The sequence below is a fragment of the Castanea sativa genome, chromosome 8, assembly GCF_040712315.1.
Source record: "Castanea sativa cultivar Marrone di Chiusa Pesio chromosome 8, ASM4071231v1".
Taxonomy (NCBI): domain Eukaryota; kingdom Viridiplantae; phylum Streptophyta; class Magnoliopsida; order Fagales; family Fagaceae; genus Castanea; species Castanea sativa.
The window spans coordinates 53,039,962-53,100,909 of record NC_134020.1 but is presented as its reverse complement, the minus strand read 5'-3'; the positions used below and the strand labels follow the sequence as shown (position 1 = coordinate 53,100,909).

At 33.9% G+C, this 60,948-nt stretch overlaps 2 protein-coding genes across 2 annotated transcripts; both read left to right on the top strand.

The window, feature by feature from the left end:
• The first annotated feature begins 5,143 nt into the window (after nucleotides 1–5,143).
• On the top strand, nucleotides 5,144–29,180 carry LOC142606918 (calpain-type cysteine protease DEK1). Its single transcript, XM_075778289.1, has 32 exons — nucleotides 5,144–5,509; nucleotides 5,645–5,800; nucleotides 7,719–7,969; nucleotides 10,597–10,779; nucleotides 10,933–11,068; nucleotides 11,858–11,988; nucleotides 12,110–12,224; nucleotides 12,320–13,346; nucleotides 13,523–13,633; nucleotides 14,218–14,276; nucleotides 16,142–16,304; nucleotides 18,123–18,396; nucleotides 18,510–18,660; nucleotides 18,894–19,005; nucleotides 19,099–19,264; nucleotides 19,386–19,456; nucleotides 19,580–19,671; nucleotides 19,828–19,990; nucleotides 20,344–20,415; nucleotides 22,079–22,456; nucleotides 22,546–22,661; nucleotides 22,782–23,079; nucleotides 23,539–23,858; nucleotides 24,066–24,417; nucleotides 24,539–24,859; nucleotides 25,136–25,240; nucleotides 25,378–25,506; nucleotides 26,870–27,250; nucleotides 27,344–27,481; nucleotides 27,716–27,952; nucleotides 28,044–28,488; nucleotides 28,681–29,180. The coding sequence occupies exons 2-31, from the start codon at nucleotides 5,676–5,678 to the stop codon at nucleotides 28,347–28,349; spliced, it is 6,483 nt and encodes a 2,160-aa protein (XP_075634404.1). The 5' UTR covers nucleotides 5,144–5,509; nucleotides 5,645–5,675; the 3' UTR covers nucleotides 28,350–28,488; nucleotides 28,681–29,180.
• A 24,549-nt stretch (nucleotides 29,181–53,729) lies between these two features.
• Nucleotides 53,730–54,856, top strand: LOC142606543 (calpain-type cysteine protease DEK1-like). Its single transcript, XM_075777868.1, has 3 exons — nucleotides 53,730–53,981; nucleotides 54,236–54,414; nucleotides 54,601–54,856. Exons 1-3 carry the CDS (start codon nucleotides 53,730–53,732, stop codon nucleotides 54,854–54,856), a joined length of 687 nt encoding a protein of 228 aa, XP_075633983.1.
• The last annotated feature ends 6,092 nt before the right edge of the window (nucleotides 54,857–60,948 follow it).

Below are 60,948 nucleotides of genomic sequence, written 5' to 3'. Positions count from 1 at the left end.
AAACACAAAAATCTCACACTCTTGTACTTCACTTCCATTTCTCATAAATTATAACAGACAAGACAAACCCTAAACTCAGATACCCACCTTAGGATACCAAAAATTCAATAAACTTATGCATCCCAAAAAAAAAAAAAAGAAAGATTATCAACAACTTCCACATCCAGCATATACCAACAAAACCCCCCATATAGCTTGCCAATTCGATTTCAAAAGTAACAAAATTTCACCCATTAGAACAATACCCAGAAGTTGTATTGGAGAAAAACCCTCCAGAATTACCAAAATTTCCATACTTCACCATTTTGCCAACACATTACAAAGCAATTGAATTTCGACCACTAGCAACAACAACAATAAACCTACAAAGTCAACCAAGGAACAAGAATTGAGTTATAGAGTGACATACACGAGACCCCAGGTGAGAAAGGATCCTATCATTTTGTATACCTAGCACACATGAAAGGAAACTAAATAGTTAGTACAAACACAAAATCTTCGAGACGATGGGGCTTAGGCTTTTTATTTTTTTTTGGTATGTTCTTTATGTTCAAAATTTGTGTGAATGGAGAGAGAGACAAATACCACTTTTTGATCTTGTTTCTCTTGCATTTTTGCTCTATTTTTTGTTTTGGGAGGAGAGAAATATAAAATTTGAGCAAAAATACCTATTTATCCCTGATTTTAACAGAGGTGTGTTACGAAAAACAAATGAAACATATCACAGGTGGGTTAAGTGATACTTTTCAAACCATGGGTAGGCAAAATGATTTTTGCCCAAACCACAGGTGGGTTATATGTAATTACCCCTATATTTATATTTATATTTTTTCTGCTCAATTTAACAATAATAGTAATAAAAAAAAATTATCCAACCCATGGGTTCAACCTGACCCATGTGGGTTGGGTTAGGTTGGGTTGAACTTATGTGATGGGTTGGGTTGGATTGAATTTTTTTTAACCCACCATGGTGGGTTAGATAAAAAATTCTCTTTAACCTAATTCATGCACACCCCTAATTTTAATGCTAAACTACCAAATTCTATATTGAATACATTCATAGCTACATTACTTCTATTCCATTTGTTTTAACAAAAAATGTCCTCTTTTTTTTCAAAATAAAATGACTCACTTTCTAGAAAATTGATTCAAGTGCAACATATAAAAAAATCCTTGTCTCATCAAACATTGAGGGGGGGAAAAAACATGGTACATATTTTGAATTTTGAAAATTTTTTTTGGTGAAGAAATTAGAATTTGAACTAATTGTGCCACAGTTGAGTATTTTTGTCCAACCGCTATATAGACACAATACAATGTCTCATTCTCAGCGGCAGCCCTTGAGTTCATTTGCTTTTGTTTTAATATGGTATCGATAGCTATAGTTGTTTTTCCAGTTTGTCGGTCCCCGATTATAAGTTCTCGTTGACCATGACCTATAGGAATCAGGCTATCTACTACTTTTAACCCTGTTTGCATAGGCTCATGTATAGATTTACGTTCAATAATCCCAGGGGCTTTCACTTTGACACGTCTTCGCTTGTGATCGCTTAGGGCCCCTCTTCCATCAATAGGTACTCCCAAAGCGTCGACCACACGCCCTAACATAACCTTTCCCATAGGAACATCCACAATACCACTATATAAATGATTTATTTTGGATAGAAATGGATGCATCAACTCATGGAAAACATTAATGTCTTCATAAAGAGTGTACACTTTGTTTGTTGCGTGGTAATTTGATGGTCGAGTTGCTTCCAAAAAAAGAAAAAAAAGAATGGGGGTCGAGTTGGAACATATATAAATGCAATTTACTACTTAGGTGCAAATCATGATGTATTTAATGTTATGGGTCTTCCCCGAATACATACCACTCCCCGGATTTGAAGTGTCATTAATTGTTGTGTCTCACTATTCCTTAACAAAATATGAAATTGTTAACAACTTTATGACACAGTTGCTACTGTTGTCCCCAGAAAAAAATGAAAAGGAAAAGAAAAAAAATCTAATTTTTAAGTGGTAAATTTTTAATGCCACATGATTTCATTATTATTAATAAATTATGCTAACGAGTACCCTTAAAACAATAGTTAACAATCTATTTTAAAAAAATTTTGACATCACTTTTATGAAAAATGAAAAAAATTGTCAAAACATTAATTTTTTTTTTCTTATAAAAACTTTCTTTAAATAGATTGTTAATCATTACCCTTAAGGTATCTGTTAGCATAACCCATTATTAATTTATGATATTTATAGATGAATAGAAATGTTGAACATGAATTATCCATTTTATCTTCTTTTGTTTTAGACAATAAAAGTTTATAAATTAACGTAAATTGAGGTTCAATTCTCTTTTTGTCGAATAAAAGATATGTTGTTCAATTTTCATCTACACTAAAAATCAATCGGTGTCTTAATCTGATGATAAATAAAATTTTCAGAAGTGAAACTCATAGGTTGAAACTATCTATAAAAAAAAGACATAAATTGATCATATTAATAACATAAAAATAAATCTCTTAATTATATTTTTTGTTGTAGATTTAAAAATTCATACATAAATTTGTAAGGCTTACCTAATAAATTTGTAACATCCCTAATATAATTATTTGTTTATATTTTGCTTGAATAGGAGGATTACTTTGTCTTAAATTTAGATTTAGTCTTTCTCAAAAAAAAAAAAAAAATTAGATTTAGTCATGAATAAATAGTGGGTTCATGAGTAAGTGATAAACAACTACTCACAATTTGCTACATCACAATTGTGACAAAGAAATTGTGAAATAGTTTGTGAGCCTATGTTTTTTCAATTTGATTTAAATAATAGCTTTATATATATTGATTGATAGTGCAAGAAGGGGAGTGGGATTATCAATTGAACAAGAGAATTACGTCATGATTTGGTATCTTAGATTAAGGTTTAGTCATAAATAAGGTTTTTGAAAAATCATTTCATATAGCTGACAAGCTCACAATTCAAACATATTAATGCATTTTTTAGGGTAGAATTATTATCTATACCATTTAAGGGGCTTGCCATGTATTTCCACTTTTATGTGCCTAGATACACTCAAATCCACATGTTTAGAGAGTATATATACATACATATATATATATATATATATTATGGTTAAACATGTAAAATTATCAATATTATCATTTAGTAGTTACCAGCAGTTTCAATGTTATCCACACACCCCACATTTTAATTTAAATTCAAATAAAAATAGTTACAACAATTTACATCCCAATACCTTCCTTATCTATTCATTTGTCTTCAAATTGAGTTGATTTATTACATAGCTAATGGTCTTGGGGGCTCTTACAATGCAATTATGCTACTCTTTTAAGTTGTTTTAGTAAACTTTAAGTTGTGTTAACAAAGTGATTCATAATAAGGCGGTTTGTAATATAAATAATATAGTCAATCACAACATAAAGCTAATTTTGATTCATGGTTAAATCTAATAATCTGAAAATTTAGGTAGCTTTATCATTGATGACTATGGAAATGGTCATTGAGAGAGGCAATATTGTGGTTTGGTTGTCTGTAGAGGAAGATGAGAGAGAATTTTACATAATGCTGTAGAAAGTTGTATAGTTTGCAGCAAAAATAAATAACTAGATGTGGGAGCATTTTTTGTTGAAATTGAGCTACACTGTTATCTATCTTACATTGTCGTGTTTTTGCATTTTGAGATGTGAATGCTCTAAGCAGAAGAGATAAAACCATCAAACTTAATTATGGTTTGTATCAAAAAAAAAAAAAAAAAAATCACATATGCACTTATAATTTTGAAACAAGCTTGATACATATTAGGAGATATCATCAAAATTACATAGTTTATGATATAACACTCTTAGTTGATTGTTTTAGCAATAAAGTAATTTAAAGTGCTTTAACTTTTAAATTTAAAAGAATTTTATTCCCATCTTTTGTTGTTGGTTAATTCGGTAGTGGTATTTTATTCCCATTATTTCAACCAAAGCTTAAATGGATAAGGTTTTGCTTCACCTGTTTATTCACGCAATATAGAAAAATGAGCAAAATATAAGTCAAACCTAACTAAATAGTATTCTTAAATTTGTATTATTTGAATCAAAACTTATAGGGATAAAGTTTGTATCGTATGTCTATGCACATAACATAGATCATGAATAAGATGTAAGTTAATCTATCTTAATCTTAATTTGTAAAATCTAATGTTTAAATTTTAAATTGTGCTAAATTTTGTAAAATTGTTAATAACATTAATTTGATGCTCTCTCTCTCTCTCTCTCTCTCTCTATATATATATATATATGATATATCATTTATTTTATTCTCTATATTTTCTCATATACTGTACTGTGACATGGGTATGTCTTATCAATTATAATTATTGGTTATCAATCTAAAGAAATATTTGATCTAAAGAATTTTTTTTAAACCAATATTTATAAAATTGTTCTTGATAAAAAAAAAACCTTCTCATAAAAAAAAAAAACCTTTTATGATGGGTACAAGGCACAATGGGAGAGACTACAAAGACCTTGACTGTCCATAGATTTGCACATTATTACTTCATAGAAGAGAAGACCAAAAAATAGTGGAATAAAGTTTTTGTGCAAATGACCAAAGCTGTCAGCAAGTCAATTTCTAAACAGGAAACAAAAACCAACCATCCCATATTCTTTACCTAATTAAACAAATGATGTCTGAGGACTGGCAAAAATTCTTCACCTACTAATTTAAGAAATTACTTTCCCACATCAACAAAAATTGACCCCATAAAATACTAAAAAGTATTATTGAAAGGTCACTTTGTGGTAAAAATAGTTTTGTCGAAAAAAAAATTATTTAATCCTTGTCTGAAAATTGGTTCCAAAAATATTTCACACACAGTCCAAACATGAAAATCCCAATCCCAATCCCACTCTCACTCAAAAAACTAGTGACACCACCCACCAATCATGACCCACCAGGTACACCCTTATGGCCTCATCAATACAACACCTTATTCCCAATTGGTGAGTGTTTTACAGTTGCATAGTGCAGGTGAGTGAAACCTCAGACACAGCACAAAGATAGCTGTTATTGTATTTTATAGCCACTCTCCTATCTTTTCTCATTTTCTTAGTGTCCTGTCTTTCTCTCTCTACACTTTCTCTCACTAAAAATCCCCCTTTTTTTTTTCACTTCACAGTTCACACCCACAGAGACTAGAGTGTTAGAGAGAGAGAGAGAGAGAGAGAGATAACAGTAGGGTTTAATCTGAAGAGAAAACCCAAGCAAGAAAATTCTAAGCCAAACCCTAAAATTCCCATCTTCTTCTTCATTTTACTTTTGCTAAAAATCCTAGCTTTACTTTTGTTTGTTTGACTATTCAGCTAAAACCCTTACTCTTTAGACTCTACGCCCAGCTCAAATTTCAGCTCCAAACCCTAGTTTCAGACTTCAAGACCCACTTACAAAATGACCCATTTGCCCTCAATTTACCATCATGTCATTGCCATTTCGGGCTAGGTAAAGCTCACCCACATTAATGTGCTCTATAAAGTCTTTAATTTTGATGTTTGTTTGTTTAAATTTTTGATCTTTATTATTATTATTATTATTTTTTGTTGTTGTGGGGTTTTGATTTGGTGCATGTGGGTGTAGCTGAAAGAGAAAGAAAGAGGTGGGGGAAGCCATGGCAGGGGACGAGCATGGAGTTCTCTTGGCGTGTGTGATTTCAGGGACCCTTTTTACAGTTTTGGGTTCTGGTTCATTTTCTATTCTATGGGCTGTGAATTGGAGGCCTTGGAGGATTTATAGGTAACTAGTTTTTTTGTTTGAACTTTGGAAACTTTTGTGTTTGTTGCTATTATTGCCAAGATGGGATTAGATTTTAATCTAAGGTTGCATTATTAGGATTTATTGTATTTGGTAAGATTTACCAGTTAAAGGTTGTTATGTATGTAAAATTGTTGGCTTTAGTTTTAATGGAATTTAAAAGCATAATTAATTGAACACTAAAAGGCTGAATTTGTTGAGACTACTTCCTTTTTTAGTTTTAAATTTTAATTTTTCTAATCTTCAATAGAATTAAGAATTTGCAATGAAAAGAACATTAAAACCAATTCCATATGTTGTTGGAACATTCTGGCCCTTTTAACTATCAAAATGACCTGAACATAATGAGTTTATTATTTATCTCATATATGGGCATGTAATTGGTTTTCTCAGAACTGTTTTAATTCATGGATTTGATGATCCCAAAGTTTGATTTGTTAGCTTCCTTACCATAACCAGAAAAGATAATGGCAAGGGCACGTGTAAGAGGGGTGGAAAAATTGCAGTTTAAAGAAAAAATTGGGAGTGTAAAATTGGTAATTACTTAGAATTTGATAGAAACGTAGAGGAAAGCTGTTTGGAAATGTTGGCAAATGGATGTGGCACGAGAAAGCAGTTCATTTGCTGTCCTTGGCTATTGATAAGTAATAAACTTTATACCAGTGCACGGGATTCTTATATACAGTATAATTGGTTTGATTGTATCGTTTTTCTTGGTATGTTGCATTATTGTATTGGTTTAACACAAAATTTGGCGGCCTTTGTCTTTATGTGTTTTAAATGCGTCGTTAAATATTAAGGCTGCATTTGGCTAGTGATTAGATTTTTGTAAAGTGCTGAGAACAGAATATGGTATTGCGAACACATTTGGCAGGGCATTTTTGAGAAATGTTCTTTTTATAAGTATTTTTGAGAAATGTTTTTATGAAGTCTTCTGGAGAAAAATAGAAAATTGACAGGCTGTTTTCTATATTGACAATCTGTTTTCTATCTTTAGAAAAATGGTCCCTTTTTAATAACTAAAAATTTATAATGGGCAAGTGCTTCAAATTTTTTTCTTTTTAAATTATTAGTTTTTTTTGGGTGGGGGGGTGTTTCAATTTGTTTTCTGATCACCATATTTGAAAATTGTATTTGAAGAGCTGCAAATTGGGTTTAACTTACTTTTTATTTGTGAATTATTTCCTCATTTCCTGACTTGTGCTGCTACGATGGTAAGAATAGAATATGGCAGCAAAATGGTAACAGAGGCAGGTAATTAGGTCCATACTTTTGTAGGAAAATGTAAAAATTTAGAAAGACCTTGCATTCTAATAAGGAATCTTGAGGGAGAGATGATGGCAAATATTGAGAAGAGGATATGATGGATGAATATGTGAGGTTTCTTAGTGGGAAATTTTTTTAGATTAGTAAGTAATGTATTAAAAACACTAAAATGAGTGCAACCGGGGAAGTATACTTAAATGAACATCTTCTGAGAATGACTGTAAAGAAAACTAGTGAGGAACTTTAGCAAAACAGAGGAGAAAGAGTAAGGGTTCAGTAATTGGAAACTATAGCGGAATAATTAAGGATGAACTTTCTATTAGGTATATGGAAAAACTTGAAAAATGAGAACATTTGAATTATGTTTCTCTGGGTTCCCTTAAACTTGATGTACTATTGCTGATTGTATTGTATTTTTTTTCCAATATTGAAAAATTGCTTCTAAATTCTTTTGTACATTGATGGTTTCTAAATTTTATATTTTACAATTACTGTAAGTGATGTATTTCTTAAGTTCAGAGTATCAGTTTATTACATACTGCCAATTCTTCCTTGCTCATCCTGTAGTTTGCCCAAACTACAGTATTGTGTCTTTTGTTCTCAGTTTGTTTTTATTCCTTGTTTCTCTTTCCAGTTGGATTTTTGCCCGAAAATGGCCAGTTATCTTGCAAGGGCCGCATCTCCGTTTACTTTGTGGTATCTTGAATCTGTCTGCATGGATGGTTGTTATTTCTCCAGTTGTGGTGCTTATTTCCTGGGGATGGTGGTTGATTGTAATATTGGGTCGAGATATAATTGGGTTGGCTGTAATAATGGCTGGTACTGCTCTTCTTTTGGCATTCTATTCGATCATGCTTTGGTGGAGAACACAATGGCAGAGCTCAAGTATGTATTCTGTTGACCTTTTTATTGTTGAACTAATTAAATTACTAGTTTTGGCTACTCTGATCTGTTAATCTTATTTAGTTGGCGATCAAGTTTCCTAAGTTAGAGTTTGTACTGAGTTTCTTATGTTTGGTAACAAAAATGATATTTTGCTTCAACTTAATAATTGGGCTTGTTTCGCAAGATGCATGCTGTTTTGGATGCAATTCCCGCTTCCAAAGTGATATTTCTGGTTGCTTGTACTTGTATGAGGCTCATATATATATATATATATATGTTAAATAATTTTTATTTTTGGCTTCTTTTGAATAAGTTTTCAGAAAATGAGAATGTTTGTTAGTTCCTTTCAACATTTATTCTGCATAGTAGTCTATTAAATTTGAAATTACAGATGCCTTTTTTAAGTGATTGGAGATCATTTTTTAATGGAACTTTTGTAAAGGGATTTCAAATATTTCGTCTGCAATGGGCTTTTGAATATTTCATCTGCAATGGGAACCAAATGGAGTCAATTTACATGCTCAAATAGGCGCTAAAAACCTGGAATATTTTTCTTTTAATAAGCTGTATTAGAATGAGAAGAGACCTCATGCATGCACAATGTTTACATAAGATTCTCCTAAATTATTTTCTTATTTTCATAAATAATAAAAAAAATTATTAAAAAAGGGGGACCTAAAGCACACAGTGTAGTCCCCAAGACACAACTGCATGAATAAGGAATCCAAGAAATAAAAAAGAAGGCATACTGCCTAAAGGAGCAATCCACTGATACAACAACCTCAGAAACCTATACTATGCCTGTTGAAATGTCTTATTTTGTTCCCTGCCATATTGTCAACATTAGGCACAATAGTACCACTTTCCAAACACAGTGCTCTGTCACCCAAACCTCCATTATCAGCAATAAAAAAGAAAATCCCCCTGAATTTGGAATTTTTAATTCCAAACAATAGGAAAAATAACTACCATGTCTCTCTTTCAATATGGCAGCTAAGAAATTTGTGATCCCCATCATGCACTTTCAGTTTTACTTGACTTGCAGCACCAATTTCAGAAATCCTTTCCCTCCTAATCAAATTATCCACTCCAATGAGCTCTAGTTCAAATGGCACCTTCTTCCTTGTAGGAGCATGGTGGGTGAGGTAACGAGTTAAAGACCCCCCAGCTTTACAAATATTAATATATAACAAAATCCACCATATTCTCATAGATGCTGTCCGTGGACAAAAAAAGTCAACTTTTGGAGGCACCTTAGCCTGCAATATAGCATTCCCAGGGAAGCCAACAGCTGTAGTATCTAGCTCGGTAATGGAGGCTAAACTGTTAGACTTTAGTAGTTTATAGTTGTGCTGCATGACTCTAATTTGTTTGCTTAAACTGTGGTCTCTTTCCATCTAAAAACAAACAGCACCAATGTAAAAAGACCTTTTTCCTCTTGATCAAATTATCCACTGTGCCAATGAACTCTTGCTTAAATGGCACTTCCTCCCCATTGTAAGAGCAGGAAGGTAAGCTCATGGGTTCAAGGCCCATCGGGTACGTGTAGCTTATCAATACAAAAAAAGTTTTCCTGTAATGTTTTCCCCATAGATTATGTCCGTGGGGGTTAAAAAATTAACTTTTGGAGATAGGAATTAGGATCTAGCACGGTAATGGTGGCTACACACTTAACTTTTGGTAGTTTATAGTCTGGCTGATTGACTATAATTTGTCTGCTCAGAGTGGTCTCTTTCCAACTTGAAAAACAGAAAGCACATGAAATAGCGATAGCAAAGTGATTATGAAAGCTTGCAAAAGCTTTCTGAACATGAGTGGAATGGATCCTTACACTTTCAAATAAAGTGTGGTAAGGAAGCCCACCTCAGATGGCACATTTGAGCTTTTATAGATTCATAGTGGGTAAGACAAGGTGAACATTCTGCCTCAAGTATTTAGAGAAAAACATACTATTAAGGAGAAACTACTTACTATTTTATTATTTATTGACTATGGTTTAAATTTTGAGGTGCGGATACAAAGAGGGATAGGTTAGGAGGAAGAAAGAATGACAAAGGCAGAAGAAAACGGATAATAGGGAAATTAACAAGGATAATTGGTGGGTGGAGCAACCTATTAAGAAAAAGGGAAATGAAAGAATGGATAAAACGAGCAAGCAGAGAATATTCTTTGTTAATTGTTGTAAAAATGTGTTCTTTGAGTAATAGTTGATGGGAAGTTATATTTTATTTTGTTAAATAGATTTATTTCTATCTCTCTCACTCTCTCTCTCTCTTTTATTTTATAGGTAAGTTATGATCCTGGTGGGTCTTGAACCCATGACCTCACCTTCCACCTAAGTCTTACTAGGGAATGAGGTGCCATTCGAGCTAGAGCTCATTGGCATAGATTTGTTTCTATCTTGTTGTTTCTATCTCTAATTTAATTGTTAAGCTTTCTTTTCAATGCTGATAGGGAGAATGAAATATAGAGGGTGGGGGAATAATTTGTCATAGATTTGTAGTATGTCTTATTTATAAAAAAAAGAAAAGATTTATAGTATGTATTAACATGTTTGCACACACACACAGAGGCTTATAAAGTGGACTTTATCCATGCATTTAACTTCCTCCTTTTTGCTTTAACAGGGGCTGTTGCTATTCTACTTCTTCTGGCTGTCTTCCTACTCTGTGCATATGAGCTTTGTGCTGTGTATGTTACAGCTAGTTCAAGTGCATCTGAGCGATATTCACCTTCTGGTTTCTTCTTTGGTGTATCAGCAATTGCCTTGGCAATCAACATGCTCTTTATTTGCAGAATGGTATTTAATGGTAAGCCTTGTAATTTTCTCATCCTGATGCTTGTTTCTTTACTTACCTGATTACAGGGGTATAATTGCACTGTGGTACTTTGAATTACTCAAGGCATGAATCTTGTAGTTACTGCTATTGTTTTTCTTAACAACTTTCTTCCCTACTATACAGGAAATGGCTTAGATGTGGACGAGTATGTGCGGCGGGCATACAAATTTGCTTATTCTGATTGTATAGAAGTTGGTCCTGTGGCTTGTTTACCAGAACCACCAGACCCCAATGAATTGTATCCTCGTCAATCTAGTAGGCAAGTCATTATTTTTGCGCTGAAGTGTAGCTATTATATTTAATCAGCTGTTGCTGGATCTTCATATTGTTGATAGCTGTTGGTTATTACTAGGACGGCAAGGTTCTTTAAGTTTGTGATTTAAATAGTTGCACAATTTGTTTCACAACCTTCTTCATGGTTCAATGTAGACGAATTGAAAATGGGGATTTGTGCAGTATAGACTAGGTATTATTATTGTACTTCATTGAGGTTGACATGTTTCTTCTCTCCTTCCGGGAAGGGAGGGTGTGGTTGTTTTAAAATTAGATTGGGTGTTAGATTTTTCCCTGTTTAAAGCTTAAATTGCATATTTGGTCCTCAACCTTTGACATTTGTTTCAAAATCATCCTTATACTTTAAAATGTTTTAACAAGGTCCTTACCATCATTACTTATAAAAAAAAGGTCCTTTCCATCATTTGATGGATGGAAAATGCTGACGTAACAAACAGAATTTGTGAAACTGTGATCACTTTGATGACATGGCATGAATTTTCTTTGTCACATCAGCATTTCCATCAATCAAATGACGATAATGACCTTTTTGAAACAATTTTGAAAGTATAGGGACTAAATTTAAACAGTTTTTAAAGAATAAGGATGATTTTAACAAAGATCAAATATTGAAGACTGAATATGCAGTTTAACCTTGCTTCAATTTCTACTTGACAATTATGGTGCATATTTGATGTATCTGAATTTTATTCTTCCTCTTGAATCTTGTTCCATTGTCTTCCATATTTTAATTTTTGTTGCTTTGTATTTATAGGGCTTCACATCTTGGACTTCTCTACCTCGGCTCGCTTATGGTACTTCTTGTGTACTCCATCTTATATGGTGTAACAGCAAAGGAGGCACATTGGCTGGGAGCCATTACATCAGCTGCAGTTATCATTCTTGGTATGTTTTTAATCACTCTATTAGTATGTAATTGGCAGTTTGTATTGCTGTCTTTGCTTCGACAGCAATGTTATTACTTATTATGGTGCTAATTTATTCAAATGCATTTGTTGTCATGTAGATTGGAATATGGGTGCATGCCTGTATGGCTTTAAGCTTCTTAACAGTCGTGTTGCAGCATTGTTTGTAGCTGGCACATCTCGGGTTTTTCTAATTTGCTTTGGAGTGCATTACTGGTTTGTTATAAACTTTCTGCTCTCAAACATCAATTGTAATGTCACTGGTTTATGTCATTGTTGTCACAGTCATTGTATTTTCTTCTTCATTTTAGGTACTTGGGGCATTGTGTTAGTTATGCCGTTGTAGCATCTGTTCTATTGGGGGCTGCAGTTTCTCGTCATTTATCAGCTACGAATCCATTGGCAGCTAGGAGGGATGCCTTACAGAGCACAGTGATTCGTCTAAGAGAGGGATTTCGTAAAAAGGAACAGAACAGTTCATCTAGCTCTTCTGAAGGTTGCGGCTCAAGTATGAAACGCAGTAGTAGTGTTGAAGCAGGTCACCTTGGTAATGTAATTGAAGCAAGTGGCAGAAGTATGGCACAATGCACAGTTGATGGTGGTTCCTGGAATAATGTTGTCCTCTGTCGAACAGCTAGTTCACAAGAGGGAATAAACAGTGATAAGAGCATAGATAGTGGAAGGCCAAGTTTAGCATTGCGTAGCAGTTCCTGTCGTTCTGTCATTCAAGAGGCTGAGATAGGGACGTCGTGTGCTGACAAAAATGTTGATCACACTAGCTCCTTGATGGTTTGTTCTAGTAGTGGGCTCGAAAGCCAAGGATGTGAGTCTAGTGCTTCAACTTCTGCAAATCAACAAGCGTTAGACTATTTAGCTCTTGCCTTCCAAGAAAGGCTGAATGACCCTAGGATTACATCTATGTTGAAAAGAAGGGCAAGGCAAGGTGACCTAGAATTGACCAACTTATTGCAAGATAAAGGATTGGATCCTAATTTTGCCATGATGTTGAAGGAGAAGAACTTGGATCCAACTATATTAGCATTGCTACAGAGGAGTAGTTTGGATGCAGATAGGGATCATCGTGACAACACTGATATCACTGTAATTGACTCAAACAGTGTTGACAATGCTATGCCCAACCAAATTTCTTTGTCAGAAGAGCTGAGACTTCATGGGCTTGAAAAGTGGCTTCAATTGTCTAGACTTGTATTACACCATGTAGCAGGTACTCCAGAGCGAGCGTGGGTTCTTTTTAGTTTTGTCTTCATCCTTGAAACAATCATTGTGGCAATTTTTCGTCCAAAGACCATCAAAATCATTAATGCTACACACCAACAGGTAGTGGGATCTCTCTTCCTTCGACTAATTTTAATTTTATTTGGTGGCTGTCTGATGGGTTTTTAAATCATTCCAGTTTGATGGTGGGAACTAAATGGGTTTTTATACTCTAGAGGTGTTTTTGGTATGACATTGTTTCACCTCATTTAGATATTGGTGAAATGTTGTGTTTGTAGTTTGAATTTGGCTTCGCGGTGCTACTGCTCTCTCCAGTTGTATGTTCAATCATGGCTTTCCTACGATCACTTCAAGTGGAAGATGTGGGCATGACATCAAAACCCCGCAAGGTATGAGTGCATGTATTGGATATGGAAATATGGTGTTTTTATGTTGGAAGTGGTTACAGTTGAAATTTCTGCAGTGTGGAAGTCTTTGAAGTTGAATTGGATATGTATATAGTCTTGTAATTAACCTGTAAAAATGAATAAATTGTTTGTTCTTGAAGGAAGCTTACTTGCTTGTCTGTTCTGATCAGCTGTTTTCTGTAAGTTGAATGAAAGTGCTTATCTAAATAAAGGAATATGTAGGAGAAAAGCTGCTATGAGCCTACAAGCATTTTTGCGTACTTAATTTTTTTCTTTAACCCAGCTTTCCTACACAGAGTAAAAGCCTTTTAACAAAGGCTGGCACTACCACTTACTCCATCTCTAATCTAAGGTGACTTTATAAATATGGTAGTTCAGTTGCAAATTCCTGTACCAAATAGTTTATCTCCATCATATAACTAATTGTTACTTCTAACTCTAATACTTAAGCTATCTATTGCAATATGTAATTATTAATGCGTTTAACTTTGTGCATTAGTATCCATTATAAACTATTTCTTACAGCATTATTGGGTGTTTTATCTCTATTTTGCAATTTTTTGCAGTATGGCTTTATTGCTTGGCTACTCAGCACTTGCGTTGGACTGTTGCTTTCTTTCTTGAGGTATGGTCCATATGTTTCAATATTTCATTGTTCTGTTCGCATTTTTTCTACTGTGCTGATAATATTTAATGGAGCGCATATCCTTTGATGTATAAACATAATGATTCTGTGAATTTATACAACTGTTTTAGAGGTTCCTTTGAATGGTTGACTGATGTCAGTAGATCATGGCATCCAAAATTTGCTTGCCTTTTTTTAATTAGCATATAATTTGCTTTCATATTTCATTTTTAAAAATATTAAATTTTGTTCACATGGTGATCAATGTTCCAAAATGAATCCTCCATTTTCATAGTTATTTGTAGTTCCGAAATTGAGCTTTAAATGCAGCATTTTTGAATTTGATTGTTTATCAGCTTAATTGATTATCTTACATACAGTTCATCATATATGAGATTATAACAGCAATAGGTTCTAGATGTTCTATGATATACCGCAGACATCTAATAAAGTATATGGTATTCTATGATATTTTATTAGAATCCAGCTTAATTGATTATCTTACTATATTTGCTGGGTGTGCAGTCCAACTTTATTAGAGTTATGTTCTATGATATACCGCAGGGTGTGCAGTTAGGGAGATGTATGTCTATAACAATTTTGGTTAATTGGTCATGTTTGATTAAGATCAGTAAAGGCACCAGATGGATAGAGGATGGCCAAAAAGATAGACAAGTAAGTGAGGAAGATGGTCAAAGGCACCGCATGTGGCTTGAGGTTGAGCAGAGTGGCCAAAAAGGATCATGTAATTGATAAAATGTGGTCAGAATGGGGCTTGCTGCACCTTTACATATGCATCTAACTAATTTTTTTTTTTTTGGGGGGGGGGGGGAGGGGTTAGACTCAATCTTTTTCTTCCTTATTAGATGTTTCCGTGGTTCTATTTCTTACATGTTTTAGTGGTCTCTCCATCTTTAGCCTAGGTCAAGTAACAACAACACTTTTTTGGTTTGAGTGAGAATCATGAGAGTTCTAATTTCCCAATCACCCCATTGTACTAGGCTACTAGCTCTGGGATTGCCGGTAATTTGTTATGGTATCAAAGTAGGTGAACTTGAGTTTGAGAGTGAGTTTGGCATCAGCTTTAAGCATTAGCTTTTAGCTTTTAACTTTTTTGTATAGCTTTTTAAAACTTCACTTTTTCCCACTTTTTCTCACTTTTTCAAAAATTTTCAAGGTACAATTATACTTTAGCACACTTTAATAAAAAAGGTTTTAGCAAAAAGCTAGATAAGCTGTTCTCAAATGGACCTTGAATCTTGTCTCCACTCTACCTTCCACTTAAATGGTTAAAATTTCCACTTGTTGGGCACTACTTATTGAGGGGGAATTTAGGCCCACATATGTGGGGCAGTGTAGGAATAATGGTTAAGTGACAAAAATCATTAATTTTACCCTTTGATTATCAGCTTGAACTTTTGGGAATAGCATAATTTATCAGTTGGTTAATGGTCACTTTATACTGGTTAGTTTACATATGTTTATTGTATTTAGGTCTTGAAATACTTATAAAAAAAAAGTATTTAGGTCTTGAAGTGAAGAAAGAGTGATTCATTTGTACCCAGACATCTAATATTTGTCTAGGAACTCAAACAACTACATTATGATTAAATATGCTATTGAGTGATTGGGGTAGATCATAGGTTCAAACTTACAAACAAGACAATACAAAACTGCAATATGATTACTAAGAACATTTTCTTAATCAGATTCTTTCTCATCCTCCTTATATTCATGAATCAATTTTGATAAGTGATTTGTATTTAAAATCTGAAGTAAAAAACTTTTGTTTCTTTTTATTTTTGATGTGGCTGTTGCATTAGCTGAATATAAGGTTTTGATTGATATCTGTGTTTGTTTTGCAGCAAATCTTCAGTTCTTCTTGGATTGTCTTTGACTGTTCCACTAATGGTTGCATGCCTTTCTGTTGCCATTCCCATATGGATCCGTAATAATTACCAGTTCTGGGTTCCTCAAGTACAGTGTGCTGGTAATGCTGGAAATCATCGAACTCCTGGGACAAAGGAGGTTTGATCTTTATCTCTCACCCTCCCTGCACTTATGTAACTACATGATTATTTTTAAAATATACAGTTGTAAATGAGATCTTGATATGTGTTCTTGTATGAAATCTCATGCACACACTATATATTTATTTTTCAGATGGTAAGATATTTCTTTTAGTCATAATTAACATTTTTGGCCTTTCCACTGCTTCTAGGTTTGTTATCTTCTTATTTATTGATGTCCTCTTCGGGAGGCTGGTGTTGGCTACATTGGTATTACCAGATTTGCTTCTGCCGTTTATATTAACAAATGCACAGAACATGTGCTCAAAAGTGTGGCTAGTGTAGATAGGATCAGTTTTGTTGAATGCGTGTTCATTTATTTTATGTTATCCATACATGTACTTTTCCTATGTAAATTAAATCACAATCCTCTGTTTGTTTGTTCCTTTGTATATTGCTTTCTCTTCTCTTTATTTATACTGCCTCTTCTCCTTCTCCTTGCTTTTTTGCTGATTTTAGACTTGCTACATTTTCCTGATATTGCTGGTCTTGACATGTACATATATGACTTGTGGTGTGGGGATTCCCCTCTAAAGGAGTTCCCAGAGTTATTTTTGATAAGTCGGGATAGAGATTCTTCCATTGCAGATTTACTGCAACTCAACAATGGGATGAAGCATTGGGATCTTCATTTTTCCAGGTCGGTACAAGATTGGGAGCTGGACTTGTTGGGTAGGTTTATGGATTTAATTTATTCATCTTCTGTGCTTGGAAAGAGAGATGACAAGATGGTCGGAAGCCTAATAAGAGTAGGGGTTTTGAGGTATTAGGATATTACCGGCATTTATGTCCCTCTAATTCAATCCATTTCCATGGAAATCTATTTGGAGATCTAAGATCCCTCCTAGGGTTGCCTTCTTCTCTTGGAGTGCTGTGTTGGGGAGGATTTTGACTAGGGATAATTTATGGAGGAGAGGTATTAGCATGATTGATGGGGATGTCATCTGTAAACATAATGGGGAAAATGAGGATCATTTGCTTTTACAATGTCCTATAGTTTCCAAGATGTGGTCCTTGGTTTTTTGTTTGTTTGGCATCCATTGGGTTATGGATCTTCTAGTCTTGTGGCAAGGCAGTTTTGGTCGGCACTGTAATGCTGCAATTTGGAAGATTGTACCGTATTGCCTAATGTGGTGGATGTGGTGGGAGAAAAATGCTAGAAGTTTTGAAGGATTGTGAGCGGTCCATCATAGAGCTTAAATCTTTTTTTTTTTTTTTTTTTCTGGATTCAGTTATTGCTCTTCAAGCTTTCTTTTTCAGATTTGTTAGAGCTATGTTTGGTGGGACGTTGATGTTGGTTTTTCTTTGTATACTCCGTGTACCTGAAAGTTTTGCTGCTTTAATAAAGATTATTTCCATAAAATCTGATGATATAGGCAGTAACAAATCTTTATTCGTTGAAGGCCCATGTTCCACTTTTCTTTCCACTTTGTTGTTTTCCAATTAAATTTTTCCTTCCTTTCTTTCTGTATATACTGGTGACTGAGAAATCTCCTTGCTTTATTTTTCTCTCTCCATTATAACTGCTCTTTATTACTAATTACTTCAATAATCTTATCTGGCTGTTTACATAAAGCGCCTTAAATATAGTCTTTCTTGCAGAACTTTACTAGCTGTTTGTATTTTAGCTGTAACATCTAATGACACATCATTTCATTCTTTGAATTTTAAGGCACTTGTGCATTTGAATTAATCCAATAATTCTTTTATCCTGGAATTTGTTTTAAAATATCTAGCTTTCCTTTCTCAGTTCTTGTTATAAATTGTTCTCCTGCAGGGTGTTGTTCTGGCCATTTGCATATCAGTATTTGCTGGATCTGTATTAGCTCTAGGTGCAATAATATCGGCAAAGCCTTTAGATGATTTAGGATACAAGGGATTGAGTGGTGACCTGAAAAGCTTTAGCTCTCCTTATGAATCGTCCGTGTACCTTGGCTGGGCGATGGCATCTGCAATTGTTTTAGTGGTTACTGGTGTGCTGCCAATTGTTTCGTGGTTTGCAACGTATCGGTTTTCTCTTTCCTCTGCCATCTGTGTTGTGATATTCTCAGGTAGATTGTCTAAATTTTCTTTGGCTTTGATTTCTGTACCCTTCAATTGGAACTCCATTGGGTTATATTGACATGTTATCCATGTATTCTTTGCTGCTGCGATTTCTTCGTAGTTGTTCTTGTGGCATTTTGTGGTGCATCCTACTTGGAAATTGTCAAATCTAGGGAAGGCCAGGTTCCAACAAACACTGATTTCCTGGCTGCTTTACTGCCTTTGGTTTGTATTCCAGCAGTGCTATCACTTTGCTCTGGTTTTTATAAATGGTGAGTAACTACTCATGCGAATTTAGTTTAGTAACTTAGTTGTATTCCAGCAGTGCTATCACCTTGCTCTGGTTTTTGTAGATGGTGACTTACTACTCGTGTTAATTTAATTTAGTAACTTAGCTGTACCATTTAAGTTAAACAAATGCATTGTTCAGAAATTTTAAAGAAACAGCCACTCTATAGTATGATGGCTGCTTGCTCCTTCTAATGCGCTATGGTAAATTTTGTAGGAAAGATGATGATTGGAGACTTTCTCGAGGTGTATATGTATTTGTTAGCATTGGCCTTCTCCTTCTGCTTGGTGCAATATCAGCTGTTACAGTTGTTGTCAAACCTTGGAGTGTGAGGCTCACTTTGGTGTTTGCAGCTTATTTTAGATTAAAGTTGTAGTGCACCTGTCTAACTTGGTGCCTTTTTCTTTTTAATTGGAAACAGATTGGAGTAGCATTTCTTTTGGTTCTTCTCATGATGGTACTAGCTATTGGTGCTATCCACCACTGGGCTTCAAACAATTTTTATTTGACCAGAACACAGATGTTCTTTGTTTGTTTTCTTGCTTCTCTTTTGGCTTTGGCAGCATTTCTTGTTGGATGGTTTGAAGGTTAAAAACAGAATCCACTACCACCAAATATTATTTTGCTACCCCCACATTGTCTTAGTTTTCTTGCAAAAAACATCATGATGCAGCTTATGACATTTCCTTTTTGACCTTTTCTGTTCAGATAAACCATTTGTTGGAGCATCGGTTGGTTATTTCTTGTTTCTGTTTCTTCTTGCTGGAAGAGCATTGACTGTGAGTTATATTGATCTAACTTCATTCAAACTTTGAATCTTTATGTTTGTATTTTATTTTGTCTTATTTCTGGTTGTTTTACCTTATCTACATTTGCATTATAGTATAACCTATTTTTTGCAGGTTCTTCTTTCACCTCCAATTGTTGTTTATTCTCCAAGAGTATTGCCTGTATATGTCTACGATGCTCATGCAGATTGTGGAAAGAATGTCAGGTTTGTCGAGTGTCCTGTTTTAATTTTTCTTTCATTTTAGTGTATTCTAACTCTTTTGTAACTTGTTGTGCTGTACATTCGCTATCAGAATGTTGTGTAATGAGTTACCAAATATATTATTCACATCTAATATCTGTCAATGAAATTGCTTGACAGTGCTGCATTTCTAATGCTTTATGGGATTGCATTGGCAACTGAGGGCTGGGGGGTTGTTGCCAGTTTGAAAATTTATCCACCATTTGCTGGTGCTGCTGTGTCAGCAATTACTCTTGTTGTAGCCTTTGGATTTGCTGTCTCTCGGCCATGCTTGACTCTCAAGGTTTGTGCATTAACTGTGACCAATATGTTGAGGTCCGTTTATGATTAAATGTCTGCCTTGGGCATCATTCCCTCATTGTCTCTTATTTGATTTCTTAGAGTTTTGAATATGAGATTGCAATTCTTTAGGAATGGTTGGTTACGCATCCTGTGTATGTGAACCATATCCTCTTTTGAATAAAATTATATTTATTTCTAAAACAATTTCCTCAATTGGCAGATCACCAGTCTTATATCATGATAGCATGAAAGGTGTTTTTGAGATTGTTATATGAAAGAACTGTGTTCATTGATTCATGTCTCTCTTCATAGTTTTGCTTCCATTAAGAAGATTTTTTTTACTTCAATCTCCAGACGATGGAAGATGCTGTGCATTTCCTCAGTAAGGAAACTGTTGTTCAAGCAATCGCTCGATCTGCAACGAAGGTGTGTTTGATTTTGTTACAATCTGGCTTTTGAACCTTATCCTAAGATTTCCAGATAATTACCAACAATCCTTCTTTTTTTTTTGGGGGGGGGGGGGGTGTTGGGATTCATCATTGTGGCTTGAGATTTGTTATATTTGAAGTGTAGCTTGTTCTTGATTATCTTGTCAACTTAACTCAACTCAACCAAGCATGATTTTCTGTGACTATTGCAGTTTGGTATATCAATTAATTTTTTGTTATCTAGAGTTTCTGATCAATGCTATTGTTTGTCTTTGGTTTTCTATCTCACCACTACACATGCATACCTATGTTAACACATGCCCATGTGCACACGCACATATTATGGTTAGTCAGTTTTTTCTGTTTATTAGTACATTGCATAAACTTGTACTTAGATGTTGGTGAGATGTACTGTTCTACTTGGTCTTTGTTTATTTCCTTACTTTTCCCATGTGCTTGTGATTATGGTGCTATGCTTGGTGTTCGAAGCTATATTCAAAAAATCTTACTGGTGTTGTCTAATATGGAAGCTTGCATGTACTACAAATTTTGTCACCGATATAACTGGTATTGGGCCAGGCAATATTAAAGAAGGTAGTCATTAATAAAAACTCCTTGACCATGGTATATAATTTGAACTACTTTTACGAGTTCTGCTTCTGCGGTGATATAGATTAAACTACTGTTGAAATTAAAACATTGAAATGAGTGTACCCCACCCCTTCTCTTCCCCTCTCTTTAGCCAAGGCATATATGGTTGTTCCCTTGCATTTCAACATTGCTCATGATTAGAGGTGGCGATACTGATTTTTGACAATGTGATGATTGATGATATCGTAATGGTTACAAATTGTTACAGAAGATATCCACCATAGTCAAAAACTTATTAGATACTTTGTTATAAATAATCTGAATGTGCTTTCTATTTGCTGGCACTACAATCATGGGACAGTTTTGGACAAGTTCTTGTTTCAATAAGTTAATAATATACAGCTTGTCAGGCAGAGATATCAAAATTTATCTACATTTAAGCAGCTAATTTTCTTCCAGCAAATGATTGGGAAGCGATACCTCAAACACAAGGGAATGGAGGCACATAGGGGAGTTTTCATCTAAAAATAATAATACTACGAAGGATAAAGATTAAGTTGTCCAGAACAAAAGCAGACTTTTTAGATGCCAAAAATGCTAACTTGTGAAAACATATCTGAGAACCTATTGGAAGCGGTGCAACTCTAATCTAAATATCCTTCCTTTTTCACAAAAAAAAAAAAAACAAGAAAACTCAATTTTTTTGATTAATACAACAATGCTGGTGTTGGATGATGAACTAAACTGCCCAATGGAAATTTATTGATGTCATAAGTTATTATCTCCTTGCATGGTACATATTTGATGGTAGTGTCATCATAACATTGACAACAATGTTGGATATCAGCTGTATATGGTAGCTATGCCTTTTGCTAATGGTAATTTATATTTTTCAACACATAGCTAGAAACTTGTATTTGCTTTACCAGTTTACCTCTTATTTCAGGATGGTAGCTCATTTTTTTCGATGTCACATATTTTATTTTTTAATAATTTTGGCACACTTTTAGAAGAAAATTATTCCTTTTTAATTGTGAAGTTCATTGGAGTTCAATTTATTTGTCTCACAGACCCGAAATGCACTATCTGGAACATATTCAGCTCCTCAGAGATCTGCCAGCTCAGCAGCTCTTCTGGTAGGAGACCCTACCATTATGAGAGACAGGGCTGGAAATTTTGTGCTTCCTAGGGCTGATGTCATGAAACTCAGAGACCGTTTAAGGAATGAAGAATTAGTTGCTGGATCATGCTTCTGCAGAATGAGATATAAAAGAATCTTCCGCTGTGAACCTGCCAATGATGTAGATCATAGAAGAGAAATGTGTGCTCATGCACGTATTTTGGCTTTGGAAGAGGCCATCGATACTGAATGGGTGTACATGTGGGATAAATTTGGTGGTTATTTACTTCTTTTGCTTGGTTTGACTGCTAAGGCAGAACGAGTTCAGGTGACCTATAAAAAGAAATCCTGAACTGCTTTCTATGCATGCTGTTTTTAATTGTAGATAATGATATAATTGTTTTTGTGCTGTTGTAGGATGAGGTTCGCCTGAGACTATTTCTTGATAGCATAGGATTTTCAGACTTAAGTGCCAAGAAAATAAAAAAATGGATGCCAGAGGACCGCAGGCAGTTTGAAATTATTCAGGAGAGGTAGTTACTAGTTGAAAAAGAAATACTTTGCTCCTTGTGAATTTGGGTTTTGCTATTTTCCATATTGGAAAATCATAATATTTTAGTGTTTCTAAACCTCTATCTAAATGAATTTTGTAGCTACATAAGAGAAAAGGAGATGGAAGAGGAAATCTTAACGCAGAGACGTGAAGAAGAGGGAAGAGGTAAAGAAAGAAGGAAGGCTCTCCTGGAGAAAGAAGAACGTAAATGGAAGGAGATAGAAGCTTCACTTATTTCGTCTATTCCCAACGCTGGCAACAGAGAGGCTGCAGCCATGACAGCTGCAGTTCGTGCAGTTGGAGGTGATGCTGTTCTTGATGATTCTTTTGCACGAGAAAGGGTTGCAAGCATTGCACGAAGGATACGCACAGCTCAATTAGCTCGCCGAGCACTTCAGGTTGAGTTTTTCAATTATAATATGATTTTTGGTTCGCCAGTCAAGCATTAATATATATAAAGTAAACAACAGGAGTGATTATGCCTTTGCCTCTAGGTACAATTACCACTTATATTAGATACTCTTTCTTTGGATTTTTGACAAATTACCACTTGTATTCAATGTCCCACTCTTGAAGTTTTCTAGATCTGTGCAAATTTTGTCCAAGCCATATCCATATTTCTTTCGACAGGAAGGTGATCCACTAACCCCATCTTATTGTCACCATATACATATCTACACATATCATTGAGTCCAGACCATCACCTACATTTATTTCAATCTTACGTAATTATTTTTCCCACCTGTTCTAGTCTAATTTATTTGGACCTCCCTGATTTCTGATAGTCAATGGAGACAATTTTTGGTATTCTCAACCAGTCTGACTCTGAAACTATTGCTTGTTAACGTCATTGGCAGACAGGGGTTACTGGTGCTGTATGTGTTCTTGATGATGAACCAACTGCAAGTGGCAGAAACTGTGGCCAGATTGATCCCAGTGTATGTCAGAGTCAAAAGGTTAGTTTTTCCATTGCGGTGATGATCCAACCAGAGTCTGGACCTGTTTGTCTTTTAGGCACTGAATTCCAGAAAAAAGTATGTTGGGAAATTCTGGTGGCTGGTTCTGAACAAGGTATTGAGGCTGGACAAGTTGGGCTTCGATTGATTACTAAAGGTGATAGACAAACAACTGTTGCAAAAGAGTGGAGTATCAGTGCCACAAGTATTGCAGATGGAAGGTCTGGGCTTTTTCTTTATTAGAATGTACTTAGCACAATTCAGCAAGATTGTAGTGCATATGCTTTTCTTCTCTCTTTTGTAGAGTTTATTTTGTACTCATTCATCTCCCATTGCATGTCTCTGAGTCATGGTTTCATTGTGCTGTTATTGTCAGTACTTCATTTACTAGAACTCACTTTCACTGGTGTTCTATAAATGCTTTGCAGGTGGCATATTGTGACAATGACAATTGATTCTGATTTAGGTGAGGCATCTTGTTTTCTGGATGGTGGTTTTGATGGCTACCAGACTGGGTTACCATTGCGTGCGGGTAATAGCATTTGGGAGCAAGGGACAGAAGTTTGGGTTGGTGTTAGACCACCTATAGATATTGATGCATTTGGGAGATCGGATAGTGAAGGAGTTGAGTCCAAGATGCATATCATGGATGTTTTCATTTGGGGAAGGTGCTTAACTGAAGACGAGATCGCTGCTCTTCATGCTGCTGTTGGATCAGCTGAGTACAATGCCATTGATTTTCCGGAAGATAACTGGCAATGGGCTGATTCACCTTCTAGAGTATGTGCCTTTCAATGCTTTAATATATTGAATCATAGTGTATTTGGTTGATTTAAAAAAGGCTGAAGATAAAATTTAATATGTTTTGCTGACCCTGTTCACTCTTTTCTGCTTTCTATAGATTGATGGGTGGGACAGTGATCCTGCTGATGTAGATCTATATGATAGGGATGATGTAGATTGGGATGGGCAGTATTCAAGTGGGAGAAGAAGAAGGTTGGACCGTGATGGGGTTGTGGTTGATGTGGATTCTTTTGCCCGGAGATTTAGGAAACCCAGGATGGAAACACAGGAAGAAATTAATCAACGGATGCTTTCAATGGAACTGGCTGTCAAAGAAGCCCTCTGTGCAAGAGGAGAAAGACATTTCACTGATCAGGAGTTTCCTCCAAATGATCAATCGTTGTTTGTAGATCCTGAAAATCCCCCTTTGAAGTTACAGGTGTGTTTTCCTGACTAATTGATTGCTGTTAGATGTATTATTATATTGGGGGTTTACGCATTGTCATTCTTTGATTGATTTTCTTAATTCTGTTAGTCTCTCTTTTTGATTGGTTTGTATTCTTTTCAGTGCATTGAGTTTACTATCGAAAATTCATTCTGCTTTCATTATCAATAAAGCTGTTATTACCTATCAAAAAATATATAGGGAGGGGTTTGGGGGTCAGTGATGTGTTATTAACGTGGTTGCTGCAATCTTATTGGCTTCCCAATATAGGTTGTTTCTGAGTGGATGAGGCCTACTGAAATTGTGAAAGAGAGCCGTCTGGATTCTGGTCCATGCTTATTTACCGGGGCCGCAAATCCTTCAGATGTTTGTCAGGTTTGGTCCATTTTGCAACATGTTATGCAAAGCTTTAGTCTGAACCATGTACATTTTTGTTAAGAGTTGCATCTCTTGAAAAAGTTGGTTGAGTGCTTTTCTTGCTTTACTAAATTGCTCAATTGTCTATTGAACAGGGCCGATTGGGTGATTGTTGGTTTTTGAGTGCTGTGGCAGTTTTAACGGAAGTTTCACGAATATCAGAGGTGATTATAACTCCAGAATATAATGAGGAAGGAATTTACACAGTCCGCTTCTGTATTCAGGTAATTAGCTTTTTTTTTTTTTTTTTTTTGGTGGAGGGTGGGGGTTGGGTTTGAATCAAATGTTTTCTATACATCTGCTATGAGTTGGTATAATGGGAGTGTGCATTTCAGATGACATGCCTGCACTTCATGCTGGAGAGAACCAATGGCTTGTTTCCTGTTTTTGACTTCTCTTGTAATGTAATGAACAAATTTAATTACCTTTTCTGGTACTAGCAGAAAGACCTTTGACGTGTTAGCTGAAAGAACCAAAAGTTCTAAAAGCACTTAAAAAGCTTATGTGGAAAACTATCTCTCAATATATATATACCCAGTTCCATCATAGAATTTCAGTATATGATTAGAAGGTTCAATTGCTATAAATTTTTTGCGGAAAAGTTATTCAATGTCTATAATTTTGGAATTGAAGTTGTCTCCGTGCCATCAAGTAGGGTAGTTTTCTTTTCTTGGTCTACTTCTTTAGGTAGGATCCTAACTATAGATAATTTTCAGAAGAGACGTATTTTATTACTTGATTGGTGCTATATGTGCAAAAGGTACGCGGAATTGTTGGACCATCTACTTCTTCACTGTCCCATAGCATATGAGCTGTGGTCCATGGTCTTTGGTTTGTTTTGTATTAATTGGGTTATGCCGGAGAGGGTTATTGAGCTGTTTGCTTCTTGGCTGGGTCAGTTCAGTTGACACTGAAATGTAGCTCTCTAGAGGCTTGTGCTTCATTATTTATTTTGGTGTCTTTGGTGGGAAAGGAATGCTAGATGCTTTGAGGATTGTGAACGATCAATTTCCGAGATCAATTCTCTTTTCTTTCTTACTTCCTTCAATGGAGTCTAGTTTTACCTGCTTTGGGCTCTTGATGCTCTGCCCCTGTAGTACATTTCCAGTTTAATTGGGTGGTTTTATTTATATAAGTTTCATGTTACTTATATATATATAAAAAAAAAAAAAATTCTCTATCTAGGGAAATTAGCTGATAATTGCATTAAGACATTGGCCAATGCCAATGCCAATGCCCAGCATTCCACCAAAGGGACTAGGGGTGTAACTTCTCCTCACCAAGTTGGGAAAGATCCAATTTGGTCTGGTTTTGGTTCTTTAGTAGTTGGGGTGTAGACCCATTTTAGAGGAATCCCTCTTGGCTTTGCTTGAAGAATTACCTTGCTAAATTTCTGTTCAGGAATATGGATTTTTGTTAGGTTGTGGTTCCCACTCTTGACGACTTATTGTCATCAATCATGATATTCAGTGCTACGTTATGTCTTGCCATAATAGATACCTGATGTTTATTACAATAGTTTCTGTTGGTTATTTTTGTGATTAGTATGCTAGCAACTGCATATTATGGTTTTTTGTCTCTGTTTAGGGTGAGTGGGTTCCAGTTGTTGTCGATGATTGGATTCCATGCGAAGCACCAGGTAAACCAGCATTTGCTACCAGTAGGAAGGGAAATGAGCTCTGGGTTTCTGTATTGGAGAAGGCGTATGCCAAATTGCATGGCTCTTACGAGGCACTAGAGGGTGGGCTTGTTCAGGATGCTCTAGTGGACCTCACTGGGGGTGCTGGTGAGGAAATTGACATGAGGAGTTCCCAGGCCCAAATTGATCTTGCAAGTGGTAGGCTGTGGTCTCAATTGTTGCGCTTCAAACAAGAGGGGTTTCTGCTTGGTGCTGGGAGTCCATCAGGTTCTGATGTGCACATTTCTTCCAGTGGCATTGTGCAAGGGCATGCTTACTCTTTATTGCAGGTATGTTCTGAAGCTACTTCTCTTATAATATCTGTCATATACCCACTTAAAAAATTGATGGTGATAAATTTTCTCTAATTAACAATTATTTAGGTTAGAGAAGTTGATGGCCACAAGCTTGTTCAAATTAGAAATCCATGGGCTAATGAAGTTGAGTGGAATGGACCTTGGTCTGACTCATCTCCTGAATGGACTGATAGGATGAAGCACAAGCTGAAGCATGTTCCACAGGTAGTTATACTGCTTCCGTATTATATAAGAGGAGTCTTATGTGGTTTTACTTTTTTGAGTTTTGTTTTTTCTTTATTGTTTTGTGATAATTTAGATCATATTACATTGGACATAATCTGAATTTTTTTTACAAGATAAATGCATGAATCATGATCAGGATTTTGCAACTATTTTAATTTGTTGTCTTTAGTGAAATCTTATTGCTAATTGCCTGAACTTCTACTTCTCGAACAGTCAAAAGATGGTATATTCTGGATGTCTTGGCAAGACTTTCAGATTCATTTCCGATCAATATATGTTTGCCGTGTATACCCCCCAGAGATGCGCTATTCTGTTCATGGCCAATGGCGTGGTTACAGTGCTGGTGGGTGCCAAGATTATGATACGTGGCATCAAAATCCACAGTTCCGATTGAGAGCCAATGGACCAGATGCATCATTACCAATTCATGTCTTCATTACCTTAACTCAGGTATACTTTGAAATGAATCTTTGTATCTATAGAGAGCACAATGGTTTTTCACTGGGTCTTTTCCAACTTTTCTGTCATTTTCTGTATGTAGGGTGTGGGTTTCTCAAGAACTGCAGCTGGCTTTAGAAATTATCAATCCAGTCATGATTCTATGATGTTTTACATTGGGATGCGGATACTTAAAACCCGTGGCCGCCGTGCTGCTTACAACATATACCTGCATGAATCAGTTGGTGGGACGGATTATGTCAATTCTAGAGAAATATCATGTGAAATGGTTCTGGACCCTGATCCAAAGGGTTATACAATAGTGCCTACAACTATACACCCTGGGGAAGAAGCACCATTTGTTCTTTCTGTCTTCACAAAAGCATCAATAAGCCTTGAAGCTTTATAGCACGCAGATGGCTCTTCATTTGGTTTTCTGTACATCAGGCTGAGGGCATATCTGCAGAATTTTTGAATTGCTTGTGTTGTCCGTGGATCATGAACTCCTGAAGGCAGTTTTTGTACCCCCTTGTCCACAGAATCACTAGGTAAGTTTCTGACTTTTCTTCCGCCATATTATTTTTGATTGGATTATTTAGACTCACTCTCACTAGCATATCCAATTCTTACCCAATAAAAGTAAAAGGTTATTGAGGGATGATGCATAATGTGTAGCAATGAGGGCGTTTTTGTTGACTCCAATACTGGACTTTAATTATAGGGTTTTTATTTTTGTGCAGGTTATATGATGTGATTCTTCTGTATGAGGATGGCCATCAAGTTTTCTATCCATCGGACTAGTGCAACTCTAATCTTCATTCTTTCTGCAAAGTTCACAACTTGAATGATATGATTCCTGAAAAAGCTGCAGTGCATTTATCTGGACAAGAGGGTGTTCATGAAATGTAGTGGCTCCCCCAGCCTGTCTCTTGGGTTATATGCTTCTTCTGCATGGCTTTGAAGAGGGTTCTTGGGGTTTTCTGTACATAAGTGGGTAGTGTAAGGAATATAGGGGGGTGTGTAATCATGTAAATGATGGGAAAAAGAGAGAGTAAAAAAGAAATAGGAAAAATAAGTAGTAAATGCCTAGTTAATGGGGAACACAGAAAAGCATTGTTAGCTGAGAAAGGAATTCGGCTGCAGTTTTGAAAAGTGCTTTCTAATCGGAAAATATTTGTACAAATGTATGTTGTTTCAATATAATCCCCAATTTATTTGTTTTAATCTTATTTAATGGCCATTTCTGTGTCTCTTTTCTTTTCAAATACCATTTCCTCCCCTATAAAGTATTTTGGTTTAAATGTTTCTTATCAAGGGGGTAACACAAGTCTTGACTCATGTATTCTTCCCTTGGATAAAGTTGACAAGGCATCTCATGTCTTATAAACCAGACTCTTCAAAAAACTAGAAAAGTGATGGATTTTAAGGTGCAGAACGGAGATTGAAGCAGAAAATACTTATAATTGAGATCAATCAATCTGTGACATCCAATTTGGTCTATTTGGTCCAATTTTGTCTATTGAGTCCAATTTAATCTATTCGGTCTAATTCAATCTACTTTGGGTTGAGTTGAGAGTACCTATTTTAAATATGAATTTATTAAAAAATATAAATTTAAACTCATTCCAAATTTTATTGAATTTGATTAATTTAATCCAAATTTGTTTAATATATATTTATTAATGAATCCAAACTCATTTCAAACTCATCGATTTATTTTTTTTATTTTACTTAATTAAAAAGAGACCAACTTAACATCACTTATATTTTTAAGTTCGAAAACACTATTAGATCATATTGTTAAGTTCCAAAACACTATATTTAGTCGTGAGATATGACATATATCGAGTTATATTATGTATACTAATTACTATTACCATTTGCAATGGTTAAAACAATCTCTGAGTGGGGCCATATGATTTTGTCTACAGATACTAATTTAGAGTGAGCTGTTCTCAGGATCTCTTGAGCCTCTGTTCTATTTTGAACTTGTGCTACAGATATAAAAAAGAAGAAGAAGATATTTTGCTTCAACTTACAGATCCAGAAAATGAGAATGGTTGGTAGTTCCTTTTAGCATTTATTCTTCACAGTAGTCTATTAAGCAACTGTTGCAAAGGAGTATCAGTGCCAAAAGTACTGCAGATGGAATGTCTGGGCTTTTTCTTTATTAGAATGTACTTAGCACAATTTAGCACGATTGTAGTGCATGTGCTTTTCTTCTCTCTTTCGTAGAATTTCTATTGTACCCATTCATTTCTCATTGTGTGTCTCTGTGTCATTGTTTTATTGTGCTGTTATTGTCAGTACTTCATTTACTAGAACTCACTTTCATTGGTGTTCTATAAATGCTTTGCAGGTGGCATATTGTGACAATGACAATTGATGCTGATTTAGGTGAGGCAACTTGTTTTCTGGATGGTGGTTACCATTGCATATGGGTAAATAGCATTTGGGAGCAGGGGACACAAGTTTGGAAAAAATCGGTGGACTTTTACTTCTAGTGAGTAGCAATTGAAGCACCTGAAATTTGAATATTCATTCGGGTTTGATGGGTAGAGGATGGGTGGAAAGAGAAGGAGAGACAATGTATTGAAGTAAGACTGTAAGAGTAATGAAGAAAAAGGAAAGTGCGGAAATTAAAGATGATGAATGTGTACAAACAAAGTATATGTGAAGTTTAAACCGCCCAAAATATTATTTGAAAAAAAAACCTATTAAAGATGAATATGTAAAAGTCAATTTATTAATATATTTAATATTATCAAAAAATTAGAGGAGCAGATCAATAAATAATAAAAAGGTGACACGGCCGATATTATGGCTCATTTGGAATTTTGGAGTATAAAAATATCAAATTTTGTACTTCTACATTTAGATATTATATATATGTGCATATCTTTTGTTTCACATGTTTTAGAAAAATAAAATCTTTAGGCTAATTCTTTATTTGACTATAGTATTTTTTTGACCCTTTAAGTTTGAGATTGTTTTCATTTGGCATTAATGTTTTATTCATTTTCATTTACCTTTTATGTTTCAAAATTTTCATTTTCATAAAGGACTAAAATGAAAATTTAAAATGTAAAGAGCCAATATGAAAAGGAAATCAAACAAGAATGGCAAAATGAAAATTTTGAAACATAAACTAAAATGAAAACAAGCCCAAATTGTAAGTGCTGAAAGTGTACTTTATTCATTGTTTTTACTAGATGTAAATTTACAAAACATGCAGTATATGTGAAAACATAAACATGACTATATAAATATGTTTGTGTGGAAAACAAAAACATGGTTATCAATATCCATTTGTATTCTAATTGTAATGTACTTATTCAGAATAACACTGTTGTTTTTATCTGTTCAATATCACTTTAATTTGAGTTTATATTTGGCAAATAGTAGACTAGAATATATAAATTAAAAACTTATATTTTTCTTTTGCCTAAAATATCAAAATATGTATTGTTTCAATGGAAACTTTATGCCATATAGTTGGCTTCCACAAATCTACCTTGATATTGGCAACAACTAAAATTATTATAAATATGTCCTTGGAATCTCGAGTCAGTTCCAAATGTAAAAGCTTCTATTTTCCATTGAGGCTTAAAAACTAACATGATCCCAAAACCTCACCCAAAGGTAGCAAACTAGAAAATATCATTAAATTTAATAGCCACAATGAAATAACTTAAATTAGAAATTTTATTTTGAGCTTAAAATTAATGTATTAATTTATTTGGTATGTGATTACTTTTTGTATCACACGTTTTGAAAGATAATATCTCAATATTAATTCATGATTTTTATTACTATAAAAATTTATTTCACAAACAATGCATGTGGAAAAAATAAACGTGGATTATCACTTAATATTACTTTGAAAGGCGTTATGTCAATGTTTTTCACTTATCAGCAAAGGTGCAGTAAGATTAGTTTCTTTTCGAAAATTTGCTGCTAGGGAACGCTGTGAAAGTCGTATAACTTCTCTCTCTCTCTCTCTCTCTCTCTCTCTCTCTCTCTCTCTCTCTCTCTCATAAACTAAAAACTAATCACATCCATTTCTTCAAGTGGGATTCTTCCTATCTTTGGTACAAAGGCACAAATTGTTAATAGGTACAATTGTGAGTATGGCTATGGTTACAAGTCCAACCAAAAAAAAACTAAATGATTGATTCTAATTAAAGAAACATTGCAAACCAAAACAACACAACGTGAGTGAGATACATGCCATAGAATTATAAAGTCAATACTGAGTGGAAAGAGTAATATTTCAAAATAAGTTTAAAATACAGCTTGTTGTCATTCCCAAATCCAACCCAAGCGCAACAAACTTGAGAAAAAAAAAATAGTGAGAAATAAATTAAATAAAAGTTGAAAAATGTGTTTTACTAACTCCTAATCTTTTATATTTATTTTTATTATGTATGTGAGTACTTTTGTTACATATGTTTAGAAAAACAAAATGGCTAATTTAATTTATATTTATAGTAGTATGCAAATTTTCTTGACATACAATGCATGTGAGAACATAAACATACGATTATACAAATATGTTTATATATGTGTAAACACAAACATAATTAATCACGCTACTTGTTATGATATGTTCGATCAACACCTATTCAAGTTTTAAATGTAACGTCATTATTTGGAATACCATTATTGTTTTGTTCTATTCAATATCACTTTCAATTTGTGTTTATGTTTTGAAAATGGTAAACCAATATCTACAAATTAAGAACTTACATGAGTACTTCTTGTTTTACATTAATGGTCAAAATCAAACAAAGCCCAATTATAAGAGCTGAAAGTGTAATATACTCATTGTTTTTATCATATATGAGTACTTCTTGTTTCACATTTGGAAAAAAAAAATCCAATTTAATTCATGATTTTTACTAGTATGGAAGTTTTTTATAAAACAAACGTGGAAACATAAACATAAACCTAACCATACACATATGTTATATATGTGTCGTGTGGAAAATAAAAAACCTGACCGTCAATCGTTACTGTTTTTCCAATTTCTAATTGTGTTTTAATTGTGATGTGTTTATTTACAATATAATTATTGTTATGATTTGTTCAACTTTGCTTCTAAGACATGTTTATATTTGGGAAATGGTAAATCAATGTTTGTAAAATACTTGCAATTTATTTTTCTGAATACATCACAATGTAATGTTTTCCATGCAATCTTACTTCAAGCTATAGTTCATTAAATGAAAATTTCTCCATATTCCTTTTTTATTATTGAGTTGGTTTTTTAATTTTATATAATAATGTTCTCGGTTTCTCATGACAATACCATTTGTTAGCTAACACTTTGTCAGGTTTAATGATTTATGATTTTTTTTTCTTTTTTCTTTTCTGTCTCATCTAAAAATCCATTAGAGGTTTCTTAAAAAAAAAAAAAACCAAGCGAACATGAATGAAAGAAGAGACAAAAAAAAAAAAAAAAAAACTAGCATAATAATTCGGATTCATATATGGTCAAACTTTAGTATGGGATGTTTACTAGTTTGCACAAAATAATCAAAGCCCTGCATTGAGTGTTAAACCATTATATTTCAAATTAATTTTAACAAACTACCAGCCATGGATGATGGATCCTAATCCCATATCCAAGCTTAAACCTTTTGAACTTGAAAAGGTTACAAAATTTATTAGTAAATGAAAAACTAAATAAAATTTGAAAATAGAATTTTTCTACTGGCTTATATTTTTTTGTTTATATTTTTCTTGTATAAATGTCTACTTTTTGTTTCACATGTTTTAGAAAAATAAAATCTAAAAACTGATGGTGATAATTTTTTCGCAATTAACAATTATTTAGGTTAGAAAAGTTGATGGCCACAGGCATGTTCAAATTAGAAATCCAGGGGCTAATGAAGTTGAGTGGAATGGACCTTGGTCTGACTCATTTCCTGAAGGGACTGATAGGATGAAGACAGGGTGGCACCACCTGAAGGCCAGGGTGGTCCTGGATAGGGGTGGCACCACCTTACCCTTCAAAAAAAAATTGGGAACACCCTCAGTTTTTTTATACCAATAAAATTAAATTTTGCTCCATAATTTGTTCTGCATTTAGTGAATGAGGCTATCATGCAATGATTTTAAAATATAAAAACTCGTAAAAAACAATTGTAAACTTTATGTATTTGCGTGTTTTTTTTATTGTTGTTGTTGTCAATATATGAATTTCTCTTTTTATTAGATTATATAATTTATGCTTCTTAAGAAACACTCTGAGAAAAATTCCTGGAGCCGCCATGAAAAACAAGCTGAATCACCTTCCGCAGGTAGTTATACTGTTTCAGTATTATATAAGAAGAGTCTTATGCGGTTTTACATTTTTGAGTTATATTTTTTCTTGAGTAAGTGTTCCGTGATAATTTAGATCATACTATTACATTGGACACAATCTGATTGTTTGTTTTTTTACCAGATAAATGCAAGATCAGGATTTTGCAACTATTTTCTATAGTGAAATCTTATTGCTAATTGCCTGAATTTCTGCTTCTTGAACAGTCAAAAGATGGTATATTCTGGATGTCTTGGCAAGACTTTCAGATTCATTTCCGATCAATATATGTTTGTCGTGTATATCCCCCTAGAGATGCGCTATTCTGTTCATGGCCAAAGGCGTGGTTACAGTGCTGGTGGGTGCCAAGATTATGATACGTGGCATCAAAATCCACAGTTTCGATTAAGAGCCAATGGACCAGACGCATCATTACCAATTCATGTGTTCATAACCTTAACTCAGTTATACTTAGAAATCAATCTTCAGTCAATTTTGTATGTATAGAGAGACTAATGGTTTTTCACCGGGTCTTTGCCAACGGGTTTCTCAAGAACTGCAGCTGGTTTTCGAAATTATCAATCTAGTCATGATTCTATGATGTTTTACATTGGAATGCGGATACCTGCGTGAATCAGTCGGTGGGTCAATTCTAGAGAAATATCATGTGAAATGGTTCTGGACCCTGACCCAAAGGGTTATACAATAGTGCCTACAACTATACACCCTGGGGAAGAAGCACCATTTGTTCTTTCTGTCTTCACAAAAGCATCAATAAGCCTAGAAGCATTATAGTACGCAGATGGCTCTTCATTTGGTTTTCTGTCCATCAGGTTGAGGGCATATCTGCAGATTTTTTGAATTGCTTGTGTTGTCCGTGGATCATGAACTCCTGAAGGCAGTTTTTGTTGGACCCCCTTGTCCACAGAATCACTAGGTAAGTTTCTATATTCTCTTCTGCAATATCATTTTTGATTGGATTATTTGGACTCACTCTCACTAGCATATCCAATTCTTACCCAATAAAAGTACGGGGTTATTGAGGGATGATGCATAATGCGTAGCAATGGGGGTATTTTTTGTTGACTCTAGTACTGGACTTTAATTATAGGGTTTTTATTTTTGTGAAGGTTATATGATGTGATTCTTCGGTATGAGGATGGCCATCAAGTTTTCTATCCATCGGACTAGTGCAACTCTAATCTTCATTCTTTCTGCAAGTTCACAACTTGAATGATATGATTCCTGAAAAAGCTGCAGTGCATTTATCTAGACAAGAGGGTGTTCATGAAATCTAGTGGCTCCCCCAGCCTGTCTCTTGGGTTATATGCTTCTTCCGCATGGCTTTGAAGAGGGTTCTTGGGGTTTTCTGTGCATAGGTAGGTAGTGTAAAGAATATAGGGGGGGTTGTAATCATGTAAATGATGGGAGAAAGAGAAAGTAAAAAAGAAATAGGAAAAATAAGTAGTAAATGCCTAGTTAAGGGGGAACACAAAAGGATTTCAGCTGTAGTTTTGAAAAGTGCTTTCTAATCGGAAAATATTTGTACAACTGTATGTTGTTTCAATATAATCCCCAATTTTATTTGATTTTAATATTATTTTATGGCCATTTCTGTGTCTCTTTTATTTTTAAAATACCGTTTCCTCTTCTACAAAGTAGTTTGATTTAAATGTTTCTTATCAAGGGGGTAAACAAGTCTTGACTCGTGTATTCTTCCCTTGGAAAAAATTGACAAGGCATCCCATGTTTTACGAACCAGACTCATCAAAAAACTAGATAAGTGATGGATTTTAAGGTGCAGAACGGAGATTGAACCAGAAAATACTTTCAATTGAGATCAATCAAACTGTGACATCTAATTTGGTGTATTTGGTCCAATCTGGTCTATTCAGTCTAATTCAGTCTATTTTGGTCCATTTCAGTCCATTTTGGTGCACTTACTTAAGAATGAATAAAGATAGATTTGGGTTGAGTTGAGAGTAACTATTTTAAATGTGAATTTATTAAAAAATATAGATCATAAACTCATTCCAAATTTTATTATATTTGATTAATTTAATCCAAATTTGTTTGATATATATATTTATTAATGAATCCAAACTCATTTCAAACTCATCCATTTATTTATTTTATTAAAAAGATACTAACTTAACATCACTTATATTTTTAAGTTCTAAAACACTACTAGATCATATTGTAAAGTTCTATTGAGGACTTTTTTTTCGCCCCACATGGCATTACTTCATTAGCAGCCCATGCCACATCAATATATTATTGATTTTTTGGGTAAATTTCTTTAAAGCCCAATAGAAGCTTATATCTTATGGATTGGGCTCACATGGCTCACAAGATCCTTACTTCAAGAGGCGGACTCATGGTCCACAGTTCTTCTTCATCAATTGGATCATAAACCCACGACATCATCAACATCAACATAGGAATCATGCTTAAGTAATGAATCAAAGTTCACGGCTCATATTACCTTTCTTACACGCATGGAAAGCGACTTCTCCAACAAAAGCTTATATTTACACAAAATGACAACAAAACCCGAGGTATGTTATCTCATCTTCGGCTTCTGATCCAAGGTCATGAGTCTCTTTAGGGAATCTTTGGGAGTCATGGTTTGGAGGGCCAAGAAGTATGTTCAGTAAATCTCCAACGGTTTAAAGTTGATAAAAAAAACATGTTGCTTGGCTTGTCTTCTCTAACTCCCTGAATTCTGACGAGTCCGTGTGTAGCAGGTAACATATGGTAAGCATCTGTTCCTAAAACTCCCCATTACTCTTTTCCTAAAACTTAATATTCATTATATGGCAAATATTCAATATCCCCAGTCATCAAAATGCTGAACAAATAACTATTCATTCAATCTTCAACTGTTGCTATACGAATTTAGAAACTTCATTATATTATTCTATATAAACTACGTTACTACTTTCAGCTAAAATCTAATTCAAACACATGGCCTAATATGATTGGCTATCTTTAATCTCCAAATACATAGAATATTAATGATATCTCTAATACCCAGCTGCTGTCTACCACAATCAAACCTGATATCCCTCTGCCAGCTGCTAGAGCAAAGCACTAAATGCTCTTTTTGCTCACCAAGATTAAGTCACAACACAATGAGACCTTGACTAAATCTCTAAATCTCTAAAGCTTCTATCAACCAACCATTCTCTTATTTACTAAAAATGTGTTGTAATAGAACCTTGGACCAAAAATACAAACACCCAAAAAAGGAAACATTTCCATCAGAACCCCAGCAATGTATTCAGTACTTGACATCTGGCTGGAAGTGTAATATCAGCCATTTAATGCTCAAATCTTAGCAGCCAGCTGCTATACCCAAAATAGCAAGATACCCTTAAAAGAGATCTTACTATTTTCAGCCAAATCCATGAAATAAATTTGGAAATCCTAATAGCCTGACATTTGACCCTATCTGCTTCTGCCCCAAGCAACAACTGACTTATGACAGCTGTGACAGCTTTTCCTGACAGCTGAGACAGCTTTTTCAGAACAGCTATGACCGCTGACCCAACTGCCTTAACATTATTGTTTTTTCCTCATTTGGTTGAGATTATTTGCTAAAATACCACCTTAAACTCAGCTTTAATAGAACCTTTCATCAACACACAAAAGGGGGGGGAACAACAATGGAAGAGCACAACTCTTTCATAAACTTCTCTATTCTCTCTCTTTCTAATTATCTTCTTAAGCTCTTAATGAAGTTTTGAGCTTCTGAGTTTATGGTTTCCAAATTAAGGACTAAACTCTTTAGCTTTTAGCTCATAAATGCCCTTCATAAGCCTTTATACATCCTCTAGCAGAAGGTGTAACGTCCCAGTAAGTCAAAAAGAAGAAGAAGAAGAAGTAATGGTTAGATTTTTTGGGAACCACACGTGCCCCACCTAACACATTAACCCCCACCACACATCTCACTCATTGGCTCTAATCCTCTTGGCCGGCCATCCTTCTCTTCTTATTTTCTTTTCTTTCTTTTCTTTTCTCTCATACACTCCTCTCTATCACTTGCTCATCCTTTCCCACCGGTACCTCCATACCACCATCTCCACCATCATTTTTTTGGCAATGTCACTGGAAAATCCTTAGGAACCTCTAAACATCTTCATCCATTTTTTTTTGAGGTAAAAAAATTTCTAATCTTTTTGGTGGGTTTTACACTTTTGCTTAAGGTTATTTTTATCTAAGCTTTAATAATGATACCCATGTGATTTATGAGCATTGGAAGTGATATTTTTGTGTTTATATATATGGGTTTTGTATTGGTGGAATTATTTAATGAGTGAGTTTATGGTTTGTTCCAATGGTAGTGATCTAAGTGGTGAAGATTTGGGGGTTTTGGCTTTTTAATGTGAAATAAGTGGTAAATATAATTTTTATTGATTATTTGGAACTAGTCAAAGATTTAAATTGTTTGTTTCGGTGGATATTATGATTTTGGTATCATGGGTCTCTTGTTGATGTGGTGTAAATATTGTGGGAAGTACTTATAAAATGTTGAGGTTTTGATATTAGAGATGATACCTTGAATGATTTATGAGTATAATGGAAGTCTATGCCTTGTAAATTAATTGGTTGAGAAACTTTGGAAGCGGAAAATATTATTTGTGAGGCTAAATACTAGGTTTGCTTGATATTTTTTAGGTTCTAACTAATCTCATTTGGAGCTTAGAGAATTAGGGTTTTGCGGGTTGCAAGGTAAGTAGTTTTTAATGGAATTTTTTGGAAAATAACCATATTTTATAAATGTTGTTTTTGGGTCAAACACATTTTGAAAAATTATATATGGATATATGTTTTCTTAAAAGTGTTGTGTTGTGACCCTATTATATATTATTATATATGAAAATGCATTATATTTGATATTGCATTTGGGGAAATGCATGAATTGTTGACATGGAAAAATGAGTATCTTTTATTTAATCTTTGATAAGGAAATCATGGATTTTATGGTATATTGGAAAATTTAAATATGCTTATCTTGTCTTGTTATTTGGGAAATTGATAGAAAATCTTTTTGACAAGAATGAAGTTGAAAACCTTACAACCAAAGGTGGAAGTTAGATTATTTAAGGTTTTTCTGAAACTGCCTGGTTATAAACTTTGTATTTGAAAGGAAATGTATACCTGTGAGCTTTAGGTGGCTTTAACCCTATGCCATGTGTGATTTCCTGGTGATCACCCGATTTAATTTTTGTAGTCTTTGTGACAACTGAATTAGATCCAGGTCAGTGCCCTTTCACTTTGGATGACGCGTTCTTCCCTGCTACCTATGGGGGAAGAGGTTCCTTGATTGTGTGTGGATGAGGTTGCTGTCCATGAGGCCAAAAGACCACAAGGCCAAGAGACCACATGCAAAAGAGGTTTTATTTGACGCGCTCTCTCTGTTGCCCATGGGAGGAGAGAAAAACCTTGAGGGTATGAGTGAGGCTGCTGTCTATGGGGCCAAGAGTCTGCATACCAGAGAGGACAATATCATGCCAGTTGTGAATTGGTGGATCCCCTGATCGGTTTATGTGGTAGTGTGGTATATTTGTGAAAAATTACCGTATGTTAGATTTTATGGCTTTGGAATTATATTATTAGTGCTTACAGATTATTGTATATGGTTTCATGGTATTATTTTGAGAAATTTTGTGTTTTATCATTTAATCATTCTTGTCACATAATTATTGAAAATGATCTTGCAAGATTCAGTTAGAAATTTCCTAAACTAAAACATGTTTTGCAAACTGCTCATTATCATGAAACTTGTATTCCCTCCACCCCCATTAATTATGCTACTTATTGGGCTTTAGCTCATCCCACCCTCTAATAGTTTTTCAAAGTAATTAGCTATACCTTGGATATGAAGCTTACTTTGTTGGTGATGATTGAAGTGTTATGTTAAATTTGAAGACTTTTGCTGTAAATGGTTGGTGACTCAATTTTGCTATAATTCAATGAGACATTAATTAATTCTATTGGAGGTTGGTAACTTGAGGTTTGTTAGCCTTAGGCGTGGTAGGCCTAGACTCGATATTAAAATTCCTTATTCTTGATAAGAATGTGACTTTGTGTAATCCAAGAGTTTTGTAATATATATATATATATATATATATATATATATATATTCATGTATTATGTGGAGGCACATGATTTTTAATTATTGTTCGTAAATGTGTTATAGAGCTCTGATTTGTAATGTGGAGATTTATGGTTATATATTCTTATCTTGTGGAAATGAAAGGAAAATAAAGATCTCCTATAGTTTGGTTTTCCAAAAAGGAAAAATCTACAAGTATCTTCAGGATGTATTTCTCATGCTTTGGACCCCTTTGGGTTTGGGGCGTGACAGAAGGTCCCAGTAGTAAATCCTAGCAGTAAATCCCAGTAACATTGCTAAATACCAGCCCTTAGCTCATAAATGCCCTTCATAAGCCTTAATACATCCTCTAGCAGAAAATCTCAGCAACATTGCTAAACACACTACAACATTATTACCCCTCTTATACTCATTCTCTCACTTTTCATATTCAGAAAATACACCTATCTCACTGCTCCTATCTCCAAATACCTAAACACATCTCCATACTCTTCTCTTACAAAATCTTTCCTCTTGGAAAGCAATCTCTACAACTTTTGCAGCGGTTCTAATCTCATATTTTTACTATCTTTTGCCTCCATATCTCTCATACTTCCATATATTATACATATTACAAAAACTACATTCCACAAAGCATTTTTATTTTCTACCATCTCTACACGTCTTAAGAGATATCAAACATTCATACTAAAAGCCCTTCTCATGGAAGACATAAACTTCTAATGCTAAAACCCTTCTCCTAGAAGGCACCAAGACCTCATATTAAAGCCCTTCTCATGGAAGGTATAAACTTCTAATGCTAAAGCCCTTCTCCTAGAAGGTACCAAGACCTCATATTAAAGTCCTCCTCCTAGAAGGCACAAATATTTCTTATAAAAGCCCTTCTCATGGAAAGCACAAATCTATCTTACATAAAACCCTTCTTTTAGAAGGCACAAATACTCCATACAAAAGCCCTTCTCATGGAAGACAACACTATTCATAACTTCACAACAGCTAAAAGAGCACTGTCAAGGGGAAAACTCATTTAAGTGCATGATAAGATGGGCAAGTTTAACTAGCCCCTACACATAGTTGAACCTACTCTCTCTCCCTCTAGTTGTACCCATTTTTTCCCTTCAATCTTGAAGTTATCATGGCAAACTGTCTCTCTACTGCTGGGGTCATTCTGCTGGAATGCAGTTAGCTCATTGATGCTACACCGCTAGAGCTACAAACCATACAAAGATAAATGACTTTGCTTCCATATCTTTAAATTTACATCATTGACTACATGGTTATTTCACCTTTAAATACAAATTACTTTATTTCAACTACTATTACAACTACTAATCAAAACTATTATATCAAACACATATTACATACTTATTCAACAATTATCGTGATTTTTAGACTTTGGTTTTAATGGTTTTGTAGGCTTAAAAGTACGCCGATAGCCGTTGGACCACGTGGCTCGATGTTGAGTTCTGGACGCAACTCCCCAAACAATCTCAAGTCTAGCAAGTTCACCCCTCCAAAGGACCACACGTGGCCGAGAAATCGAAAAAGGCCCCCAAACAAGTTCTAAAACACCATATTTAGTCGAGAGATATGACATATATTAGAGTAATATTATATGATTATGTATACTAATTACTATTACCATTTGCAATAGTTAAACCATTTAATAAGACTGGTTCCTGTGCTTGGATTTACCCCTTCACTTTGCTTTGATTAGGGCCATATGATTTTGTCTACAAATTGAATCTCCCGAAAATACTTTCAATTGAGATCAATCAAATTGTGACTCCAATTTGGTCTATTCGGTTAAATTTAGTCCATTTTGGTACACTTACTTAGGAATGAATAAAGATAGATCTTGATTGAGAGTACCTACTTTAAATATGAATTTATAAAAAAATATAGATTTTAAACTCATTCCAAATTTTATTAAATTTGATTAATTTAATCCAAAATTATTATATATATATATATTTATTAGTGAACCCAAACTCATTCCAAACTCATCTAATTATATATATTTTTTGTTTCTCAAAAAAAAAAAAAAATTGCTCATTGTTAAATTCTAAAATACTATTAGATTACATTTAAACCTTAGAGTCACTATATTTAGTCGTGACACATGACATATATTATGTCAGATAAATATTTGTTGATTATGTATACTAATTACTTTTACCATTTAATAAGACTGGTTCCTGACTTCCAGTTCTCGGATTTACCCCTTCACTTTGCTTTGAGTAGGGCCATATGATTTTGTCTACAGATCCTAATTTAGAGTGAGCAATACTCATGATCTCTTGAACCTTTGTTCTCTTTTAAACTCGTGCTACAGATCCTAAAAAAATGATATTTTGCTTCAACTTAACAATTGGGCTTCATATATATATATATATATATATACATGGCTTCGTTTGAATAAGGTTCCAGAAAATGAGAATGGTTGGTAGTTTCCTTTTAGCATTTATTCTTCATAGTCATCTATTAAACAACTCTTGCAAAGTAGTGGAGTATCAGTGTCACAAGTATTGCATATGGATGGTCTGGGCTTTTTCTTTATTTGAATGTACTCGGCACAATTCAGCAAGATTGTAGTGCATGTGCTTTTCTTCTCTCTTACATAGAATTTATTTTGTACTCACTCATTTCCCACTGTGTGTCTGTGTCATTGTTTCATTGTGCTGTTATTGTACTCACTCATTTCATTTACTAGAACTCACTTTCACTGGTGTTCTATTAATGCTTTGCAGGTGGCATATTGTGACAATGACAATTGATGCTGATTTAGGTGAGGCAACTTTTTTTTTGGACGGTGGTTTTGATGGTCACCAGACCGGGTTACCTTTGCATGTTGGTAATAGCACTTGGGAGCAGGGGACAGAAGTTTGGAAAAAATCGGTGGACTTTCAATTCTAGGGGAGTAGCAATTGAAGCACCTGAAATTTGAATAGTCGTTCGGGTTTGATGGGTGGAGGATGGGTGGAAAGAGAGTGAGAGGCAATGAATTGAAGTAAGACTACAAGAGTAACGAAGAAAAAGAAAAGTGCGGAGTGAGTTCTTCCTAAAATATTTATATCAAAGGAGTTAAACATTTTAGCTTGAGAGGGTTCTTTCTAAAGCATTCATAGCATAGGAGTTGAAAATTTTAGTTTTTAACCGCTCAAAAACTAATTTTATCTGTATATATTAAGAGGATTCAGAAAGTTAGTTATTAGTTTTTTTTTCTGTCATAAATACCCCTAAATTAATTAACCAACAATTTAAAAATAAGGTTAAAATAGTAAATTGGCAAAAGAAAGTTAGTTATTACTTTTTTAATTGTCAAAAATACCCTTACCTAAAACTTAAAAATGGGGTTAAATTAGTAAATTGACAAAAATAATAAATTCCTATCTCTCCTACTTTCACGTTGATTGGAAAAAAGTAGAAATTTCAAATTATAATATATGCAAATTATTAATCTTTACCCAAAAAATAGAAAAGCCTTTGGAAAGTTAGTTATTGGTTTTTTTTTTTTTCTGTCATAAATACCCCTAAATTAATTAACCAACAATTTAAAAATGAGGTTAAAATAGTAAATTGGCAAAAAAAAAAGTTAGTTATTACTTTTTTAATTGTAAAAAATACCCATACCTAAAACTTAAAAATGGGGTTAAATCAGTAAATTGAAAAAAATAATAAATTCCTATCTCTCCTACTTTCACGTTGATTAGAAAAAGTAGAAATTTTAAATTATAATATATGCAAATTATTAATTTTTACCCAAAAAATAGAAAAGTCTTTGAGCACGCGCGTGAAAGGCTAGTCTATTTTAATACCTTACTTTATATAATACACCAAATATCACACTTTCTATTTTTTTTTATAACTTCATTTAAATATTATTTCTTTAATTTTTTTTATTTTTATAATTTATATTTTTAGTCTCTCCACTTTCTCTAACTTCTATTCTTCTTCTCCATCTCCCTCTCTTCTCTACTGCTCATACCCACAGCCACCAACCACCCCCACTGGTTTAAAAAAAAAAAAAAAAACATAAAACAAGAACTCACAACTTACTGCCAGCCACCACCACCACCACCACTGGGAAAAAAACCATAAAACGTCAACTACAAACAAGAATAAACAACCCTTCGGAGGAAAAAAAAAAAAAACCATAAAACTTCAGCCACAAATAAGAAAATAAGCAACACACTAGAGGAAAAAAAAAAAAAAATCTCAAACTTGAACCATTGCTAGCCACCACCACTACCATTGGGGGGAAAAAACCCCACAAAAATTCAACCACAAATGAGATAAAAGCAACCCACCGGAGGACAAAAACCCACAATCTTCAACCACTGCCAACAACCACCATCGGAAGGAAGAAAAAACCCACAGAATTTCAACCACCGTGAACCCACTATAACCCATTCCAAAGTCAACCCAACCTCAAACCCATGAACCCAGAGTTGTCCACAGCCACAATTGAACCACCGAGACCCACAACCACTACCAAAACTACCACAACCCAAAACACAACCAAGAGAGTGAGAGAGGAGAAAACTATGAGATGATAGGAAATTTAAGAGTGAGAGATCGATGAGAGGAAATCCAGAGTCGTTGGGGTCTGAGAGGGAGGAGAATAAAGAGAGATATTGGGGAGGGTGAGAAGGAAACGATTTTGAAATTGAAGGTAAGAGAATGGTAGGATAAAAAATTGAGTTTTATGTTTAACTTAAAGCTCCTCACCATGTTGAAAGCTAAAAATTTTTAGATGTACCAACTTTGATGTTGCATGATTTTCATGATTTGAGTTGTTAAAATAGCTTTTTAACTATTTACACATCTTTGCTATGAATGCTCTAAATTAAAGAAGATGAACATGTATAGACAAAGTACATGTGAAATTAAAACCATCTAAAATATTATTTGAAAAAAAAAAAACCTGATCAAGATGAATGTGTAAAGTCAATTAGTTAATATATATTTAATATTATGAAAAAAATAAGAGAAACAAATCAATAAATAAGTAACATGACGTGGTCGATGAAGTAACTCAACAAGAATGTGATAATATTAAATTTTGTGCTTCTCCATTTGGATATTTATAGATGCAAGTACTCTGTGTTTCACATGCATTATTTTGACCTATAAGTTTGAGATTGTTTTCATTTCGGCATTCATGTTTAATTCATTTAATTTACCTTTTACATTTCAAAATTTTCATTTTTATGGACCAAATTGAAAATTTTGAAATGTAAATAGCCAATATAAAAACGTAATCAAACAAGAATGGCAAAATGAAAATTTCAAAACATAAACCAAAATGAAAACAAGCCCAAATTGTGGGCTGAAAGTCTAACCTACTCATTATTTTTATTAGTATGCAAATTTATAAAACACAAATTATATGTGGAAACATAAACGTGACTATATATGTTTATGTGTGGAAAGCATAAACATGAAATTCAATATCTTTTTCTGTTTTAATTGTAATGCACTTATTTGGAATAACATTATTGTATTGATCTGTTCAATATCACTTCAATTTAAGTTTATGTTTGGAAAATAGTCGACTAGTATATATACATATTAAAAACTTTCATTTTTTATTCGCCTAAGAGCATTCACATAAGCTCTTTTATAATCTTCTATAATACAAAAAAAACCTTCATTTTACACATTTTGGTCAAAAAAACTCCCACACCAGTGATTGTAAAACTGTGTAAAATCTTGCAAATCTATCCACGAGCTACAATAACCGTGTAAATGTACACGGCTACTGTAGCTTGTTCATCCAACAAAATATTGTTTTCCCATTCGCTCCTTTTTTTCTCTCTCATGTCTGTGCTCAACAAACTCAGTTCTCTTCTCATCTTCTTCTTTTTCCTCAGATGCACACAAACACACCCACACACAAACACATCCACACAGACAAATCAATAGGATTAACACAGAGATACACTTGTTCAAAAAAAAAAAAAAACACAGAGATACACACAGATCGGTGCTTGATTGGAAAGATGGTGCTTGATTAGAACGATGGTGGTCCGATCGGAACGATGGTGCTCCGATCGGAAAGATGGTGCTTGTTCGGAACGATGATGCTTGATTAGAACGATGGTGCTTGATCGAAACAATGGTGCTTGTCGGGTCTTGCCTGATTGGAGATGTGGATCGATGCTTGTGGATCTGATCGGAGCTGTCGGGTCTTGCCTGATCGGAGCTGTGGATCGGTGCTTGTGGATCTGATTGTAGCTGTCAGGTCTTGCCTGATTGGAGCTGTGGATCGGTGCTTGTGGATCTGATCAGAGCTGTCGGTTCTTGCCTGATCGGATCTGACCAAGATGGGAGAAAGATGGGTAGAGAGAGAGAGAGAGCCAAATCAGAAAAGAGATGGAAAGAGAGAGAGAGAGAGAGAGCCAAATCAGAAATGGGTAGAGAGAGAAAGAGAGGTACCGCGTGTATATAAGTGGCAGTTGTGGGAAATAATAAAAAATTTAAGAAAATTGATTATTTAATTAAAAGAAGGTGTAAAATAGATGAACTAATGTGGGTGTTTTGTAAAAATGGATGTGTAAAATATAAAAAGTAAGTTTTTAGTGTAAAAATAGATGTGTAAAATAAAAGAACTGGTGTGGATGCTCTAATATATCATAATATGTGTTGTTTCTGTGAAAAATTTATGCTATACAGTTGGCTTCTTTGAATCTACCTTGATATTGGCAACAACTAACATAGTTAGAAATTTGTCCTTGGAATCTAGAGCCAGCTCCAAATGTAAAAAAGATTCTACTTTCCTTTGAGGCTTAAAAACTTGTATGATCCCAAAACCTCATCCCAAGGTTAGAAATCTTGAAATTTCATTAAATTTAGTTGCCACAATGGAATAACTTAAATTTGAAATTGTATTTTGAGCTCAAAATTAATGTATTTATTTATTTTGTGCGTGAGTACTTTTTGTATCACATGTTCATAAAGATAAAATCTCAAAATTAATTCATGATTTTTTTACTATAAAAATATATTTCACATACAATGCATGTGGAAAAAGTAAACATGGACTATCCCTTAATATTATTTTGAAAGTTGTTATGTCTTTTGGGTGTACTTGATCTATGAAACTTATGTTACTGGGGCAGTCTCTCTCTCTCTCTCTCTCTCTCTCTCTCTCTCAAGCGTGCGCGCGCACACACACACACAAGATCTAACAATATTTACATCTTCAAGTGGGGTTCCTCTTATCTCTGTTGTGAAGGAACACATATTTACTAATTACAATTGAATGACTATAGTTACAAGTCTAACTAAAAAAATTAAATGACTATAATTCCAACTAAAGAACCATTGCAAACCAAAACAACACAATGTGAGTGAGATACATGCCATAGGAATTGAAAGTCAATATTGAGTGTAAAGAGTAATATTTCAAATGAAGTTTAATATACAACTTCTTGTCGATCCCAAATCCTACCCAAGCTCAATAAACATGAGATTTTTTTTTTATAAGTGAAAAAAATTTTAAAAATTGAAAATGTGTTTTACAAATTCCTAATCTTTTGTATTTATTTTTATTATACATGTGAGTACTTTTTGTTTCATACATTAAGAAAAATAAAATGGCTAATTGAATTTATTAGTTTTAGTAGAATGCAATTTTACTTGGCCTAGAATGCATGTTAGAACATAAACATAATTATATAAATATGTTTATATATTCGTAGACATAAACATAATTAATCAGAAAACTTGGTATGGTATTTTTAACACATATTCATGTTTTATAAGTAACTAGTTGCAGACCCACACGATGCGTGGAAACAAATAATTATTTTGTTGTTATAATATAATATATAATTTGTTCTCTCTAAATTTTGTGGAAAATAATTTTTTCTCCCCAAAAATTAAACAATTTCTAAAATTATATTTTGTTTATCTATCTCAAAAAATATATCATTATTTTAATATTTGGATTTTTATAGTTGATATTATTCATTTTTTAGGCGGTCCGTATTTTTCTAAATTATGTTATTGTGCATTATGGTTTCCTAATTTTTTTATCTGTACAATTAAACTGTTTAAGTTTCAAATATATTATTCAAATTTCTAATTTTCTTAGAAGAGATTATTATTTTTATAATTTTTCTTATCCTAGGAGTAGCTTCGAACTATTAATTGGGTTTTATTTACTAATATAAATACATGAGATTGACACTACATATTTCTTAGACGTCCCTAAAAATATTTAAAATAATATGTAAAAAAAAGAGTAGACTTTATGTAAAAAATTGAACGCTTTAGTTTCTCAAAAAAAAAAAAAAAAAAAAAAATTGAACACTTCATCTATCAAATTGAAAGAAAACAATTTGTATAACCATATAAAGAGAACGTGATCGAACAAATAAAAATTGACTACATACACTTTTAGTTATTAAGATTAATTGCCTTTAACTGGACATTCATATTACATTTATTCTTACTACACTTTTGTTAAGCTTCACCATCCTCCACTTCATTATCTTTTGTATTATTTTTTTTTTTTGCTTTTAGTCTTTTAACAATATTAAATATATAAATATATTGACTTTACAAATTCACATTAGGCCATTTTAACTTTAACTATTCATGTACTTTAATTTTGATGTTATAAATTAATGAAAAATTAAAACAAAAATATTGTCTATACATATTCATCTTGTGTTGTTTTAATAGTCGATAATCAGATTCAAATACTTAGTCAAGATTATATTTTGATATAAATTCAAATTTTCACTTTCAAAATAACTGAGTATAGAGAAGATTTGTGAAGAAACAAAAAAACACACTATGAAATTGTATTAACCCAAAATAATGTTATAAAAAAAAATACAATGATTAATCAACCTAAAGTAAAATTGCAAGAAAGAATAAATGAATTATATATATACATATATATGAGTTGAGTTCAAATTACACCATTTTCATACCATTAATTCAAAATAGATCCAAAGTCTAAAAATACACTACAGGCCACATCATCAATTTTCTAAAATTAATTTTTTATCTCGTATTTCCCATTAACTTCAATAAATGCCCCTCTCAATTTCTCATAGTCTCTTTCCATTAGGGGTGGCAATTCGTGTTCGCATGTCGGGTTCGTGTCGTATCAAGTCATAAGTATTCGACTACATAGGTCAACACTAACCCGACATGTTTATTAAACAGGTCAAGATTCCTCAACCTAACACGACCCATTTATTAAACGGGTCAGTCGTGTAGACTTGTTTATCAAATTTTATCAAAATGAAAAATAAAAATTAATGAAAAAACAAACAAATAAATATTTTTAATACAAAATTCAGAACTAAGGAGTAATTGTATCACAAATAATCATTTAAAATTAAAGCATATCTCAATATCATAAATAATCAATCACAATATGTCAAAGAAAATAAATCACAACAACTAATAAGTTTATATACCTAGAGTTTGAAGGGTTTGTTGGTAAAATATCATTTAATTAAACGGGTCAGACAGGTTCTATGTGTTCAACACTAACCCAACCTATTTATTAAACGGGTTAGCCGTGTCAACTCGAATATGACACGAACCCGTTAAACCTCAACTCATAACTGCTAATTTCGTGTTGCGTCGTGCTGGGTTCGCGGGTCGTGTCAAATTTTGCCACCCCTACTTTCCATCTCCTTTTTCTCTTCAACTCAAACATACAGATCCACTATATTTCCATTTTTGCCGTTTCCTCAACCCTTCATTTTTTTAAGGTTCTAAATAATTCCTTTGCCACTTTTCGCTAAAGTATCAAATGGTATATATAAATCCATGAGAGGAGCCGGCTAATTTGCAAAATAATAGAATTTAAAGTTCTCTACATGTATCAAATAAAATTCTCAGCTCTATCTTGTGCTCACTTTTTTCTTTTTAGTGTTCGCTTTGATTTTTTTAAATGGACATAGAGAAGTTAGTCTTAGATTTTCTTCTTCAATAAACCCCTTTCCATCCGTAAAACTAACGCATAAATAATCATTTCCCATATATGCAAAGTCCACCAAATTTGGGAGAGAAAACAAATCAGAGATACAACAATTGACAAAGTTTTCAACCAGTACTCCCAAAACTTATTCCAATCAGCCAACCAAATTAATTAAAAAGAACGGAAAAAACAGCAGCAACAATAACAACAATAACATAAAAGAACCTAAAAGGCTAAACCAGAGACACCCATTAATCCTATGATCAAGAAAACAACCAGCAAAAACCAAAAATAGCAAACCTCATAATATGAAAAAACCAAAAATAGCAAACCTTATAATATTGACAGCATATTCGCTCCCACGTACACTCACCGTCACATTGCCCATTAAAACTAACCCACTATAAAAAATGCAACTCAAGAACAAGAACACAATTACAATTATTCTTCTAATACTTTTCTGATTCATAGGCTGTTTTCAAATTTGTTATCGCACTAAATTAATGTATAAGAATTATTTAAAAATAATAATAGATTAGATTACAATCAAAGAGAAAAAAAAAAAAAAAACTTAAAATACAAAATTACATTGCATCAACCAAAAGTAGAGTTCTAAAGCATACAAAAATTTATCAACCTAATGTAGAGATGCAAGAAAAATAAAAAATCAACCAAAAAATTAAGAGAGAGAGAGAGAGAGAGAGAGAGAGAGAGAGAGAGAGAGAGAGAGATAACCTTTTGTTTGTGTTAGGATATATATGATTGGGTGTTAGGAACATATGTTAACATTTTATGTATTAGTTAATCCTTTGACAAAACGCACTTTACTTGTATTTGGATAAATCTAGGATGTGTTTAATGCTTCAAGAAACAAGGTTTCAAGTTCAAGTGTTAAAGCCATGCAAGTCTGTCCAAGAATCAAGTGAGAAAGTGCTGGATTTTAAAGTTCGACAGCTAGTATCTATCGAGGTTTAAAAACTGCTGAAACTCGTGGCTCGACAGCTAGCTTGATAGATGGCTATCTATCGAGGTTTACAAAATTCAGTTTTTTAGGACTGTTTTTCATCCAATCCGTGAGTATGTGTTTGAGATTTCTTTTCTCACGACTCTAAACATATATAAGGATTATTTTAAGGGTCGTATCAAGTTGCATAACCAAGAGCACAATTGCACAAGAGCATAATTCCATAAGTGTAACAAGAAACCTAGTTTGCCCTAATTCTTGAAGAAACTGCTGTTTTTGTACACCGTAGAGTTTTGTGACCAAGCAACTTTGTGATCTTTATTAGTTGATGAACAGAAAAACTTTGCAGCCAACATCCTTGTCAAGTTGGTGATTAAGTTGCATATTGGGATCCGCGCATTTTTTGGTTAGTCACATACTGGGAGCTGTCCAATACAAGGAGAGATTGTTACTACAGAACAAGTTCAATTGGGTATTGGGGTAAGGGTTCAACTGTAGGTTGGTATAAGGTACTAGGATTCCTTTACTTGTAATCGCTTGTTTTGATAATAGTGGATTCTCGGGTGTAGTGACCTTAAAATCACCCGATGGAGTTTTTGCCGTGTAGGTTTTCCCCATTTATAAATAAATCACCATGTCATTTAACTTCCGCTGCATATTTAGTTATTTGGTGATTTGTTTGTGTTGCCACACTTATTGCATGTAATTGAATCTAATTAATTCACTTGGTTAATTAATTGGTTAATTCATCTCAAGGGGTTAATGCATTTTTGGCCTATTAGTTTGTGAGGAAAAACTATGCAAATAATGTGAAAGCTCGAAGTTGTGTGAATACACAAGAGCTTGTTTAGACCCCCAATTAAAAGTTACGGCTTGGTTGCTTTTACTCTAATTTAAACTAAGTGCGGAATAAAAATAAATGCGAGCGAACAAATAATAAAACTACTCTAAGCTATATTAATCAAATATAAACAATAAAGTGAAAGCTAAAAGAGTAGGGAAGAAGGATGCAAATACAAGATAACACTGAGACATGTTATCGAAGAGGAAACCGAAGAACTAGGCGAAACCCTCTCTGCCGCCCTTCAAGGGGTAAATCGATCCACTAGAGAATAAGTTGGAGTACACAAATAACAAAAGACCCTCCAAGCCTAGTCTACTCCATGTACTTGAGTCCTCCAAGCTCCTGCTACCAACTGACTTGACGAAGTATTGTATTCTCTAACTTTCTCGGATCACACAATTCAGCTCGATTACATTCGCCAACAATTGGCTTCTTCCAATACTTCCTAGTAGCACTAAAACATCACTTTACACTCAGATTGAGTGTAGTAAGTGTTTGAGCTATCAACCTCTCAAGGATTTAGATATGGAGAGGTAGGAGTAGAGGAAAACCACAAGGAAATGTGTAGATGATTGTGGGGATAACAATCTTTAACTCTCAAGGGTAATTTTTAGGGTTTTCTCTCTGAGGGTATATGTGGGTAATGGGGGTATATATACTGTGGGTAAAGACTTGGTGGAGCAGAAATGACAAAATAACAAAACAAAATGTTTCGCGAGTACTTTGCGAGAAGGTCTTACCCGTGAGACACTCGCGAAAACTCCAGCCTGTCATGACTCTTCACATTCCAGTCATGTGCTCATCACGTGGCTACTTCCCGGGTTAGCTTCTTGCGAAATCCATTTAATCTTCAATATCAGCTTGAGTCTTCACACTCTCTTTCATACACAACCTTTACAATAAAAATCCCACATAAATACAGGGAAAAAGTGATTGAATAGAATTACAATCAAGTTTGATATGGAATTAAAGCCAATACAAAATAGTTGTAAATAACAACTTTACATAATGGAAGAATGAATGACAAATTTATAGTAAAATGGTGTGAATAAAAAGAGATAAAAGAAGGGAAGATGAAGAGAAAGATGAAGAGTGATGTTAAAGTAGGGATGAGTGGGGAGATGATAGGGTAAGAGAGGGAGAAAGGCTGGACAAAGTCTAAATATTAAAAAAAAAAGAGTAAATGTTAATAAAGAATATAGAAAATTGGAAAGAAATGGGATAATGAAGTGGACTCTGATGTGGCTTAACTGGAGCGAAGTAACGATAAATGCTATGTTTTAGCTTTTAGATATATATATATATATATATATATATATATATATATATATATATATATATATATATATATATATATATATGTCCTTATTGGTAATACTACTATTATTTTGTCCTGTTCAATATCGCTTTTAATTTGTGTTAACGTAATGAAAATGATAAACCAGTATCTACAAATTAAAGACTTACATTTTCTTTTGCTTAACATATCACAATATATGTTATTCTTAAGTAAACTTCATTTAAGCCGAGATTTTTTTTTTTTTTCTACAAAAACACAAAATAAATAGAACAAAACAACCTCGCCAACCTGGACAGGGTGAATGGATTTCCAGTTGCAGTCGATGATTGAATTCCATGCAAAGCATCACGTAAACCAGCATTTGCTACCAGTAGGAAGGAAAATGAGATCTGAGTTTCAAACAGGAGGGGGTTTCACTTGGTGCTGGGAGTCCGTCTATTTCAGACGTGCACTTTTCTTGCAGCGGCATTGTGCAATGGCATTAAATATGAATGGACCTTGGTCTGACTCATCTCCTGAATGGACTGATAGGATGAAGCATAAGCTGAAGCACGTTCCACAAGATCATATTACATTGTTTCCGTATTATACAAGAGGAGTCTTATGTGGTTTTAGTTTTTTGAGTTTTATTTTTTCTTGAGTAAGTGTTTGGAGATAATTTAGATCATATTACATTGGACATAATTTGATTTTTTTTTTTTTACAAGATAATTGCATGAATCATGGTTAGGATTTTGCAACTATTTTAATTTGTTGTCTTTAGTGAAATCTTATTGCTAATTGCCTGAATTTCTACTTCTTGAACAGTCAAAAGATGGTATATTCCTGATGTCTTGGCAAGACTTTCAGATTCATTTCCGATCAATATATGTTTGCCGTGTATACCCCCCTGAGATGCGCTATTATGTTTATGGCCAATGGCGGTGTTACAGTGCTGGTGGGTGCCAAGATTATGATACGTGGCATCAAAATCCACAGCTCCGATTGTGAGCCAATGGACCAGATGCATCACTACCTATTCATGTGTTCATAACCTTAACTCAGGTATACTTAGAAATGAATCTTCACTCAATTTTGTATGTATAGAAAGACTAATGGTTTTCACCGGGTCATTTCCAACTTTTCTGTCATTTTCTGTATGTAGGGTGTGGTTTTCGAAATTGTCAATCCAGTCATGATTCTATGATGTGTTACATTGGAATGCGGATACTTAAAACCCATGGCTGCCGCGCTGCTCACAACATATACCTCCGTGAATCAGTTGGTGGGACGGATTATGTGAATTCTAGAGAAATATCATGTGAAATGGTTCTGGACCTTGATCCAAGGGGTTATACAATAGTGCCTACAACTATGCACCCTGGGGAAGAAGCACCATTTGTTCTTTCTGTCTTCACAAAAGCATCAATAAGCCTTGAAGCCTTATAGTACGCAGATGGCTCTTCATTTGGTTCTCTGTCCATCAGGCTGTGGGCATATCTGCAGAATTTTTGAATTGCTTGTGTTGTCCGTGGATCATGAACTCCTGAAGGCAGTTTTTGTTGGACCCCCTTGTCCACAGAATCACTAGGTAAGTTTCTGTCTTCTCTTTTGCCATATTATTATTGATTGGATTATTTAGACTCACTCTCACTAGCATATCCAATTCTTACCCAATAAAAGTACGAGTTTATTGAGGGATGGTGCATAATGTGTAGCAATGTGGGTATTTTTGTTGACTTCAGTACTGGACTTTAATTATAGGGTTTTTATTTTGTGCAGGTTGTATGATGTGATTCTTCGGTATGAGGATGGCCATCAAGTTTTCTATCCATCAGGCTAGTGCAACTCTAATCTTCATTCTTTCTGCAAGTTCACAACTTTAATGATATGATTCCTGAAAAACCTGCAGTGCATTTATCTGGACAAGAGGGTGTTCAAGAAATCTAGTGGCTCCCTAAGCCTGTCTCTTGGGTTATATGCTTCTTCTGCATGGCTTTGAAGAGGGTTCTTGGGGTTTTCTGTACATAGGTGGGTAGTGTAAGGAATATAGGGGGGGGGGGGGGTTGTAATAATGTAAATGATGGGAAAAAGAGAAAGTAAAAATAAAAAAAAAGAAGGAAAAATAAGTAGTAAATGCCTAGTTAATGGGGAATACAGAAAAACATTGTTAGCTGAGAAAGGGTTTCAGCTGCAGTTTGGAAAAGTGCTTTCTAATCGGAAAATATTTGTACAAATGTATGTTGTTTTAATATAATTCCCAATTTATTTTATTTTAATCTTATTTTATGGCCATTTTTGTTTCTCTTTTATTTTTAAATACCATTTCCTCTTCTATGAAGTAGTTTGATTTAAATGTTTCTTATCAAGGGGGTAAACAAGTCTTGTATTCTTCCCTTGGAAAAAGTTGACAAGGCATCCCATGTCTTATAAACCAGACTCTTCAAAAAACTAGAAAAGTGATGGATTTTAAGGTGTAGAAAGGAGATTGAACCAAAAAATACTTTTAATTGAGATCAATCAAACTGTGACTCAAATTTGGTCTATTCGGTCTAATTCAGTCTACTTTGATTCATTTCGATTCAATTAGGTGCACTTACTTAAAGATAGATTTTGGTTGAGAACATCTATTTTAAATATAAATTTATTAAAAAATATTGTTCTTAAACTCATTTCAAATTTTATTAAATTTGATTAATTTAATCCAAATTTGCTTTATATATATTTATTAGTGGATTCAAACACATTTCAAACTCATCTAGTTATTTATTATATTTTCCATAATTAGAAAAAGACTAACTTAACATTGCTTAATTAGATCACATTTAAACCTTAGAGCCACTATATTTAGTCATGACAAATGACATATATTGAGTAATATTGTAAGTCAATAAATATTTGTTGATTATGTACACTAATTACTATTACCATTTGTAATAGTCAAACCATTTAATAAGACTGCTTCCTGACTTCCTTTGCTCGGATTTACCCTTTGCTTTGCTTTGAGTAGGGCCATATGATTTTGTCTACAGATCCTAATTTAGAGTGAGTAGTACTCATAATCTCTTAAGCCTCTGTTCTATTATAAACTTGTGCTACAGATCCTAAAAAAATAATATTTTGCTTCAACTTAACAATTGGGCTTCATATATATATATATATACACGGCTTCGTTTGAATAAGTTTCCAGAAAATGAGAATGGTTGGTAGTTCCTTTTTAGCATTTATTCTTCATAGTAGTCAACTGTTGCAAAGGGGTGGACAGTGGAGTATCAGTGTCACAAGTATTGCAGACGGAAGGTCTGGGCTTTTTCTTTATTTGAATGTACTTAGCACAATTCGGCAAGATTGTAGTGCATGTGCTTTTCTTCTCTCTTTCATAGAATTTATTTTGTACTCATTCATTTCCCATTGTGTCTCTGTGTCATTGTTTCATTGTGCTGTTATTGTCAATACTTCACTTACTAGAACTCACTTTCACTGGTGTTCTATAAATGCTTTGCAGGAGGCATATTGTGACAATGACAATTGATGCTGATTTAGGAGATGCAACTTGTTTTGTGGACGGTGGTTTTGATGGCCACCAAACCGGGTTACCTTTGCATGTCGGTAATAGCATTTGGGAGCAGGGGACAGAAGTTTGGAAAAAATCGGTGGACTTTTAATTCTAGGGGAGTAGCAATTGAAGCACCTGAAATTTGAATAGTAATTCGGGTTTGATGGGTAGAGGATGGGTGGAAAGAGAGGGGGGACGCAATGAATTGAAGTAAGACTGTAATAGTAATTAAGAAAAAGAGAAGTGCGGAGAGAGTTGAAAATTTTAGCTTGTTAGAGCATTAGCATTGGGGTTTGCCCCCCAAGTTGCTATTTTACCCACCAAATTTACAAAACAAGCTCCAACCAGGTTGCTATATCTAAAAACATTTGCAATCCAGCTACTTTATACAACCCCACTATAGCAGTTACTTGCCTTTTTTAATTATTTTTTTCTTCTCACTTCCCCCTCTCCTCTCTCTCATTGGTTGCTTCCCTTTATTTGTCAACTTTTCTCCTCTCTCTTCCCTGTCTCATAAAGTAGTGTTTGTATTATTATATTTGATAGTTATATTATTTTTTTGAGTTGTATGTAAAAATAAAACCTGAGATGTAAGGTGAGTTGTAAAATGTGTTGATAAAATAGATAAGGTGGTGTTTGATAATGTAAAATAGATTTTTTTTAAAATTTATTTTTAATTTTTTATATATCCTCGGATACTAGTACTCTTAGAGTTCTTTCTAAAACATTCACATTAAAGGAGTTAAAAATTTTAGTTTTTAGCAACACAAAAACCAACTTTATCTATTTTAATACCTTACTTTACAATACACCTCATATCAAAAGTTTTATTTTTTTACTACTTCATTTAAATATTCTTTATTTAATATTTTATTTATTTTTTTATTCTTAGTCCCTCCTCTTTCTCTATCTTCTATTCTTCTTCTCCATCTCCTTCTCTTCTCTACCACCCATACCCACCACCACCAACCACCACAACTGGGTTTAAAAAAAAAAACAAAACATAAAACAAGAACCCACAACCCACTACTGGCTGCCACCACCACCACCATTGGAAAAGAACCATAAAACTTCAACCACAAACAAGAAAAAAGCAACCCGTCGGAGGAAAAAAAAAAACCCCAAACTTCAACCATTGCCAGCCACCACCACTACCGCTAGAGAAAAAAAAAACCCACAGAACTTTAACCACCATGAACCCACTATAACCCATTCCAAAATCAACCCGACCACAAACCCATGAACCCATAGTCGCTCACAACCACGATTGAACCACCAAGACCCACAACCACAATGGGGACTGCCATAACCCATAACACAACTGAGAGAGTGAGAGAAGAGAGAAATGAGAGATGATAGGAAATTTGAGAGTTGAGAGATGAGAGGAAATCCAGAGGCGTTGAGATCTTAGCGGGAGGTGAATAAAGAGAGAGATGTTGGGGGAGAGTGAGAAGGAAATAATTTTTAAATTTAAGGAAAATAGATGGTAGAATAAAAAATTAAGTTTTATGTTTAACTTGATACAGCTCACTATAGTTGATGATGAAAAACTCAGTAATCAGTGAGTTGAGTTTTAGTAATGATCACGAGAAGAACAAAGTTTATCCAAACAAAAACAGTGAAGGAAAGTTTGAGAAAGAGAAAGAAAATGCAAGAAAATGAGAGAGAGAGAGAGAGAGAGAGAGAGAGAGAGAGAGAGAGAGAGAGAGAGAGAGAGAGAGAGAGAGACCGATTTTGTATTGAATTATAGATAATTTTGGATAGATTACACAGATGCTCAATTGAGCTATTTATATACTACAAATCTAAGCTAATCACACTTAACTTAACTGCCCCAAATTATGCAGATTAAATCCTAGAAATTAGGGATTTAGTTGAGCTGAAGACAACAACTCCACGCGCCAACAGTAACAGATATTTTGAGCAAGGTGTGATGCGCACCGTTTTAGTAAGTAACAGAGGAAACCAATAAGTAAAACGGTGCGTTGGATAATACTCTCAAAACCATTAATGAAACGGTGCGTACTGGTTCGTTCTCACTATTCTTCTTTCTTCACAGGTCTGGTACTCTTCTTTATAGGTCTGGTATTGTGTTCAACAACTGAAAGCTAAAAATTTTAGATGTAGCAAATTTGATGTAGCAACTTTGATGTAGCTTGATTTTCATGATTTGAGTTGTTAAAATAGCTTTTTAACTATTTTCACATATTTGCTATGAATGCTCTAAATTAAAGAAGATAAATGTGTATAGACAAAGTATATGTGAAATTAAAACCATCTAAAGATGAATGTGTAAAAGTCAACTGGTTAATATATTTAATGTTATCATAAATTAGAGGAATAAATCAATAAATAAGAAATATGATGCGGTCAATGATGTGACTCAATAGGAATGTAGCAACATTAAATTTTGTACTTCTATATTTAAATATTATATAGATGTGTGTACTTTTTGTTTTACATGTTTTAGAAAAATAAAATCTCCAGGGTGGCTCTGTGGACATTTCTTGAAAGAGTCCAAATCTTTTGTTCCACTTTTCCTGCTTCACTCTATACTCCACCAATAAAAACTTGCCACGTGGTCACCTAATTAATTAAATACTACTATTAATTAATAACGGTAGCATTAATAAGTCAATAATGATAGTATTTAATTAATTAGGTGAACACGTGGTGGGTTTTTATTGGTGGAGTATAGAGCAAAGTAGGCAAAATGGGACAGAAGATTTTGATTCTTCTTGAAATGCAATGAGAGAGGAACATTGAATTCTGAGAACTAGAGTGAGGCTTCGTTAATGAACGGTGTGAGACTGAGACAGCGCAGAGGCTAGTGAGAGCTTGCAGAGAAACTGACATTAGAACCACCAAACCCAATTGAGAATTCAAGAAGAAGAAGAAGAAGAAGGAAATCTTTCTAAGAGGGGTGAGGGTGGCAAAGCTGTAGCTACAAGTTTTTGAGAACTAAGAAGCATGGTTAAAATTAACAGCTAAAGAGTACAACGTTGTTAAGTGAAATTTCTTTTTCGGATAAGGAATATTTTGTGTCTATGGGTGGGGGGGGGGGGGGGAATTGGCTATAGCAAACTTTTCTACCAATCAATTTCTCTCTCTCTCTCTCTCTCTCCCTCTCACACACACACACACACACATCTTTGGCTTGTGTGGTTAAGTAGTATTAAAGTACAATTTAGCATCATAAAAAAAAAGTACAGTTTGGCAGCTTGAACATTATAAATTTCTAGAAATATATGAACTTCTGGTTCTAATCCAATTATAAGTTTATTGCTGTGTTTGTTAGAATAGTTATTCAATTTTGTCATTGTGTGTAAAATTATGGAAAAAATGTTGTTTGTACACTTGCTATTACACGTTCCGTACACATTTCTTTTGAAATCATGTTTTCAATTGTGTTTAGAAAACACAATTTCAATTAAAATTAAAAAAGGGGAAATAGCATAATTTTAACTAAAATTGTGTTTTGAAAATATGATTTCATTCCCATGATTTCAGTTAAATTAGCAATTATAATTCAAAATCAAGATGTCACAATAAAATAAAGTTTTTTTTTTTACTCTTTAAGTTTTGGATTGTTTTCATTTTGGCATTTATGTTTAATTGATTTTCATTTACCTTTTACATTTCAAAATTTTCATTTTCATAAGGACCAAAGTGAAAATTTTGAAATGTAAATAGCCAATATGAAAACATAATCAAACAAGAATGGCAAAATTAAAATTTCAAAACACAAATCAAAATCAAAATAAGCCCAAAATGTAAGGGCTGAAAGTGTAACTTACTCGTTATCTTTACTAGTATGCAAATTTACATAACATGCAATGTATGTGAAAACATAAACATGACTATAAATATGTTTATGTGTGGAAAACATAAACATGACTATAAATATGTTTATGTGTAGAAAATATAAACATGACTTTCAATATCTATTCGTGTTTTAATTTGATGTACTTATTTGGAATAACAT

What these genes read in the sequence shown, in the direction of transcription:
- LOC142606918 (XM_075778289.1), top strand. Translation starts at nt 5,676, where the DNA reads ATGGCAGGGGACGAGCATGGAGTTCTCTTGGCGTGTGTGATTTCAGGG. An exon ending in GGCCATGCTTGACTCTCAAG is followed by an intron (nt 19,991 to 20,343) that starts GTTTGTGCATTA and finishes TTCAATCTCCAG; the next exon opens with ACGATGGAAGATGCTGTGCA. An exon ending in TAGCTCGCCGAGCACTTCAG is followed by an intron (nt 23,080 to 23,538) that starts GTTGAGTTTTTC and finishes CGTCATTGGCAG; the next exon opens with ACAGGGGTTACTGGTGCTGT.
- LOC142606543 (XM_075777868.1), top strand. Translation starts at nt 53,730, where the DNA reads ATGGATTTCCAGTTGCAGTCGATGATTGAATTCCATGCAAAGCATCAC. An exon ending in TGAAGCATAAGCTGAAGCAC is followed by an intron (nt 53,982 to 54,235) that starts GTTCCACAAGAT and finishes CTTCTTGAACAG; the next exon opens with TCAAAAGATGGTATATTCCT. An exon ending in CAAAATCCACAGCTCCGATT is followed by an intron (nt 54,415 to 54,600) that starts GTGAGCCAATGG and finishes TTGTCAATCCAG; the next exon opens with TCATGATTCTATGATGTGTT.